This window comes from Ochotona princeps, chromosome 1 (assembly GCF_030435755.1).
Source record: "Ochotona princeps isolate mOchPri1 chromosome 1, mOchPri1.hap1, whole genome shotgun sequence".
Lineage (NCBI taxonomy): Eukaryota > Metazoa > Chordata > Mammalia > Lagomorpha > Ochotonidae > Ochotona > Ochotona princeps.
The window spans coordinates 99,989,974-100,062,062 of NC_080832.1; the positions used below are offsets into that span (position 1 = coordinate 99,989,974).

At 38.7% G+C, this 72,089-nt stretch overlaps 4 protein-coding genes, 1 long non-coding RNA gene and 1 pseudogene across 5 annotated transcripts in view; 5 read left to right on the plus strand and 1 right to left on the minus strand.

The window, feature by feature from the left end:
* Positions 1-1,593: 1,593 nt before the first annotated feature.
* PGK2 (phosphoglycerate kinase 2) lies at positions 1,594-3,244 on the plus strand. The gene has a single exon (XM_004590432.3). The coding sequence runs from the start codon at positions 1,740-1,742 to the stop codon at positions 2,991-2,993; it is 1,254 nt and encodes a 417-aa protein (XP_004590489.2). The 5' UTR covers positions 1,594-1,739; the 3' UTR covers positions 2,994-3,244.
* Positions 3,245-10,932: 7,688 nt separating this feature from the next.
* On the minus strand, positions 10,933-23,134 carry LOC101518002 (tudor and KH domain-containing protein-like; annotated as a pseudogene).
* A 245-nt stretch (positions 23,135-23,379) lies between these two features.
* On the plus strand, positions 23,380-28,608 carry LOC131481314 (uncharacterized). The gene is given in 1 exon segment (XM_058669723.1): positions 23,380-28,608. A coding segment is annotated over 1 exon segment (5,229 nt).
* A 16,243-nt stretch (positions 28,609-44,851) lies between these two features.
* On the plus strand, positions 44,852-55,111 carry LOC101517748 (cysteine-rich secretory protein 3). Its single transcript, XM_004590540.4, has 7 exons — positions 44,852-44,929; positions 47,694-47,807; positions 49,187-49,274; positions 49,971-50,116; positions 50,512-50,606; positions 52,926-53,014; positions 54,947-55,111. The coding sequence occupies exons 1-7, from the start codon at positions 44,858-44,860 to the stop codon at positions 55,087-55,089; spliced, it is 747 nt and encodes a 248-aa protein (XP_004590597.2). The 5' UTR covers positions 44,852-44,857; the 3' UTR covers positions 55,090-55,111.
* A 6,721-nt stretch (positions 55,112-61,832) lies between these two features.
* Positions 61,833-64,391, plus strand: LOC131481780 (uncharacterized). Its single transcript, XR_009246552.1, has 3 exons — positions 61,833-61,970; positions 62,778-62,887; positions 64,241-64,391. It is a non-coding gene; the product is annotated as an uncharacterized LOC131481780 (long non-coding RNA).
* Positions 64,392-66,672: 2,281 nt separating this feature from the next.
* LOC101530215 (cysteine-rich secretory protein 2) overlaps positions 66,673-72,089 on the plus strand; it is a 16,415-nt gene continuing 10,998 nt past the window's right edge. Inside the window, exons 1-3 of the mRNA XM_004590431.3 lie at positions 66,673-66,755; positions 70,330-70,446; positions 71,196-71,283. Of these exons, the coding sequence (XP_004590488.1) occupies positions 66,687-66,755; positions 70,330-70,446; positions 71,196-71,283 (274 nt within the window). The 5' untranslated portion in view covers positions 66,673-66,686. The remainder of the gene's footprint in view (positions 66,756-70,329; positions 70,447-71,195; positions 71,284-72,089) is intronic.

The window sequence follows — 72,089 nt, forward strand, 5'->3', positions numbered from 1 at the left end:
AGAGTGACACCGAAAGATCTTCCACCCACTGCTCTACTCTCCAAGTGGCCACAGGGCCCAGAGCTGACCTGATCCAAAGCCAGGAGCCAAGAGCTTCTTCCAGGTCTCCCATGTGGATACAGCATCCTAGGGACTTGGGTTATCTTCCACTGCTTTTCCAGGCATAAACAAAGAACTGGAATGGAAATGGAACAAGCCAGGACAAGAACCAGTGCCCATAGAGATGGGCCTCCACAGCATCAGGATGCTTCCTATAGGTAAGGACACAAGGGAAGGGCCCTGCCAGACCTTGGCTTAGGGTTAAGTCCCCAACAACATGGAGTCGAAAAAGCATGCCACTGAATAACCAATGCATGGTGACAAAAAAAGAAAACCTCTTAAGTAAAATCATTTTACCTCTTGGGTAAAATGATGTCACTGTGAGATGCATGAGCAAGCAATGGATTTGAAAAAAGAGTAGACACCATTTGGAAGAAATAAAAATGAAGTTAAAAAAACATCAAAACACACGGGATGCAGCAAAAATAATAATGGAAAGGGTTAGTGAGCTTAAAAAGTGCGTGATGGCTTCCTTATATTGGAGAGAATATATGCTCACTGAGAATTTCATTCTTAATATTTTTAGGAAATACAAATGTGTTCCCTGAAGTGACTTCACAATTTTACTTTACTACCAAAAATGTATGTTTTCAAATGTTTCTAAGTCCTTGTCAGATATTTTCCTGTCAAATCCGTATGCCAGATATACATCCTTCTTTCAGCCAATGTAATGAGTTGAATGGAAAAAGAAAGAATGGAAAACCAGTTTTCCTTACTAAGCCAATAGCCACATACACTTACTTTTTCAAAAATAAAATATTTCATTTTAAATTTCTGCAGATAAGTTAGTCTTCATGGAAACTATGCCCGTTTTCAATTCAATTTCTATGTTACACAGGGAGTAAAGAGATACAGAACACAAGGTGAGGGGCTTTTCATCACCCTAATTTTCCACCCATTTTACTGATAATTCATTGCTATGATCTCTATGGGATTCTCCTGCAGAAACCACAAACATTTCTTATGGTAGTCTGACAATTAAAGGAGCAGGGTAATGAAAATATGGCTCTCTTCATCAAAAATATATATTCTAAGGTAAAAAGCTAAAACTGGGATATGCTCCTTATCGGGGGAAAAAAAAAACCAGAACCAGACTGCACTGCCTTGAATATGCCACGATAGACCCATTATGATGGATTCCTTCTTTTACTGAGCACTGCAGAGCCTTTCATATATCAATATAATTACTAAAATATTATATGGATGGCAGTATACCAGTTGGTGTTTTGCTTGTAGGTTACTATTTGGGTTTGTTTGTCTTTCAGGAGTAATTACCAGAATTCTTAAAAGAATTAGCAGAGGACTCAAATTTCAAAATCTTTTCCTCATCAGTTTCTTTTTCTTTCTAACTCTTGCCCCAATGCCAGGACCTAACTCCACTACTTCCCATTCTTCACTCACAGTTTGAATCCACACCCAGCAACACGGTCCAAATCCAGATTGGCAGGACCGTTGACCAATCACAGAGCCAGATTTCATTCTGTTGTAACAATGGCTTTCACGTTAGAGACTTCCCGCCCAGAGGTGACAGGGCAAAGCAAATGGCATTAAGAATCACCGCCTACACAGCTTCCTGGCAGCAATATTGGGTCTTCACCATCGAGATCCGGGAGTCATCTTAACATCTCTGTGTTATCAAGATGAATCTTTCTAAGAAGCTGACTTTGGACAAAGTTGATGTTAAAGGGAAGCGGGTCATCATGAGAGTAGACTACAATGTGCCCATGAAGAACAAACAGATTACAAGCAACCAGAGAATCAAGGCTTCCATTCCCAGCATCAAATACTGCCTGGATAACGGAGCCAAGGCAGTAATCCTTATGAGTCACCTGGGCCGGCCTGATGGTATCCCAATGCCTGACAAATATTCTTTAGAACCGGTTGCTAATGAGCTCAAATCCTTGCTGGGCAAGGATGTTATGTTCCTGAAGGATTGTGTAGGTTCCGAAGTGGAGAAAGCCTGCGCCAACCCAGTTTCTGGGTCAGTTATCCTCCTGGAGAATCTGCGCTTTCACGTGGAGGAAGAAGGAAAGGGCCAAGATGCCTCTGGGAAGAAGCTGAAAGCTGAACCGCATGAAATAGAAGCCTTTCGAGCATCACTCTCCAAGCTGGGTGATGTTTATGTCAATGATGCTTTTGGCACTGCACATCGGGCTCACAGTTCCATGGTGGGAGTAAACCTACCCCAAAAGGCGTCTGGGTTTCTGATGAAGAAAGAGCTAGAGTATTTTGCTAAAGCCTTGGAAAATCCAGAGAGACCTTTTCTGGCTATACTTGGTGGAGCCAAAGTGGCAGATAAGATACAACTCATCAAAAATATGCTAGACAAAGTCAACGAAATGATTATTGGTGGAGGGATGGCTTTCACCTTCCTGAAGGTGCTCCACAACATGGAAATTGGCGCTTCTTTGTTTGATGAAGAGGGAGCCAAGATTGTCAACGATATCATGGCCAAAGCAGACAAAAATGGTGTAAAGATTACATTTCCCGTCGACTTTGTCACTGCTGACAAGTTTGATGAGAAAGCTAATGTGGGAAAAGCTACTGTGCAATCTGGTATACCTTTTGGTTGGATGGCTTTGGACTGTGGTCCAGAGAGCAATAAAAAATTTGCACAAATTGTAGCACAAGCAAAGCTAATTGTTTGGAATGGACCAGTAGGGGTATTTGAGTGGGACTCCTTTGCTAATGGAACCAAAGCTCTCATGGATGAAATTGTCAAAGCCACTTCCAAGGGCTGCATTACTGTTATAGGAGGTGGAGACACGGCTACTTGCTGTGCCAAATGGGACACTGAAGATAAAGTCAGCCATGTGAGTACTGGAGGCGGTGCCAGCCTGGAGCTTCTGGAAGGTAAAATCCTTCCTGGAGTGGAGGCCCTCACCAACTTATAGTTGACACAATATCCCTACCTCTTGTTTCCTGTCTTTAGCCTGGACATTAACTTACTGCCTTTACATCTCAACTTTTGTTAAGATCTATCCATGTGGTGGACCATCAGGAATTCTTAACATCACACAGCGGTGTGTTTTACTTCTGTAATACACTCCTCTACTCTCTTCAAAACCTCATTGAAATTCACCATTGTGCTCTGTAGGGAGGATGTATTCTTAAGTTGCCTATTAAAAAAAGTTAACTGAGCCAACAATGTCTCTTTCAGTTTATTCCAGCTTGTTGCTTATCTGTTTGAAACATGGAAATAAGACAAAAGCCAAGTTGTCAGGGAAGGTGAGACAGGTTACAAGCCGTTAAGAAATAACAGTAAATTCAGAAAAATAGCTACATATAGGAACACATGGGCAACAGTGAAGCCCTGCTAGGATGAAATCTATTACTAATGAAAAAACAGATATCAAAAGATATATAGTAAACCAAATAAATGTTATAAAGGAAAAATACTAAGCCCAAAAAAAGAAATTATGTCTGTACTGTAGATACACAAATGTGAGACCACAAATATCTCATGCTTCCTACTGTATACATGAACACCCAATGGTAAGAAACAAGCAAGATAACTGAAATAAAAATCCCACCATAAAATTTTAAGTCATGCTGGATCAGAATTTCAGGACCTGGGAGTGAAAATATATTTTTTGGTTAAGATTTTTTCTGTGGGAGCAATATGTTAATTCTTAGTCATTTTTTTTTTTTGGTCCCTCTTTTGCCAAATTTCTGTTACCATAACTTACATGGAATCTTTTGAAACAGATGGAAAGATGGGTCACAATGGGTCACTTGGCAGGCTTCCTAAGCTTCTATTTGTTAGTAAAGTTTTCAGAAACCTCAGATGCCTTCATGTATCATCCAACAAAAGACCTATGAAAGCTAACTTTCTCAAGAATCACATTTGCCATTCTATTGAGCTCCATATAAAAGAATCTTATCCAACAATCTCCTTGATTTGTACTTCATAACCTCCTGGCTCCTGCTTTTATTTAATTGGCTTCTTTCCCTGGCATTTTTTTTTTAACCTTTTCAGGACAAGCGACACAGTGTCATCCGTAAAAGGAAGTAGCATCTATTATCTAATCTTTGCTAAGATTTCTCATTCTTTTGAGTAAGTGGTCCACATGGGAGATCTTTAATAACTGCTAAGTTGTTTGTAGTACTGATTTTTTTCAATTCTGAAAGAAGTCACTTTCAAAGTTTGTTAGCCAATTGTGCAATGCCTCCCAGAAAAACAAAAAATATTATCATGTGCATGTTTGAGTTGAGTGCAACTGCTCAGCTTTCTGGCAATGCTCATTTTTGTTGTAGCATTTCATGAAAACAACATCACAGCCTAAATATGGTGCTGTCCTGTATCCTTCAAAGCACTTGCCTTGAAGCTTTAGTTTCTGTAGGAATATATCCTGTCAACAACACACAGGTTGGGCCCGGCAGCGTGCCCTAGCGGCTTAAGTGCTCGCCTTGAACGCACCTGGGATCCCATATGCGCACTGGTTCTAATCCCGGCAGCTCCACTTCCCATCCAGCTCCTTGCTTGTGGCCTGGGAAGGCAGTGGAGGACAGCCCAAAGCTTTGGGACCCTGCACCCGCGTGGGAGACCCGGAAGAGGTTCCAGGTTTCCTGCTTCGGATCGGCGCAGCACCGGCCATTGTGGCTCACTTGGGGAGTGAATCATCGGATGGAAGATCTTCCTCTCTGTGTCTCTCCTCCTCTCTGTAAATCTGACTTTGTAATAAAAATAAATAAATCTTTAAAAAAATGTCACAGGTGACTACTTTTCTAAATGCTTTACTAAATGTTTTTCTAACCTTCCAACCTTTCATATTTCTTCCATCAGAGCCTTAATCTTCTGGACTTTTTAAGGGAGCCCCCACTACAGGGAGCAGTTTCTAATAGTAATTAGTTTACAGACTTTACAGAGCTCCTTTTGCTGTTCTTCACCACAAGGAATTATCTTGCCCCAAATCTGAATCTTAAGGTTGGGAAACTTTGAGCTAAACTGAACCACGATAATAAAGACTTAAGTATTCATCTCCATCAACAGCAAAACTCCCTTCTCAGGTAACATTCCAAGTGGATACAGTTATGTAAGCATCTCTTAGGGTCATCTAAGGACACACTGTTGTAAAGTGGCTCTTTCAAGCTTTTGTACTTGGCATCTGCCTCTAGAGGCAGAAGACTGATTCACACTTGCTCAGTTTCCAGCTCAGTGTATAGGGAAAGAAGAATTCTGGTGGGCATTCTATCTGTAATAAGGATAGCCATGAGAGGTCACACCCTTTCAATTTTACTTGCATTCCCTGGGCCTGAATTTAGTAATACCATCACAATTCACTGTTAGGAAATCCTGAAAATGTATCACTGATTGAAAGATCACTGACTGGTATCAGTTAAAAGAATTAAAGGATAAATAATAAGGGCCCAGCGCAGTAACCTAGTGGCTAAAGACCTTGCTTTGAACACACCAGGATCTCATATGGGTGCCGGTTCTAATTCAAGCAGCCTTACTTCCCATCCAGCTCCCTGCTTGTGGGAAAGCAGTCGAGGACAGCCCAAAGCCTTGGGACCCTGCACCTATGTGGGAGACCCAGAAAAAGCTCCTGGCTCCTGTCTCTTGGTTCCTGGCTCCTGACTCCTGGCTCCTGGTTCCTGGCTTTGGATTGACTCAGCTCTGGCTCTTGCAGCAGCTTGGGGAGTGAATCAATGGATGGAAGATCTTCCTCTGCACCTCTCCTCCCCTCTACGCATCTGACTTCCCAATGAAAATAAATAATTCTTTAAAATAAAAAGGATAAATAATAAAAGGTAGACCTAAGACATCATAACAAAGACCCGATAAAAATTTCAAACATATTGGAAGAAGTATGCCATTGTAGATGATTTGCCCTGAAAGAAGCTTAGAAAAGGAAAAAAAAAAAAACTTGATGAAATAAAGTGTAGTAAGAAGCAAAGTGATAATATGAGCTGGGTCTTAGACTGGTCATAAAAAAATGACATTCTACTATTGCTGTTACGTACTATCAAATGGCATTATACAGAGGAAATAAAATAAAGATTCAGAGAAAGGATCTAGTGTCTCAGATTAGAATATAAGAGAGTGAGGAGACTGTAAAGCAGACCCAGAAAAGAAAAAGATGTCCAAAAGTATATATACATATGCGTACCTCAGCACAAGTCTATCACTAAAATGCATATATATGTATATTTACATGTGTTTACATATTTATATGTAATATTTAATGCAGTTTTAATGATTTAAAATTACATATTATAATTGCATGCATTTAAAATCATTAGCTTTTTATGTTAAACTTTCCTTTAAAAATTATAACTGAGGTCTCTCTTTTTGCCTTCCCTGTGGATCCTGCAGCAGCCTCGGCTGCAATTGCCCCTCCCCTGCCCAGCCCTGCTGGGCTGGGGGAGGTGGCTGGAAGACCTAGGCTAACCCGAATAAACCACCTTTATGCCTTAAAAAAAATTATAACTGAGACATCACAACAGTGTTATTATTTCGAGGTTTTGGATTGATCTAACAGTGTGGGATTATTTTGTCCATGGTTGCAATTTGAGTTACTTAATTCATGTCTTCAATGGTGAGCCTCATTAATTATCTATTTCAATAGCTATATCTGTAATGAAACATCTGATTTCAAGCAGCACTATCTAGTAAAGCTTTTATGAAGTGCACTTTAGAAAGACTTTTAAAGAGGCATAAATCCTCACCTTGCATGCATTGGGATCACATATGGGCATCCGCTTGTGTCCCAACTGTTTCACTTCCCATCCAGCTCCCCAGTTGTGGCCTGGGAAAGCAAGAGAGAATGGTCCAAAGCTTTGGGCTCCTGCACCCACATGGGAGACTTGGAAGTAGCTCCTGGCTTTGGATCAGGTCAGCTCTGGCTGTTGTGGCCACTTGGGGAATGAATCAGCAGATAAGAGATCATTCTGTCTCTTCTTTCTCTGTAAATCTGTCTTTCCAATGAAAATAAATACATATTTTTTTAAAAGAAAAAAAACAGATGCTATTATTCATGGCTTTATATTTGTCTTTACTTTTAGATATTTCAAATCTTAACTTTTGGAAATTTCATCAATAAGTAATGTAGTTTGCGTTCCCTAATATGCAAAAATGAAGGATACAGAAACATAAGGATACCTGATTAAAAATATAAGTTGAATATTTTTACAATCATGAAAAGAGAAATAACTTAGAAGATAGATTGATGTATGGATAGATAGATAGATAGATAGATAGATAGAATGCTTTAATTTGCAGCTTGTTACTTCAGAGCTCAGCAGATCCATTTAGGGTCCATTTTTTTTTCTATGACCTGGAAACTTTCCTCCAGGGGGTAAGTAGGCTTACTGCACATGGATTTTGTTTCATCTCTCAAGTACTTTTCTCTAGTTTTACCTAGCTGTTCAGTTTTTTCCTTTTTTCCCAAAAAAGACCTTTCCTGTTCCCCCTATTGTAATTTAATCAGAAGATTCAAAATATTTTCTTTCAATTAGTAAGCCAATATTCATGTTTAATGACAGCTGGGTGTTGTTATATTATTTTGGCTTTAATTTTATTGTATTTTTTTAAAATCATTTTGTAGATTATTCATTTTAATTGAATTGGAGAATGTTGCTTTTATGTGTCTCTCTGTGTGTGTCAATATTCTTTAGAGCAGTTTTAGGTATACAATAAATCAAGCAGAAAGTACAATTTCCATTTATTCCCACCACACGGCACCCCTACATAAATAAGCTCCCAACCTGTGTATTTAGATGCATGGTGCTTACAGAGGTTATTTACTCCTCACCATGGTGTTGAGGATTTTCCTGCACACCCCCCCCCCAAAAAAAAATGTTCTGCACCTAAAATGTTGACATATATCTTGTTAGAGTTACAAGCCAGTCTGGATTATCCTAAAATCTGCCAAGATCAGCAAAATTTTACTTCAACACAACAACTGGCTAAATACTAAGATGAAATGGACACGAAACAGCTGAATGGTGCCTTATGGCCATTTTAAGGTATAGAGCAGCCGGTCCTGTATATGAACTAAAATTGAAATGTCAATGAGCTAATCATAGGTGGTGGCTAGGACTTGTTTTCCTTTTTTTTTTTTTTTCTTTTTAATACACTGGTTACTCAAAACCATGTCAACTCCATAACATTGCAAATTGCTGTTGATGTTATATTGGGACTCTTAATTGACTGTGATGATATTCTGCCAGCTCAAACTTCAGACCAGAAAAGGTCTCCCCAAGAAACTGTTCAACCAATCTGGACAATAAGTAGCTGGACTCTATGCTTGGTATATGTTTGCAATGAAAGAATCTTGATTGAATTTGAACTGTAATACTGCATCAAGGTGGAGGAATCCACCGGGGGGAGGGGAGGGGCAGGGAGGGGGGGATTCCCAGAGCCTATGAAACTGTCACATAATGCAAAATAATTAACAATAAAAAAAAAACAAAAAACAAAAAACAAATACAAAACAAAATAAAAACAGGTGGGAAAAAAAAAGCTGAATTGGCATTTACCATATTTGTTATTGTTTTCTATTCATTATCTTGGTTATTCCATTTTTGAATTTTTCTTCTTTCTAATTTTGTGCTTTTTAAATGAGGATTTTCTATGATGCCACATCCTCCTTTATTGATATATCAATTATTTTCTTTTAATGTTTTTGTGGTTGCCATCAAGAATTTTGTGCATGCTTAAAGTTAGTCGGGACTATATTTTAAATAAAAGAACATCCCTAATCCCTTCCTTTATTCTTGATATCATTGGTTTCTTTTCTTTTATATGTAGGAACTTCAAAATGGTTGTGGAAAATAGAGTTACATATAAAATTATTTTTGGTGCATATTACCCTTGTGATGGAACCAGAAGCATTTGTCCAAAATTAAGGTGTAGGTACACCTTGGGTTAGATATCATCAATGTCACTGTCTCCCCTCTCTTTTCTCTCACTGGAGGTCCTTCAGAGGAAAATTCATCATAGAACTGTCATCTACTGTGATAACAATGCCTTCTGGACACCTTTCAAATAGCCTGCCTGATATTAGTTTACAGTTAACTTTTTAAAATATATGAAATATGTAGTAAATAGTGACAAAGTAATGTGCAATACACAGACCAGGTATGGTCTGACCTTCATTACTAAGTACCATGTAATAGACAGCGTTATATATGTATACTTGCATATGCTGTACTTTTTTAAGTTTCTTGAAACTTTATTCAGTAAATAATTCCCCAAATGGTTTAAACAGATATATATTATATATATATGTTATCTCTAGCTTTATGTGTATCCATGTAAAGATTACATACTAGCCATTTATATTTCCTGTTTCCTCTCTCTTGTTCAACTTTTAACAAAATTGAACAGCGAAACACCCTGAACACTATTTCAAAAATGTTTGTCTAATAATAGGCAGCATTCTCTTACTGTTGGAAACTATGTAACTATGCTGATTGCTGTTTTTCCTTATGACTCAACCGCAATGTTTGAGTCCCTGGTTTTAAATTCACTTAAAAACTTCTTTTATCCGGAGTAACCTGACGAGGTGAGTCAGAGCAGAATCATCATTTCCAATAGCCATACCTTAGCCATTTCCCAATTTCAAGAAGAACTCAGCTTAGCAGTAATACACTTTAAAACTGGCAGGGGGTGGAGCCTGACATTGAAGAGCCCGATAGCAGCACTCTGATATTCACTGAGGGGGTGGAGTAGGGAGAGGAAGTGTTTGTCTTCTATTCCTCATAGACTTTTTGGTGGTCCAATGGAAAGAGAAAATTAATTTGGTCCCCAGAAAGGTAGACTGTACTGTAGGAGGACAATTGATTTGATATCATTTGTATGAAAACAATTGAGTAGATATGTAAAACAAAGATATTTTTAGACGAGGGTGTAGAAACCATTGATGGGTTCCGTAGACATGCTTAATACCTCTTCCCTTATCCTCTGTGACCCTCAGTCTATAAAAGCCTGATGCCACTACTAAATTTTGGCTATTGATCATCAGTCAATAGTCCATGTGTGTTACTATTGGCTCCGTGCACTGAGTTCATTTCTACAGAACAGCGAATACCATGCAGCGACCGAAAGCTGCAAGGATCTTGTGTGTGGGTGGGGGAAGGGATGGACTCCCATCTTTTCTCCAGGAATCAAATCAAAGCTAAGCAGTTGTCTAAAGAAGTTGAAGCTTAGACTTCAGAGTAAGTAGTCATCTTCCAGGTTATCATCATCACAAGAAGAAGCAATTTCTAATAAACTGAGGCAAGAAAGAGTGTGTGCTATATCTTCAGATTTCTTCTTGGTCTCCATGAGCATGTACCTTTACAGGCATCTGATTCTGCTGGCCCTATCCTAACATACTTAGAGACCACTGTGTCTTCAGGAAGCTCTGTTGCAACTCTTTTGCCAACTAATTTTATCCCAATTGCAAGTTTTTCCCATTACTAGTATCATAAAGTTTTCCCCATTAGTAGTATCATAAAGGTGATCTTTGGTTAACTTAATATTTTTGTCTATGCATAGCTAGAGATCTTGGCCATCAGGAGCTTACACTCAGAGCAATGAATGAGTCTCTGAAAGTCACACCAATCTTCCTCTATCTGTTGTTCTCCAGAGATGGGGGCAGTCCATGCTAGAGTTCATGCTACTGGTTGGGATGGAAAATGTTAAAGTCACTACTGAGATCCCTGAGATGCTTCAATGGGCGTTCTCCATTGTCCCCAAAGCCAGCAACACTGAGGGCCAAGCTTCCATTCTACAAAGTGTCAAGATTCTGAATTATCAGGAACCATTTGTATTTAAAATTCCTGCCACAATGTCTCCGATTTGCATTGTCAAGTCTTTGGACAGACTGTTCTCACAGTGCTGGGTCATCTCATTGATAATTTGTAATAAATTAGAGATCGGATCCATCCTGGATGCTTGCATGGGACTCTGTCTTCTCTAAAATGGGCAATTCTCTTTTCGAGGTTGTTTGTCTTCTGAGATTTTATCTATTATCAAATTCCTGGCTGCTGCCACTTATTTCTCTGTTCCTGAGGTTTTTGTAAATCTTAATAGTAGTCAGTGTCTCCTCTGATCTTTTACAGTTATTTAGCACCAGAGTTATTACAAATAGAATGACTTGCCTTGCCACCTCTTATTATGAGTCTGTTCACAGATCACTGGAGAATTGAAAGCTGTTCATGCACTGGGGTGTTCAGTGCCAGGGTCTGGGGCATTGCTGCTATGGCCTTCACAGCTTAACAGTAAAACCACTGATAAGCATCAGTTGTTCATCACCTGCATCTTCTGTGTCCACATCAATCCAAGGGCCTATTTCTGCGGTTGTTTAATATTGGCACCATGCTGATCAATGATGAGCTTCACAGCCTCCTGGGGAATCTGCAACTTTAGCTCAGTGTAATTGCCTGCAGCCAATGTTAGTGATTCTCTGCTTTCTCGGTGGATGTGGTATAGGATATAGGATACAGGCAACTGTTGCACTGGCTGGGATGCCAAGGTCCAGGACTATTTTATGAATAGTCGTCAGGTCTGTGCAGGAAGTTTTCCCAATAGGCTTTTTTGTTGTACTCTGACTTACATCTTGACCTTACCACAGTTTCTGGTGTGGTCATTTCCTCTTCCTGGACGAAATCTTCTCTTTGTGTCCCTGGCATTGTGTTCTCCTGGGTTTCTTCCTTCTACTTGGGCTGCTCTATGAGTCTTGAATTAATACTTCCTGCTAATTTTTCTAAACTGAGAACCCTGGAGTATCCCAGGGATCAATCCTTTGTCTTCTGCTATGTATTTTATCACTGACAACACAACAGGCATTTTTACAGAAGCCCAATCACAAACACATGAGTAACACAATTATATTGCAACCTTATGAAGTCATTGGCCACAGGAATGATTTGGTTCCTGAATAATCTTATGTGACCACCACAAGCTTTGTTATCCTTCCTTGATAGACACATCATTATAGGATTTATAACTGTAGTCAATCTCTTCAAGAGTTCATAGGCTTATGTATATGAGAGAAATAAGCAAATATTGCTGTTTCATTATAAATATCGATCTCCCTCAATATTCATTGGGGATTAGTTCCAAGATTCCACAGTTATCCAACTGAGGTTTTTGAAGTCTCTAAAGTGGTATAGTGTTCGCATTTAACCTATAATCATTCTCTTACATATGTTTTTATGTTTTTAGTTGCTTTATATTTTATGATGTAGTTCCATAGGCTCTAGAATTCCCCCCCCAACTGATTTCCTTCATGTTATTACTCTATTAGGCAACTTAGATGACTAACAGTGTTAATATGAACAGTTAAATATCGTTACACTGGAGGTTAAGCTACCATGTGCAACATTGTCACATTTTTTCAGTGTTCTGGTTTGAGTCTCAGCTACCCCAGTTCTGATCAAATCTATTGAAAATGTGCCTGGGAAAGCAGCAGGCCCTTGTATATCCTTGTCGGAGACCCAAATGGGACATCTTGCTCCTTGCTTTGGCCAAACCTGGACTGGGCTTTTGTGGCCATTAGAAAGGTGAGCTAGCACATAGAAACTCACTGTGTCTCTCTCTGTTTTTTTTCTCCTTTCTTCCTCCCCTCCCCCATCACCCTGACTTTGAAATGCATATATATTTGTAAAATATTATATATATACATATATGTATGATATGCATATTTCAAGTTCTAAATGTTGTTATATATATACATTTAAAATTCTATACATTTTGTTATATTATTTAATAAATAATCATTTCAAGTTCTAAATGTTGTTATATATATACATTTCAAATTCTATACATTTTGTTATATTATTTAATAAATAATCATTTAATAAATAATCATCATTCAGGGTTCCCTTGTTCATATCATATTTAAGTTAACATGCTTGATTTATCAAAGATAAAAAAAATTATACTCCAAATAACTGCATAATTTTTACTGCTGGGGCTGGTGCAGTGGTTCAATAGCTAATCTCCCCACCCACAACACTGGGATCTCATATGGGCACAGATTTTAGGCCCAGTTTTTCCATTTCCCTTCCAGCTCCCAAACAGCAGGGGATGACCCAAAGCCTTAGAACCCAATATTGTGTGAGAGACCCAGAAGTTTCTGTTTCCTGACTTCAAACCAGCTCAACTCTGGCTGTTGTACCCATTTGGGGAGTGAACCAGTGGATGGAAGATCTTTATCTCTCCTTCTCTCTGCAAATCTGACTCTCAATAAACAAATATATAAATCTTGATTTAAAAAAAGAAAGAAAGAAAACAAACTTTAGTGTTTAGTTTTCTGATCTGAACCTTCTGCAGATTAGAGCTTTGCAGCCTAAAAGAAAAAGCAGAAGCCAGGGTCTTCTTAACACACTGTACCACAACAGAGGATGTCTCTCTTTAGCAAATACAAAAACCCTACAGTCTGTGAAGAATCCAGGTTTTCATAATGTTGAAAGGGGGAGGGGACAATCTCCTACCCTCCACCCAAAAGCTTCATTCAGAAACAAATATGTACCAAAATATGGCTTCTGAATATATAATTGCTTAAATTCTCAGGAATAAAAACCAATTTTTGCTCTCATTATGCTTCCATCGGTACTGTAAACAAGAGTGAACGTATGATCATTTGCTATCTTTCCCAAAAATGAAGGAAAGAAAGATTAAAGAAATTGTGATGACCTTCAGTATCTATACGGTAATTCACTCTAATATTTCAGGATGATATTTTCTACAAGATTTTCATATCTGTTCAGCGGTACAAAGAATGGGTTGTTGATGTAAAATAGTCTGTCAAAATTCAGGCAAAAAACTAAATCATAAGGTTTTTCTTCTAAAAGAAAATGGTAATAAAAAGTGAATGTATTGTTTGTGATTGATTAAAAGGTAGTATTTTAATTTTAAAAAAAGGAAGAGAGATGTTTAAACTTTTTAAAGATAAAGCAGCTATATTGGGTGAAAGAACTCATTGCTTGGTTCAGTCTTGTACTTATAAAATCTTGGAATTATTTCTGCAGTGTGATTCTTTAAAATGAGCAATTTTTTTTGAATCCATTAGTATCAGTGGAGCTCCAGGTTCCAGCTGCTGACTTCAGCCTGGTCCAGCCCCAGCCACCGCAGCCCAGGAGGAGTGAACTAGGAAAGGAAAGATTGGTCGCTCTCTCTCTCTCTCTCTCTCTCTCTCTCTCTCTCTCTCTCTGACTTCCTTCTCCTATTACTCTGCCACTCAATTCTTTTTGTAACCTCATTTGTGAGCGTAAATTGGTTTAAATCTCACCATTTCCATTACAATGAATCATTTATGATTAAGAAAATTGATATAGCCCAGAAAACTTAATATAGTCCAGAAAGTCTTAACTTTCCTCTGCCCCATATATACATTCAAGTGAATGAATCATGTTTGAGGCTATTTTGCTCCATATGTACCCTTGTTTTATCCTGTAATATTGTCAGAATTCTTTGTTTACATGTCTGTATTCCACAGCTCTTGCAGAACACAGTCTACACCTTACGCAACAGTCTAATCCTTCACTTAGAACAGTATCAGAGCAAGTAGCCAGCTACTGATTTATTGTTTTATGATGCTTCTGTATTTTAAACTGAAAGTATAACACACAAGCATTTGGAGATATGGGGTAAAATGTAAGCTGTAGAGTTAGCAATATAGGTTGCAATTCTACTCTAACAGGGACCTGCATTTCACAGCCAGGAAATTGCTTTGCAACTATCACACACACACACACACACACACACACACACACACACACACAAACACACACACATCCCGAATGCTATATTTAACATCTTATTTCATAGAATAAAAAGCTAGCAAGCCTGTATACAGTATAATCTATAAAAACAGAAGGTTGAAATCTCATAGAACCAGCTTGAAATCATTACTAGAATGTATAATAAGCTGGTACTAAGTATTCTGTATTCATTGTCACAGCATGGGTTGTTGACTGCAGGACTTTACAATCTACTTTCTGTTGTTCTACTGAAATGTCTGAGAGCAAGTGATTTATAAAGAAAGTGAAGTTACGTCTTACAGTTTTGGAGGCTGAGATGTCCAAGAACACAGAGAACATAGCGCCCATACCTGCTCAACCTCTGATGACCAACTTTCTACTAGATAATGGCATTGAAAAGGACAAAATGCAGTCTGCCAAAGAAAGCCCACTTTTAAAACAGTCACTGTTACTCTCTTGGTGATTAGTTGTTAATTTATTAATCCAATAACCCTGCCCTTTATCAATGATATGTCATTTACATTTTATAACTACATAAGCCATTGCTTAGGATACTTGCAACCAATTTTGAATGGGTCAAATCCTGGCAACTCCATTTCTTTTTATTATTATTATTTTTATTTTATGATACAGTTCCATAGGCTCAGGGATTTCTCTTCTCCCCTCCTTAATTTCCCTTCCTCAAATGATTTACTCTATAATATTATAATAGTACAGCCCTTCAAAAACAGTAATAAGTCCATCATTCTGCTATTTAAATCTATCCTGACATTGTAGGATTTTATACCACTGGCTACTGCATTTGTTTCTTCTTTAAAGATTTATTTATTTTTTATTACAAAGTCAGAAATAACAGAGAGGAGGAGAGATAGAGAGGAAGATCTTCCGTCTGATGATTCACTCCCCAAGAAACCGCAATAGCCGGTGTTGCGCCGATCCGAAGCCAGGAGCCAGGAACTTCCTCTAGGTCTCTCACACAAGTGCAGGATCAAAAAGCCTTGGGCCGTCCTGGACTGCTTTTCCAGGTCACAATCAGGGAGCTGAATGGAAAGTGGAGCTGCTGGGATTAGAACTGGCACCCATTTGGGATCCCGGTGTGTTCAAGGTGAGGACTTTAGCCACTAGGCCACGCCGCCGGGCCCTGTATTTCTAATACAGTTACTTGCTAGTGCACTTAGATGCAGAAGACTATGGATAAAGTATGATCTCTGGCCACCCATGTAGTAGGGCCAGCTACAGCTCTGGATTCCTGGCTTTGGTCCAACTCTGCCCCAGGTGCTAATGTTGCAGACAGCGAGAAAGACCACACTGAATACAAATGTAAGGTGCTAGGAGGAGTCTATTTTACAAGTTTGGCCACAGCAGTTCCTTCTACACTCCGAGAATCAACATAGCACATGGCTGAGCCAGGAATTTTTAAGCTCATTAACATGCAGTATCCAAGGGTTTCAAATCAACTCAGGTATAGTAAGTCAACCAACTTGCATCTTAAGCCAAACAGATACAGAATCAAATAACTGCTTAGCCAAACTCAAAACCCAGCACTGCCTTGGGGTGCTGTTGACAAACTGCACCCTACTACATACGACCATTTGGAGAGTGAACCAACTAATGGAAGATCTCCTCTGTCCATCCCTCTCTCTCTAACATTCTACGTTACAAATAAATAGATGTCATAGAAAAGCTTTTTTTGACATAACATTTTGATTTCTAATAACTTATTGTCAGTTTTGGTAATTTTTTATCAACTTGCTTGGATAGACCAATGAAAGAGTTAACTTACTGTGAGAAACACACACACACACAACTACTTAGTGACTGCTGACTATGAAATAAAATTTGAAGCATTTAACATCTAACATATGTTCCTTATTACAAAAGAAAATTAAATCACAGGCTAGGTCCTTTTTGGTGAACTTCATTTTAAGTGACTGCATAAATGTATGGGAGAAAGTGTGCCCAAGTTAAAAATAACTGAAGCATTTAGTAATGGAGTATAAATAATCAAGATAATGCACAACTCTACCTTCAAATAAATTTCTTTAATCAAGAATATAAAGGCAGAACTTTTCAGCTCTTCAACATTAAAATCATTTAAGATATGCAGTTGAGAGACCAATTATTGAGAAATACTCAAAATTTATTTCTATTGAAACTGACAATAATGGAGGACATATTCATAGCAATTAAAAATTTGTAGTGTGCTTCTACAATAAAACCTTTTCATATTTAATTCTAGCACCACTTCTATGGGTGATTTTGCATATTTTATCACCTAAACTTTAATATGTATTTTCCAAACATTCCTCTTTGTTTCTAGAGCGTCCTCCTTCTAGTGTCCTTCATTCTTTGAAAGAATTAAATAAAGTCTAAAAAAGCTTTTCTTTTTAATTTTTATCATTCTCTCTCCCTCCATTCCATCAAATGTCAAAATTCAGAACATCAAAACCCATTATAGTTACCCATTTTCAACATGGCTGTAAAATGCAGGAATTGATTATTTTTATGGCAAAATAATTTTCCATAGCTTATATAATTTATCTAGTTATTTGATGGACATTTGAAAGCCATTCATGAATCTTTGGTAATACTTTGGAAAACATCACTGTAAATGAACAAAAAAAAGAACAATCTGTTACTATTTCATATATGTGATTTTTTCCCTTGTAAATTTAGTGAAAATTAGAGAACAATTCATTTGACTTCAAGAATTTAGATATAGAGATACTGGGTTGGTACAGAAAAAAAATAGTACTTAGTAAACAGAAGTGAAGTGAAACTAAAAAGAAGATCATTTGCAGACTGGAGACTTTAGAATACTGGTAGCATGGCTTGATCCATGTCTGAAGGCCCTGCAACCATGTAAACAGATGGTCTAAGTCTCAGATGTAGGCTGAAATCCCAGTGTCTGGAGAGGTGGCCTCTGCCCAAAAGCTGGCTAGCCTGCAGTTAAGATGTCAAGAGCAAAATATAAGTGGGTCTCAGGTTCCAGGGGGCAGATCACAATTCATCTATATTTGTCCCATTCTGGCTACAAGTAGAATTGAATGATGTTTGCCCACATTGAGAGAACCCTCACTGATACACTTGAAATAATGCTTTTCCTGGTTCCTGGGTACCCCTTACTCCATTCAAGCTTACATCCAAATCCACTGTCTTATACCTTCATAACATTCTAAAAAAAAAGTTAAATAGTACGAGTTTGTGTTAATTTTCAAAGAATTACCCAAAATTCCCAGGAGAATAGCATCTTCTCTAAGAAGACTTCACATCTTTTCTTTTTCTTTATTTGATCACCAGTTTTAGGCCAACTCAACTAGACGAGGTTTTCCTCATCTGTTACTAGAAACAAAATCTGAGGTTGAAACACAAGCACCGTTGATGGTATTTGGCTGGTTATTAAAGTAACTAATAATAAACAATTTGTTTCTCAGTTGGTGTTCTTAAATCTTAAAGACCCCATGTACCTGCGCAGGTACATGGGGTGCGAGGCTCTCGGGCAGCTTTCCGATTTGCCGGGGTCCTGGTCTGATGGCCTCCTTCTGGGCGGGAAGGTTGTCCCAGGACCCTGAGAAGCGGGTTGGGAACGCCTCTGAGCCGCCATGCCAGGGGCTGGAGTGGGGGTGGAGCTAGCTAGCACGATCCAGGCGGGGGCCCAAGCAGCTTGGCCCCGGGCCGCCATGCGGCCCGGGTGCGAGGGTCCCTGCCACGATTCCAGCCTAACACAGCCAAGCTTTCCACCACCTGCGCAGGTACATGGGGTGCGAGGCTCTCGGGCGTCCAGTGCGCCATTTGGCGCCAGGCTTCGCCTGCTGGCCGCCCGGCCAGGAAGTTCTGGAATTTGGTTTCTCTGATATGCTGCATGAGACGCTCCGTGCTGAACCCACAGTACTCTGAGAATATGTATTAGTCCTTAAGCTTTTCAAAGGCATTTAATCTTCCTCTGAAGAACCTGTAGTCACTTTATAGTGCCGATCGCCAACATCAGCTCACTTAAAAGGCAAAATTCCGGGCTTTTCCAGCAGGATGCGCCATTACCTGATAGGATGAGGGATCAGCAGAGGGGTCACAGAAGGCATTACTATGACACTGACTGGCATTCAAGAACCATACTCGGGGCTAGAATGTGTAAGGCATACGTGGACCAATGCCCTGACACTCTGACCCCATTGGACGGTTTAGAAGGGCCGGTGGAGTCTATGCAGGAGGCATGACAGTCTATAGGACGCTCTGGGCTGACCAGAGCAACCTCTGGCATAGTTAACACTGGCTGGCAACAGGCCTGGTTGGAGAGCGTGGTGGAGGCCTTGGCTGCGTGGAGCCTACCACTAAGGGGCACAGGAACTGGAGGGAGGCTGAGTTCTGGTCGGGTCACAGTTGTAATCCCTTGGCACAAATATCAATTCGGCTTTGACGCACCATGCCGGATTAGACCACAGCACAGTTTGGTGCTCTGGAGGACCAGGATAGACGTTGGACGGGCTCGGCTAGGCCTCAACCCCATCTGAGCCATATATGAGATATGCGTGGGTATGGACGAGCCGTGGCTGGGCTGAAACTCTCAACAGCAGGAACCAGAATGGATTGAAGAGCGGTGCTGGCCGAAGGACCTGCTGGAATGCGTGAAGCCCGACACCATGAAGGAGTCGGAGGGAGGAACCTGAACAGATCCTCTGACAGGACACTGACTCTACAAATAAACGCAAGAAGCATGGAGGTAAATAACCCAGAAGAGGCTTTGGAATGTGACCCACTGGAATACACTTGGCTCGGGTTGGGGCGGACCAGGCTGAGTCGGTTCACGTCATCCACTGGCAAGCCCAAGTGCTGAAACTGTGTGGGGGCCTGGCCGTGTTTGGTTGCGATAAAAAAAAAAAAAAAAAAAAAAAAAAAAAAAGTACAAAACACAAAATGCCAAGGTGAAATGGCCTGTGCTAGCAGGGAATGCAACACCCGACCAGCACTCCTCCCACTGGTTTAGGTGAGGGACAAGAGTGTGATGGGCAGAGCCGGGGAGAGATGCGATACTCATTGGTTCCAATAGAGGTCGGGGCTCAGAAGAGAACCAACCCAGGGGTTAAAACCATCAGCTGATCGGAGTGATGGACGGTGGCGGGCACTGTGCTTACTAGTAGTACATGTAGGAGCCTGGACTGGGAATGCCTCAAAGTTTTTTTTAGGGGGATTCCCCTGAACAAAATGGAGGAATCAAAGCATTAATCAAAAAAAGATGGAAAATGGAGTAGATGAATCAACCACCTCAGCTTTATGCTTGCAGCGGAAAACTGGACAAGGGGAAACCCTAAGACGGACTATGTCAATCAGTGGACTCTGCACCAGCCTCATCATACCTGGACTGTTGCTGATGATATGTTGGTGCTTCTAATTGATCGAGGTGACGCTCTGCTGGCTCTGCCTACAAACCTGAGAGGGCCTCCCTAAGAGGCGGTTGAACTTGAACTGGACAAGTGGGATGCTGGACTCTGTATGGTGTAAACTTTTAATTAGGGAATCTCAACGGAACTTGAGCTGTGGTTATGCATCAAGGTGAAGGAATTCATGATGGGGGAAGGGTTTGGGGTGAAGGGGGGGGAATCCCAGTACCTATGAAATTGTGTCATGTAATGCAATGTAATTAATGAATAAATGAATATTTAAAAAAAAAATCTTAAAGACACACATATCCACTACAGTGCAATGACAACATCACATATGCATAAGTTTCTATTGCTGGTGTTATTTCATTCCATTCCTAGGTTTGGAAATAGAAAGGATTTCAGCAAAGGACAGAAAAAACACAGAGTTCGTTCCCGCATTAATCACACACTCTGTAAATACGTGTGAAACGGGTTTGCATGATCACAAATATTTTTCAAATATAAAATCTAAAAATATGATTATACTAAGAAAAAAACGTTTTCACCAGCATTCTTGCTTTTAGAAGGAATTTGTGTAACATATGCAGAACTTCAAAGGAATTAGGTGGCATACTAGAAGCCTCATAGTTGGAATCAGTTTTTGTATGCAGAAAATCCATTTGTGACATATGTATTTGCACCCCTCCTTTATTCTATCTAAAAATAAACAAAATCCTACTGTTACTTAGAGCAGACATATCAAACTCAGTCAGTCCAAATATGTATAAACTGCTCCAGCCACACTAACAAGTGGGGAGAAAAGAATATCAAAAATGCTATGCACAGTGAATAATTTGTGATCGAAGTCTCACAAAACATGAGATTTTCATGCAAAAGGACATCTTCATAAGAAAAAGGCTGAGACAAGAGCTGTGCTTAAAGAGAAAAACAAATCAAATAGGAGTCCAGAATGTAACAAGGACATGCTCAAATTAATCTTTTTCATGGATTTTCCCAGAGATTTTTCAATCACTATAAATTGTCACAAAACAAGCAGAACGTGGAATGAGGATGATATAATCACAGGTTGAACACCAGTGATCTTGATTGGCTTTTTTGACATCCCCCTGGGTCTTCAGACTTTTCTTGTTAGAAATGTGACATGTCTTTTTTTTTTTAAACATACAGTGGTTACCACATACTAGCAGCCTGATACCATTTAAGTAATTCCCATGTAAGCTCACCGTTTGAAAACAAAATAAGAAATTATTTAGCAAAAAATCTCTGATGTTGACATTTTTCTCCTGAATCTATGATTGTATTATCCACAGAACAAACTGAGCAAGAAAATTGGGAAATATGCTATAATTGCACCATCTTGCCTTCCCTTTGAGATCTCCAGGGTTGTTTAACTTCTTAATCACAAAATATAGGTAAGGGGTAAAGGAAAATTTTCATATTCACTTGAATCGTTTTCAACAGTATATTAAACAGTTCCTGTGCAGCCTCTCAAATTTCCACTTACTTTTCTTCATCTAATTTTTACCACTTCTGGGAAAAAAAAATATTGTCCAATGCTTTGTCTTCAAACTGGAGACTTAAAGTCCTCACATGCACTGATGTTTCAAGATGAAAGGTGTAGCTAATATGCTGTTTTACAAATTTCACCATGTATGTGGAAGTGGTTGAGGAGTAAGCAAAAATGGACACTGGGTCCCTTCCAGGTGCCTCCCTCAATGGCACTGTGGACTCCAGCTAATGCCAGTCACAAAAAGTGAACTTAGAAGTTTTCTATGAAATCATCACAAACCATAGTGACTTTCCAAACTTGTGTCGTAGCACAAGGGATACATTTACACAACACACTGTGATCATTTACAAGTTCTATTATCCTTGTTTTTTCAGTTTGTCAAAAGTTATTTCCTGCTTCCCACTTTTATGTGCACGTGTGTCTGGTCTAATTTCAACTGCACTAAACCAGTTTCTCTGGAGTCCATTTGTGCTTCTGTCCTTTTCTTACACTTCCTGTACAGAATACTTATGATGTTTTATGATATAACCGATTACTTTTAAAAAGCTGTAGTTCATCCCAACCATAAAAAATTAGCAAAATCCTGAATGTTTCAAGAAAATGGAAACAACTAGAGACTATTACCTTTAGGGAAATAAGCCAAGTTAAAGATAAGCTGAAATCTTATGATTTCTCTTGAAAGACCCTCACCAAAAAGCATGAGCTTTAGCAGCAGCAACGCCATTTTGCAAGGCTTAAAACTAAGAATGACAGGATCTCTGGAAAGGAAGCGGACAAGGACAGGGCAAGCTTGCCTCATATCCGTGGCCAAACATCTGGCCCCCAAATAAGGCAGAAATATTAGGAAAGAGAGCTAACTCAGCGCCAACTCAGCTGTTATCAGAGATAGGGAACCAACTCAAGGCTAAACTAGTCATTATTAAAAATCCCCGGTACTAAAATAAAATTGCCATCATCATGACCCTGGCCTTATAGGAGTCCACCAATCAGAGTCCTGTAACTATGCTTCTTGCTTCTGTAATTGCGCTTCTGCTCCTGAACCCCATAAAAACCCCCAGACCCCAACCTAGGGCGCGCAAGTCTTCCAAGAGACTTTGTTGCCCCAGGTACCTGTGTATCTGAATAAACCTCTTGCTGTTTGCATCCGCACAAGTGGTCTCGTTGTTCCTTGGGAGGGGCCTCTCCAAAGGAGGGACACCCATATCGGGGGTCTTTCATTTGGGGGCTCGTCCGGGATCAGAGACCCCTGCCCAAGGACCACCGACCCACCTCCGGGAGGTAAGCTGGCCAGCGCTTGAAATTTGTTCATGTCCTTGTCTTTGTGTTTGTGTTGAAATTTCGCGCTTGCGTTTGTACGACCCGGCCGTGTCGCTTTGTACTTGGCGGACCCGTGGAGGAGCCGACGGGCTCGGACTCCCGACCGCAACCCTGGAAGACGTTCCGGGGACATTTGGAGTCAGGTTTCTGGCTCATTTGAATTTTGTGAACCTGACCCGAATAGGACTCTTTGGGGCTCCCCCACTGTCTGAAGGGTACACGGTTCGTTTGGGAGACGAGAGATCCGGACTCTCATCACGATCTCCATTTGAGTTTTTGCTTTCGGTTTGGCACCGAAGCCGCGCTGCGAAGTTGTTTTGTTTCAGTGCCGGCCTATTGTTTGTGGTTTTTGTGTTCAGTGTTTCGTCTGTCGAGATAATGGGACAATCTATTACCACCCCACTTAGTCTTACTTTACAGCATTGGCGAGATATCCAGGACATGGCTAACAATCAGTCAGTAGATGTCCGCAAGAAAAAATGGATTACCCTTTGCTCCTCAGAGTGGCCAACCTTCAACGTTGGCTGGCCAAGAGATGGAACCTTTAATCCTAACATTATTTCACAGGTCAAACACAAAGTGATGAATCCTGGTCCCCATGGTCATCCAGACCAAGTGGCCTATATAATTACCTGGGAGGCCCTCATTCATGCTCCACCTCTGTGGGTCAGGCCTTTTATTACTCTTAAACCACCCTCTACCCCCATCCCCTCTGCTCCTCCTCCCCTTCCAACCCTTGGGCGCCCCTCTCAGTCTTCACTCTACCCAACCCTTGTCAAACCCACACAGATTCAAAATGCAAAGGAAAAATCACCCAAAGTTAAGGTCTTACCCCCAGGAGAAGATCTAGTAATGGACCTGCTGGCTGAGGAACCCCCACCATATCGAGATCAACAAGCGGCAGAAGCTGAACCGGAAGAGACCCCAGCCGCCGCTCCTGCACCTTCCCCGATGGCAGGGCGGCTACGAGGGCGTCGGGAACAACCTCCTGACTCCACTTCCCGTGCCCTCCCTCTGCGGGCCGGTCCCAATGATCGGCTCCAGTACTGGCCGTTTTCTGCCTCTGATTTATACAATTGGAAACATAACAATCCCCCCTTTAGCAAGGATCCCTCTATGCTAACCTCTTTGATTGAGTCTATTTTAGTGACACACCAACCCACTTGGGATGATTGTCAACAGTTACTACAGACATTATTGACGACCGAGGAAAAACAACGGGTTTTCCTGGAGGCCAGGAAAAATGTTCTAGGAGACAATGGCCGCCCCACCCAATTACCCAATGAGATTGATGCAGCCTTTCCTTTGGAGCGGCCCAATTGGGATTTTACTACGGATGAAGGTAGGAACCACCTGCGTCTCTATCGCCAGTTGCTCATAGCGGGTCTCCATGGGGCGGCACGGCGCCCCACCAATCTGGCTCAGATCAAGCAGGTAGTACAGGGGTCCGAGGAAACTCCCTCGGCATTTCTTGAGCGGCTAAAAGAGGCCTACCGTATATACACCCCATATAACCCAGAAGATCCAGGGCAAGCCACCAATGTGGCCATGTCCTTCATCTGGCAATCAGCTCCAGACATTAGAAAGAAACTTGAGAGACTTGATAATCTCAGAGAAAGCTCTATTCAGGATTTACTTAAAGAGGCAGAACGTATCTTTAATAAGCGTGAAACTCAGGAAGAAAGAGATGAGAGACTTAAAAAGGAAGCAGAAGAACGTGATGAAAGGTTGAGACGTGAAGCTGAAGAGAGAGAGAATGTCAGAGATCGCAAAAGAAACAAGGAAATAAGTAGGCTATTAGCCACCATAGTGACAGGACAAACTCAGGAGAGACGAGGAGGGGATCGGAGGAGCCCCCAAGTAGATAAAGATCAATGTGCCTATTGCAAGGAGAGAGGACATTGGGCCAGAGATTGCCCTAAGAACCTAAAGAGATTTAAAAGACCAGGGCACCCGGCTTCCATACTGACTCTAGAAGATTAGAGAGGTCAGGGCCAGGAGCCCCCCCCTGAGCCCAGGATAACTCTTAACGTTGGGGGGCAACCTGTCACCTTCCTGGTGGATACCGGGGCACAGCACTCGGTGTTGACCCATGCGCCGGGACCTTTGAGCGACAGATCGGCTTGGGTCCAAGGAGCGACCGGAGGAAAAAGATACCATTGGACGACTGACCGAAGAGTGCAGCTGGCGACTGGTAAAGTGACTCATTCTTTTCTACATGTTCCTGATTGCCCCTATCCATTATTGGGACGGGATTTGCTTACCAAATTAAGGGCGCATATACATTTTGAGAGTAATAGGATTCGAATAACTGATCCAAAGGGAGCGCCTCTCCAGGTCCTCACCCTCCAATTAGAAGACGAATACAGGTTATATGAGATTTTGGGGCCAAATAATACAGAGATAAAAAATTTAAACTTAGATTCTTGGATAAAGAGATTTCCTATGGTTTGGGCGGAAACCGGAGGGATAGGCCTTGCACTCCGGCAGCCGCCTCTGATCATTGAACTGAAAGCCACTGCGACTCCGGTCTCTATAAAGCAGTACCCAATGTCCCAAGAGGCTTATCAGGGTATCAGACCACATATCAAGAGACTTCTGGATCAAGGCATTTTAGTTCCTTGCCGATCACCTTGGAATACCCCGCTTCTTCCAGTAAAGAAGCCGGGAACAGAGGACTATAGACCTGTGCAAGATTTAAGGGAAGTTAATAAGAGAGTGGAAGATATTCATCCCACTGTGCCTAATCCCTATAACTTACTCAGCACACTTCCGCCTACACATATTTGGTATACAGTTTTAGATTTGAAGGATGCCTTCTTTTGTCTCAGACTTAGTCCCCAAAGCCAATCTTTGTTTGCTTTTGAATGGAAGGACCCGGACTTGGGACTCTCAGGTCAACTGACCTGGACTAGGTTACCTCAAGGCTTCAAAAATAGTCCCACATTGTTTGATGAGGCTCTCCATCGGGACCTCGCAGATTTCAGAGTCCAGAATCCGACTCTAATACTTTTACAGTATGTGGATGACCTCCTATTGGCAGCAACCACCGAAACAGATTGTCGACAGGGCACTGAGTCCCTGTTACAAACTTTGGGACAATTAGGCTACAGAGCCTCTGCAAAGAAAGCACAGCTCTGCCAAACCCAGGTCACATATCTAGGATATCAGTTAAAAGATGGACAGAGGTGGCTGACTGCCGCCCGCAAGCAGGCGGTGACCAACATTCCCGCCCCAAGGAATTCTCGTCAACTACGAGAATTCCTGGGGACCGCGGGTTTCTGCCGCCTATGGATTCCTGGGTTTGCTGAAATGGCAGCCCCTCTTTACCCCCTTACAAAGCAGGGAGCAACGTTTAACTGGGGGTCTGAGCAGCAACAGGCCTTTGATGATATCAAGCAGGCTCTTCTGACTTCTCCCGCTTTGGGCCTTCCCGATGTCACGAAGCCCTTTGAATTGTTTGTGGATGAAAAGCAGGGCTACGCAAAGGGAGTCCTGACCCAAAGATTGGGGCCCTGGAGGCGACCTGTAGCCTACCTCTCTAAGAAACTGGATACTGTTGCCTCTGGCTGGCCACCTTGTTTGCGGATGGTGGCAGCTATAGCCGTTTTAACTAAGGATGCTGGCAAATTAACTTTGGGACAATCATTGACTATCTTGGCGCCTCATGCAGTTGAGGCCCTAATCAAACAACCACCAGACCGCTGGCTCTCCAATGCCCGTATGACCCATTATCAAGCTATGCTCCTAGACACGGACCGGATACACTTTGGACCGGTTGTTGCCTTAAACCCAGCAACTCTGCTTCCCCAACCGGAGGATATAGAACAGCATGACTGCCTACAGATCCTTGCAGAAGTACACGGAACACGACCAGACCTAACGGATCAGCCCCTCCAGGACGCGGACTTCACCTGGTATACGGACGGGAGCAGCTTCATAGATAATGGAGAACGAAAAGCCGGAGCAGCAGTAACCACAGAGACCGAGGTAGTCTGGGCTAAGGCCCTTCCATCCGGGACTTCAGCCCAGAAGGCTGAACTCATCGCCTTGACCCAGGCGCTCCAAATGGCAAAAGGTAAGAGGCTTAACGTTTATACTGATAGCCGTTATGCTTTCGCCACGGCACATATTCATGGAGAAATATACCGAAGGCGAGGGTTACTGACTTCAGAGGGCAAAGACATTAAAAATAAGTCTGAGATCTTGGCTTTACTTAAGGCCCTGTTTTTGCCTCGAAAATTGAGTATCATCCATTGCTTAGGACACCAAAAAGGACAGAGCCCAGAAGCTCGGGGCAATCGACTGGCAGACACTGCTGCCCGGGAAGTGGCTCTAGAGAACAAAGCTCCGCCTCGAGCTCTTTCTCTAACTACCCAGGAAGTGCGGTCCACCCTGGATACCTCTTTTGAATATGGCTTTGGAGATATAAGAATCTTACAAGAATTAGGGGCACAACATGATGCTGAAAAAGGACATTGGGTATTTCATGGTAAACCTGTAATGCCCCAAAAGCAAACTCGTGAATTAATTACCTGCTTACATAAATTAACCCATCTCAGCAGTAGAAAAATGAAAATCCTTCTGGATAGAGAAGAGAGTCCTTATTTCCTACTAGGGAAAAATAAAATCTTACAAACTGTAGTGGATGAATGTACGGCGTGTGCACAAGTTAATGCGGGAAAAACCAAAGTAGGACAAGGAACTCGAGTGCGAGGACACCGCCCTGGGACTCACTGGGAAATTGATTTCACCGAGGTAAAGCCTGGACAATATGGTTATAAATATCTTCTAGTATTTGTAGATAATTTTTCAGGATGGGTAGAGGCTTTCCCCACTAAACACGAGACTGCAAACGTTGTGACCAAGAAACTGTTAGAAGAAATCTTCCCAAGGTATGGTATGCCTCAGGTATTAGGAACAGATAATGGGCCTGCTTTTGTTTCTCAGATAAGTCAATCAGTGTCCAAGTTACTGGGGATTGATTGGAAATTACATTGTGCTTACCGACCCCAGAGTTCAGGACAGGTAGAACGAATGAATAGAACCATCAAGGAGACTTTGACCAAATTCACGCTTGCAACTGGCTCTAGAGACTGGGTGCTCCTCCTTCCGGTAGCCCTTTACCGAATTAGAAATACTCCAGGACTACATGGTCTCACTCCTTTTGAAATCTTGTACGGCGCACCTCCGTCCCCCGTTAGTCTTTCTAGTTCAAATTTAATCCCTTATTTTGCCAATAATCCTTCTTTAAAAGCTCATTTACAGGCCTTACAACTTGTACAGCGGGAAATCTGGAAACCACTTGCAGCTGCCTACAAGGACCAGACGGATCAACCAGTGGTACCCCACCCTTTCCAGATAGGAGACTCTGTGTGGGTCCGCAGACACCAGACTAAGAACCTGGAACCTCGGTGGAAGGGTCCTTACACCGTCCTTTTGACCACACCAACAGCACTCAAAGTAGACGGCATCTCATCTTGGATCCACGCCTCCCACGTCAAGGCTGCCCACTCTTCAGAAGAAGAAAGCAACGCCACGACAACATGGAAAGTCCAACGCACTCAAAATCCTCTAAAGATAAGATTAACCCGTGGGGCTCCCTGATTATTATAGGAGTGATGTTAAATTCTAGCTTAGTTCACAGCAGTCCCCATATCTCCCGATCAATGGCTTGGGAAGTTCTCTCTCAAACTGGAGATGTTGTGTGGTCAACCTCCCAAATAGCCCCCCCTGGGACCTGGTGGCCTGATTTAACCCCTGATGTGTGTGATTTAGTTGCCGGTCTTAATAATTGGGACATCCCCTCAATAGATCCTGCAAAAGAAAGACCTAAATGTGTCCCTAAGACCAAGTATGGCTTATGTCCATGCCATCGGGCACCTTATAAGATACCAGGATGCTCCCATCCCCGCTTTCGAGTAGAGCTGCAAAAACTTCCATTTTATGTATGTCCAGGAACTGGAAGAGATAAAACGCAGATACACACTTGTGGGGGGCTAGATGCCTATTTTTGTGCTGCATGGGGTTGTGAGACATCTGGGACAGTCTATTGGAAACCCAACAAAAAGGATTGGATACAAGTCAGCCGGAGTAAGCATACTCCGACCAGCTCAGGACCCGGTACTTGTTTCTTTAACCCTGGGAAAAAATGGTGGAAAGGTGGAGATTGTGAAGATTTCTCTTGTAATCCACTTAACATTTCCTTTACCCCTGAAGGAAGAAAAATAAGTGATCTGCCAGAATGGATTAAGGGAAGGACATGGGGTCTGAGATTTTATATGTCAGGAACAGATCAAGGATTCATTTTCACTCTCAGATTACGTCTGGACCAGGGCCCCTCAAAACCTATTGGTCCCAACCCTGTCCTTCCTAGACAGAGAAAACCCTCTTTATTGGCACCCCAAGTCCCACAAGTTCGTAATATGTTCCAAAATGTTACCACATTATCTCCGCAGATCAGTAACCGCGTTGTGACAACCACAACAGGGGACAGATTATTCGATTTATTGCAAGGAGCCTATTCAACCCTTAATCTCACAGACCCAGATCGGACTCAAGACTGTTGGCTATGTTTGATCTCTAGACCTCCCTATTATGAAGGAACCGCCATTATAGGAAATTATACTAATCACACCTCTACACCCATCAATTGTACTACTGTTCCCCAACATAAATTAACTCTGTCTGAAGTATCCGGACAAGGTCTTTGTATAGGAACTATTCCCACGACACATCAGGCATTATGCAGTCAAATTAAAACATTAACTAAAGGAAATTATAATTTAATGGCTCCCAATGGAACCTATTGGGCATGCAATACTGGATTGACTCCATGCATCTCTTCTGTGATACTTAATTTGACTTCTGATTATTGTGTTTTAATAGAATTATGGCCTAAGATTATTTATCATGGTTCCGAATATATTTTTGACCATTTTGAGAATAGATTTCGAACCAAGAGAGAACCAGTGTCCCTCACTCTGGCTTTGTTACTCGGAGGCATAACTGTAGGAGGGATTGCGACAGGAATAGGGACAGGAACCACCGCTCTCATACAAACTGGTCAATTTAAACAGCTCCAAAATGCTATGCACAATGATATAAAAACATTAGAAGAATCAGTTAGTGCCCTTGAAAAGTCTTTAACCTCTCTCTCAGAAGTAGTACTGCAAAATAGAAGAGGATTAGATATTCTATTCTTACAACAGGGAGGACTATGTGTGGCACTCCAAGAAGAATGCTGCTTTTATGCAGATCATACGGGATTAGTGCGAGATAACATGGCTAAACTCAGAGAAAGGCTCAAACAAAGGCAACACCTACTAGAGTCAGAACGGGGTTGGTTCGAGAATTGGTTCAACCGGTCACCTTGGTTCACTACCCTAGTAACCTCAATAATGGGACCCCTAATTATTTTTCTCCTAATTTTGTTTTTTGGACCCTGTATTTACAAGAAATTAGTTGCATTTGTTAATAACAGATTCGCACTTATTCAGACTTTAGTAGTAACCTTACATTCTGCACCATACCAGATCGCTCGATCCCGGTACCGTACAATCCAACAAGATGATCCAGATATCCTAGAAATAGAAACCACTACCATCTAGCCGAATGAAAGATTTCATTCGGAGTTAGAAGAAAAAGGGGGGAATGAAAGACCCTCACCAAAAAGCATGAGCTTTAGCAGCAGCAACGCCATTTTGCAAGGCTTAAAACTAAGAATGACAGGATCTCTGGAAAGGAAGCGGACAAGGACAGGGCAAGCTTGCCTCATATCCGTGGCCAAACATCTGGCCCCCAAATAAGGCAGAAATATTAGGAAAGAGAGCTAACTCAGCGCCAACTCAGCTGTTATCAGAGATAGGGAACCAACTCAAGGCTAAACTAGTCATTATTAAAAATCCCCGGTACTAAAATAAAATTGCCATCATCATGACCCTGGCCTTATAGGAGTCCACCAATCAGAGTCCTGTAACTATGCTTCTTGCTTCTGTAATTGCGCTTCTGCTCCTGAACCCCATAAAAACCCCCAGACCCCAACCTAGGGCGCGCAAGTCTTCCAAGAGACTTTGTTGCCCCAGGTACCTGTGTATCTGAATAAACCTCTTGCTGTTTGCATCCGCACAAGTGGTCTCGTTGTTCCTTGGGAGGGGCCTCTCCAAAGGAGGGACACCCATATCGGGGGTCTTTCACTCTGATGTGTGGTAGTTAATACAGAGTACAAAACACTGTTGTGTGTATGAATGAAATTAACCTCTTGAAATTTAATTATTGTTATGGTTCTTTTCTCTACTTATGCAGGGGGCAAAAAGAGACTACTTATTAGAATATTTCATCAGAAGGAAAATAATAACGGGAGAACAGGACACGGGTTAGAAACGGGAGTGAAAAGAAAAAGAAGGAAAGAAGTAAAAAGAGGAGAGAGAAAGGAAGGATTAAAACAAGAGAAAGAGAGGAAGCAAGGAAGGAAGGGAGGGAGGAAAGCAAAGTGTCCAATCTGTCACCTGCTGCCGTCTGGGGTACACAGACGCAGAAAGCTGGCATGGAGAGAACTAGCAATCCACCCCAGGCACTGTCATACTGGAAGAGGACACCCAAGCAAAGGTCAGCCACTGCAGCCAATGTCCACCTGTTAGGACTGATGTTTCTAAAGCATACAGGGAGAACGTCCAGTTTTCTCTAAAGAAAATAAAATATTCGAATGATACATAAAATATGTGACTTTTTGGGTAAAATGTACAGTTCTAAGAAAGTGGGTTACTAAATATCTTTTTCTTGCCCTCTCATCTAAGCCATACATACATTTCCAGGATTTAAACTTCTTTACATTCCTTCAAATATAATATATTTTATACCATATTCACTCAGTTATTTACTCAACAATTTACATTAATAAATTATATGTGAAAACATCGAGGGGGTTCAAGAATGGCCTGTAAAAAAAAGGCCACATTCAAGTTAAAGTATGAAAATATTTAGAAAAATCTAAACTGATATTGGAAAACTAACCATGAAACCAGGAAGTTGGCAGTTTAGGGAGAATAGAACAATCGAAGCTTAGTCAAGAGCAGCTTAAGCTCCTAAATTGAGTGCAACATTTTGCTCGGTAATTTGAGGTGAGCCTATGTAGTTGGAGTATCTTCACCAGCGAAGGATAAGTAGGATTTGATTGAACAATACAAGGTATCACTGGTAGGAAAAAAATAAATACTTCTGGAGAGTGGAGCTAGAGGAGGAAATGTCTGAAAAATAGAACAAGCACTAAACTGAAGGGGATCAGTAGGTGAGACGAAAAGACAGCTCAGACCTAATGTTAACAGACCTCACAAACATGTACAAATCTGTGTTGATGAAATACTTTTAGAAATATAATTTTGTTTTCTGATGAAGATTTTGTTTTTATTTGATTTGATAGGCTGAGCTGCAAAGAAAAGGTGAGACACAGAGAGGTTTTCCATTCACTCCTTCTCTCCCCCAGACGACCACAGTGGTGGGAGCTGGGCCAATCTAAAAGCCAGGTCTCCCACATGAGTGCAGGAACCCAAGGACATGAGGCACTTCTGTTGTGTTGCTAGGCCATAAGCCAGGGGTTACATGAAAAGTGGAGCAACTGGAACACAAATCAGTACCGATATGATATGTCAGTGCAACAGGCAGAAACTGAGCCTGCCACACCACAGTACGAGCCCAGATGAGTTAGTTCAAACCACAAATATGTTAAGGACAAAATCACATGAATGCAGAAATAACATGATTCAACACTATGCAAACAGTTTCGTTCTTGTTAATCACATGTACTAATTTGTAATTTGCTTAGTAAACTCAGATTTTTTTCATATGCTTTTGTTTGAGATTACAATGAAATTAATATGGTTACTATATATCCCAAAATATATGTTAATAACCCAATGAAGGCTGTATTATTCTCATCCTAGAAGACTATGAGTGTTTTAAATATAACACATATCGGGCCTTGTGGTGTGGCCTAGAAGCTAAAGTCCTAGCCTTGAACGCCCAGGGATCCCATATGGTCGCCAATTCTAATCCCGGCAGCTCCAGCTCCCTGCTGTGGCCTGGGAAAGCAGTCAAGGATGGCCCAAGGACTTGGGATCCTGCACCCGCGTGGGAGACCTGCAAGAAGTTCCTGGTTCCCGGCTTCGGATCGGCACAGCACTGGCCATTGCGGTCACTTGGGGAGTGAACCATCGGACGGAAGATCTTCCTCTCTGTCTCTCCTCCTCTCTGTATATCTGACTTTGTAATAAAAATAAATAAATCTTAAAAAAAGATAATACATTTCTTTAAAAAGAAATAGTCTCGGCCTGGCATGATAGCCAAGTGCCTAAATCCTCACCTTGCATGCCCCAGGTCCCATATGGGCACCACTTTGTGTCCCAGGTGCTACATATCCCATCCAGCTCCATGGGAGACTGGGAGGAAGTTCCTGGCTCTTGATTTTGGAACGGCTCACCTGGAACTGTTGCTGCCACTTGCGAGGTGAACCAGAAGATGGAAGATCTCTCTCTCTGTGTCTTTCCTACTCTCTGTGAATCTGCCTTTCCAATAAAAATAAATAGATCTTTTAAAAAAGAGTGACATCTACAGTTAGTCTACAGGCTTCATATTAAAGGAAAATTAGATAATAACTTCAAAGGTGGGCTAAATATGGATTTAACAAAACAAAAATTGGCTAATATGGATTCATACACTGTATTTGGACCCCAATGAGTGATTAAACAAGACATAAAAGGTCATATGTCAAACCACATAGAATCAGAGCAAGTCTAACAGCATCAGAAAAATCACTAAATCATTTCTTTTTTCCTTAAGTCTTACTTTGAAGAGATTTATGCATTTGTCCAAGATCTACATATGTTAAGGGATATGAGAAAAGTAGGCAAAGAAGCCATCCACCTGCTGACCTTTGGGAGAAGGAAGATGCATGTACTAGAGGATTAATGAGTATTTAGCATGTATTTACATTGTTCTGAGACACAGATGGTGATATTGTTTGGAGTTGGAACCAAGTCCAGAGAATAACAAAGTATCAATTGTTAGGAACTCAAGGTTATTGTGAGGAAATAACACTTCAGATTTATTCATTTTAGTAGTGGAGTTCTAAACTCCTCACACTGAGAATAAAAGCCTTAAAATAAGTTTCTTCCTTCTATCCTATTCACTTGATAACACAATATTGCTATTTTCCAAGAACTGATGTATCCATTTCACTTCCTGTGTTTTTGTTATTGTCTCATTGGGAATATGAATCAACCTCATATTCACTGTACTCTGTCAATGTTGTACATTTTGCTCACATTGTATCACATTCTTTAACCCTATCTGACAAAATATCATCACTTTTTTGTTAGTTATGTGTTTGTTCAGATAGATATTCAGTTTTCATGGAATCAGTATATGTGCAGGAAAAGAGCTGAGGACGAGTAATAAACATACAGGAAAACAACGGGGCCCAGCAATTAAGAATGTTACTGCTGGGGTGAGGTGGACATATAAAATAATGCCAGAATCCAGAAAATACTGTACAAGAGAACTGTAGTAAATAAAATTTGAGAAAAAAGAAGACATTCAAGTCTGCTTACATAACCTAGGGAAGATCATCGTGGAAAAAGTAATTAGACTGATTGCAAACATCAAACAAAAGTTCTGAAAGAATGAAGTAGAGACCAGAGAGCCAGAGAGTAGTTGTGAATGGAGGGAGGTATGATCACACAAGAAGAAAGTGATGAAAAAGCCAAATTAGGAAGTAATTTGTAGATTTTAGATTCTTCGTTTTCAAGGAAGATGTTAAAATATTTTATAACCGACGCAACATAGACACTTGCTGTCAGAAATGTTTAAATCATAGCACTGAGGTAGACCCAAGACGGCATTGAAATATCACATTTAAATGGCTTTATTGGTTGCCAAATTCCAGGAAAGACCACTTGAGTGCAGAAGACGGGGGCCAAAGCAATTCTGGAGTAAGAGAAGAACAGATATGGATGAGAGTTATAACACTTGCTCGAGTAAAATTTTTAAGATTAAAAGCATAATACTGATATTAACAGGAAGATGAACAGAAATGTTATTTAACAAGTACACAACAGTAGTTTAAAGGAAAATAACAGACACAGAGCCCAAACAGGAGAAAAGAGGACCTTGGAGTGTGCTTGACATGAAAAGTATAAGAAACTCTTGTTCTCAAGGTTGTCTCAGAGCTTCCAATTACATCAGGAAAACATAAATATGGAATATAGATCTACGATCCTGCTATTCGTATCAGAATAATTAGGAGGTAGTAGGATCTAGGAATGACAAAGTGGAGAAAAAAAGGGTGACATAAGCAGAAATAAAAATAGTGATCTTTCTAAAATTCTACAAATAGGATGAGTGTTACTGCTCTATGAAATATGAGTATTAATGTTTGCTTTTGATGCCTCACTTTCCCTTCAAGGAAAAAAAAATCAATATCTTCAAGTTTTACTCTGGTTGGAGTAGTTTCTTACCAGCTAGCTTATTCCAGAAGCATCTACATTATCTAATTTGAAACTATATTTTATAAAATATCTGCTTCCCATATGTTTTCCTAGTTTGACAACATGCTCAACTAGTTATGCTATTCATATGAGTGATTCAGCTAGTCAGAATCAAAGGACAAGAATGTATGCAAATTCAGTATTTTGACCCACCTACTACCCAGCACATCTTTGTCATCCATTTTACACTAATCCACTGTAGTAGGATGATGCAAGTATTGCTGACATGGACAATATTTTAACCATGAGGAATGTCCAGTGTCAGCAAGTTAATGGATGAGATACTTAGAGGCTTACTGGCCTGTCAGAGTTCTCCTGAAATCACATCATAGAAGAAATATTCTAATATAGCAGCAGATCTTTTTATGTGGGCAAGTATTATGGTCTATGAATTTTTGTAAGGTCTACACTCAGCAATAGTGAACCAGTAAATACTAACAAAGAGAACAGAGGGAGCACAAATTATTTTCTTTTCCTCACTCTCCTCCTTTTCCTGTATGCAAATAAGTCTTCCCTTGATAATAAATTGACTATCTTCCTCAAAGTCTTCTTAGATAAAGGAAAGAATAGCTTGTAAGAAATAAGTGTTTTTCTAAAATAAAAAAAATAAAGCAGTGTTTTTCTTAGCTTCTAGTTCTCATTTGTAAGATATTAAAAGATCTGCTATTTACAACTAGATAAAACCTGTAACTTGAAGCCAAGACAGTAAGAACTACATCACATTTTTCTACTCAGTTGTACCTTGAAACCAGTTATGATCATAATTGGTTTTTTATTATACACATTTTCTCTTTTTCTCTGTTTTATTTTTAATTTTATGATACAATTCCATAGACTCTTGGATTTGCTTCACTCCCTCCCCAAACTCCCTCCCCGCAAGTGATTTCCTCTATATTTTTACAGTAGTGTAGCCCTCCATAAGCAGTTATAAGCCCAACATTCAGCTATTTAAGTGTAACCTGACATACTATATATGGACAATGGCAGACAGTCCAGCATACTATTGTCAAGACATATTTAACAGTTTCTTCGGGAGTCCATCTTTGATTTGGAAGTAGAGATGAACACTGCATTGTATCTACACATCTTGATATGATAGTCTCTATTACACAAGTTATTATACATATCCATAACTGAAAACCCATAAAACAAAGTCAACAACAGGAATAAAGTTTAAAAAATTTACAACACCATGGAGTTAAATAACATGCTAATGAATAACCAGTGTGTCAATGAATGAATTATGAAAAAAAAACTTCTTGGAGAAAAGGACACTACTGTGTGATCTATGAGTCAGTGAAGAATTTAATAAGAGAAGTTAAGTTATTTTGAAGAAATAAAATAAAAACAAAAATATCAAAATCATAAGTTGCAGCAAAAACAGTTTTGAAAGGGCTATTGATCTTATAATATGCATGAAGGCTATCTTATACAAGAGAGAACATGTGGTATTTGTCCTTTTGGGATTGACCTATTTCACTGAGCATAATGGTCTCTAGATGGGACCACCTAGTTTAAAATGCTATAATTTCATTCTTTTTAATGGCTGAGTGATAGTCCATGGAGTAGATGTACCACAGTTTGTTTAACCACTCCTCTTTGGACAGACCTCTGGGTTGTTTCCACATCTTTGCTATTGTAGATTGCTTTTCATTCAGTGGAATGTATAGTGACCGCGTAATAGAGACTATCATATCTAGTAGCATGTTATTTAACTCCATGGCATTGTAAATTTCTATTTTTCTCCCTGTTATTGACTTTGTATTGTGGTTTTTCATTTAATGGGATGTATAGTAACTGTGTAATAGAGACTATCATATCCAGATGTGAGGCTACAATGCAGTATGCATTTCTACTTCCAAACTAAAGATGGACTCACAATTAAACTGTTTACTCTATCTTGACCATAGGATGCTGGACTCTCTGCCATTGTCCATGTTCTCAATGATGGACATATGACTGTTTATGAAGAACTATATTATAGTAATAATACAGGGGAACCCAGCGATGGGGGAGAGAATTGGGAAAGGGATAAGGGAAATCCCAGAGCCTATGGAACTGTATCATAAAATGATAACAATAAAAAGAAGAAGTAAAAATCTAAAAATAGGATTACAGATCCTTTTCTTGTATGCCCAATGTGACAGCCTAGTAGCTAAATCCTTGCCTTGCATACACCTTCGATAGGCTGGGATCCTATATGGGTGCCAGTTCTTGTCCTGGCTGCTCCATTTCCCATTTAGCTCCCTGCTTGTGGCCTGGGAAAGCAGGAGAGGTTGATCTAAAACCATGGGACTCTGCACTCTGCCATTGTGTCCACTGGGGTACATACCAGCAGATGTAAGATCTTTCTCTGTGTCTTTTCTTCTCTAGGTAAATCTGACTTTCCAACACAAAAATTTTTAAAGATAAATCTTGATGGTAGAATTACTAAGCACTCATTTTTGTGCATCATTTGATTTTATGCTTGGCATGATGCAGGATTGCATTAATACAAACATGTGTACACATTGGTGTCCATTCACCATCAACTTCATTTGAAAATATTGTTAGGATTCATAGGAAAACACAGCCAGAAAGATTATTTGCAAGTGATTTACCCTTTATTTTTTTGCATGTCATAAGTTCTTTGCAGGTAACTACTGCTCTGTTTATTCTCTGTTTATTTGGAAAGATAACCGCATCATTGCTGATTATGTCATTCATCCTTTATTGCTCACAGAATTCTCAAATTACAATTTTTCCTCCAGTAACAGAAGATGCATCCTCCTTTCTCATAGTTTATTCAACCACAATTAAAGATCTTGGAGGTGTGCATATACATATGTGTATATAAATAAATACATAAATATATATCTCTTAGATATTCGAAGATAATGCGGTAAATAATATGAATTTGTACATCTAACCATTTGTTTCCCAACTAATTCCAGTGATACTTGTATATCCATTTTGAGAAATGGATTCCTAACACAAATGCCATTGTTTACAAAAGAATGATCAAATTAATCATCCTTTGTTAGACATCAGAACTTCGGATTTCATTGACTTTCAGATGATGCAATTCCTAAGATTTCATTATTTCCAACAGTGGTTAAGAGCTAATATTTTTAAAGTTTTATGTAGAGTATTGGGTTTAAATGCAATTCTAGCTTTGAAAATCTATGAACTGTTGATGTTAAGGTTAATAACAAATTAAGTTTCATCAGAGCAGTTTTTGCCAATACAAATATTTTATTGAAGAAGGTCATTCACAGGTTGATGGGTTACATTGGTTATGTCAATCAACAGTTATTTGTTGGTGAAAATAGACAAAAGAAAGAATACTTCTATTAGGTTCAGACATATTATTTCAATGACTTGCGTATCAAATCTGACTCTTTTTCTCACTTCAATGGGTCTATTATGTGGCAAATATCTAACAGAAGGCTCTATTCAACAGACTATTTCTCTTCCAAGTATACTTGAAAAGAATCTTGAAACAGATTAACTTTCATTGTTAGTAATAAGACTCTCTCCAGGGAAAATTAAGATATACAGTTTATCATTTTGAAATTAATCAAATTTCAAAATTTATCCATGTGTGAAATCAATTTTGTTTATTTTAGATGTGCTTACCCATCAAACTCTTATAACCACTGCAATGGATCTTAATCTGTTATTACCAATCATGTGGATTCACAGACTGCTGTTTTTTTTCATATGTTGATACTTTCAGCAATTCAGCAGCAGTGTTTTACACTTAATAGGACTTGGTTGATGCTGGGTATGTTGTAGGCCCTCAACAAATACTTGCTGAATACCTGATTTAATTTTCTGTTGGTCTTATAAAGGCAGTGATTCTCAACCTTGGCTTTATCATGATCTGGGAGCATTTGGAAATAACTCTACCGAACACATACCCCTAAGTCAACTAAATAGCAATCTCTCTGAGTGGAATTCAGTTCTATTATTTCAACCTAGAATGTGGAGGTTAACTGTTTCAAAAAGTTGTACAAATACATTCAGAATTTCAAGATTAAAAAAAATAGCTGCTCCTAATATTTCATTTCAAGCTGTAGTATGTTTGTTGTTATGAAACCAAAAAAGGTAGCCTCAGGTATGTGAGGACTCATTGGCCAGTCATCATCATTCTGGAACAACCTCTTCAGTGCTGTACTCAAGGGACCACATGAAAAATGCCATCAGAAATCATGATGCATTCTCACTTGTGATATTCTTTTCCTCATTAAGAAAAGATGATGACAAGATCAGATGGCTGATTCAGCTGATTCAGAGCTCCCCTGTCACAGGTATATGAAATAATCACATTGTAGTAGCTGACTTCAGACCTGGCACTAAAACAGCCAGTTCTAAATAATAGTATTTAACTTGCATTCTGAGTTGCTATATAGAGAACATTTTAGTTATTTTGATATGGTTTCTAGGTGTGTAACATAATTAATTATAATTAAATAAAATATCTGTTGAACAGATATTCATCCGCTATTGTGTATTATCGTCATGTCAATCAAGAAAGCCAAATACAATGTTTAATTGAGAAATTTCCAAATTGAGTGCCATGGGATACTAAATGTATAACATGTCAGTCAGAACTACCTGTTAGTGCTACCAATGTGCTACCTGTCATTTATTAACTAATTTCCCCATATTTACAAAAAAAATCTGAATTTAAGAATATTGTATTTTAGAGAGAGTAAATATGAAATCATTAGTTATCTCAGTTCTTTTTCTAAAGAAACCTGGAGTGATCAAAGTTCTTCCCAGATGGTCAGAAGCCAGTCGTGATAATTTAGTATGTAGATCAATGTTATGTTGAATTGTTACAATTAGAAAATAAAATATAATACCAATATAAACTTGAAACAAAGCACCGACACATTACAGCTTGTTTGCCATTACATTCTGAAAGTCAATATGTCCTTGTACTTAAAAAGATAAAAGAACAAATTGCTCTATAAAACAAAGTCCATTAAATTGTTAATGAATATTTTAGAGTTCAGTAAGAAAACATGGTGTTCTCTAGAATTCAGGAGAATTATAAACTTAGGCTAACTCTTACTGAAATCATTCTGAAAACAAATATTGTGATGAGAATAATTTGGCTAATAATTTTAAGAGTATTAATTCCATAAAGGAAATAGTAAGACTTTATGAGCTCTAAAGAACAAACATAAAATGGTAACAGGTGTTTGCTTAGTTTTAATGCCCAAGTGGGAAATCAATAAATAATGTCAAAATTGCAGTTGTTCAACCAGCAAGGAAATGTGAGATTATTAGCATGACAAATGCTGTTTCAGACCTTGTTGACCAAGATTTACTTGCACAACGAGAATTTGCCATAACAGGAAATAGGCGTAATATATATACTGCTCTAACCTCTCTCTTTATCATTCCTTCTTCCAACTGATAAAACCAACACATCACTCAGCTCTAAGAGTCAACGGTAAGTGATAATTCTCTCATTTTAAGATAAGCAATTAAATGATATACTTAGTAAATTTAACTAGGCTTTTCAAAAATGCTGGCAACTTTTATTGGGAGCAACTTTTATTGAGAGCAATTGTCTTTAATATACTCCTTCTAATCTAAAAAGGTAACAAATAAACTGCTACATTATTTTAAACAGTAATTTTATCCAACCTAACACTTAAGTTATTTTTCCTTTTATTCCAAAATAAGCAAATTATGATTTCCTTTATGAATTTTGCAAACAATTAAAATAGAACTATCTTTAACAACAAGGGAAAAAACTGTAGTTACATTTGCATCCTTTGCATCAGTAACTTTTAGGATGGTTAGCACATATGGCTATGATCTAATACAGATTATTATTTTAAAACAAGTATGACGAGCCAATAACAGTTTTAAATTAGACAAAGTAGAATTCTAGCACTGATTTTGAGATGAAACATTATTTATTAAGATCACCAACATAAAATACAATTTAACTTACGAAATGCACTCAGATGAGAGCATAAAACTTTTAGATATACTCAGGCAGTTGCATTTCCATACGCAATTTAAATTTATGTAAGGAATTAAGTTTCACACAGAACTGTATATTTGTTGCAAAATCAGATATTAGGAGACCAGAGGACACCTAATGACAACATGAAAGCAGTTAACTTTCACTAGACAGAAGACTTTATTTACAAAGAGTAGTTTCTGAATGCATTTCTACTCTGTGGCTAACTGCCATCCAGGATGCTCAGAGACTATCCAGTGTTGCCTCTTACGGTAGTTAAAACCAAAGCCTAGCGTGCCTGCTAGGATGATGACTAACCCTCTGAAGGTGGATCAAAAGAAATTAAGTTGATAACAAGTTTTAAGCCTGGAAGCTGCTCTTTAATGATGTGTTGTAATAAGAAACACAGTCCCAGGAATACAATCAGGTTTGTAACAGACAGGGGGTGAATTGAGAAGAGTAACAAAATTCTCAAACAATATAAACTAGGTACAGCTAAGAAGTCTAGCAAGATTGTTTAGTACATTCAAATAAAGAGATAGGATCTCATTCTAAGGGAAAAAAAGTGCTTTTCAGGAATCGGCAGACAGCTAGTCCTCTTCAAATACACACACTGAGTTCCAGTGAGATTATGTCTGGCAGCTTGCAAGCTTGTGTGCCAGAATAGGCTTCTTTCTGTCTCACAGGCAGACAGTGAGTTGGAAGAAAATTACTGAAATAAAAATTCAATGTTACATTTTAAGTGAGAGAAGTTGAACAAGCATTTTCCATCTTAAGACTAGTAAGTACATGTGTTTACACCTGTAGTGTATACATCACACACATGTTAATACTTTTAATTACATCTTTCCAGGTCTGCTTTAAAGAATTTTTATTCCTTCCTATGGTCAAAAACTTCTTCACTTTCCTCTGTTTTACTTCTTGTAAGGCTGTATTATTTTATTATTTAATATGATTTAGTATTACACGTCTGTAATGAATATATTAATCACACCATCTAATATTTAAGTTTTTATGAGCTTGAAATGAAGCCCATAAAACATGGGACTGCTTCTGGTACAAAACACATGGTCAAGTCATCTACAGTATTGCAATGTGTAGCTAGCTCATCTAGTGCAAAAGCAGCACAGCCCTGGAGGGTTGTTTGAGTTCTCCATTTACTTACAAATTTAATTCATGTGCATTCAACTCTGTAGACAATGTTTAAAAAGGATAAGCTTGCCTTTTCTCCATTCAGATTGTTTGTTTCCCAACTTCATATATTAGGTCATCCTTGTCTCTCACACTTTTAATTGAATACTGGTTGGTCTGTCACTTAAACCTGTACACCTCAATCATTCCATTTGCTTATTTCTATAATATTATCAAGTTTTTGTCAAGAAAAGCTTTGAGGTCCATTATAATAACTAAAATGGAAAGCTATTCATGTTAATTCTTTCCATAAAATTTTGTTTAAGCTATTAATGAACCAATAAGAATATTTCTTGAAATAATACATGATAATCAAATTAATTTAATCAGCATTGATTATTTTGTCAACAAACACCACTTAAGCGTACAGTAAAAAAAACTCACTTTAATTCACATAAGTTGTTTGTTCATTACTAGAATTCCAAAGTTTGTTCATTTCTATTCATGACTGTTTCTGGGATAATTTATGGTTTTTTAACTATTATGAATATTTTCTTTTTTTAATTATTTATTATTTTTAATTCATTAATTACATTGTATTATGTGACACAGTTTCATAGGTACTTGGGTTCTTATGAATATTTTCTTAAATTTACTTTCTAGTTAAATGTTTCTTAATGATAAGTTGATATTATATTTCACACCTTGATTATTATAGATATTTTCCTCATTTGTACAATATTAGAAACATATTTTACACATACACATACTTCCTTTTTTCCCATAAACTTTGGTTATGGCTTCTCATGTTAAACAACATTAACTACTCTTTATTTGCCCAATATTAAGAAGAATACACTGAGGATTTCTTCAATAATTGCTACAGTTGTTACAGACTTCTAGCATTTTATTTCTGTAAAATTAATGATCTCCTCACCCTGTGTTCACTTTTGAAGTTATATGTAGAGACTTAATTCTTGTATTTTTCTTTTTTTATTGATACAATGATGTACCTCATACAGCTGACCTTTTAAAGAGAAAGATTATTTGGCTCACAATGTAGGGGTTCAAATACAAAGGAAAGAGTGGGGTGCAGCCTTTCCTAGACTGAGGAACTCATGACAGCATGGAGTGTCTACAGAGCAGAGCCTGTCAGGCAGTATTGACAGTGGACGGTTGCAATCTCAAGCTGTTACAACTCTGACACACGAGCTGGAGAGATCACACAAGCAGTAACTTCCTAGCACATTCACTCTGACCTCTCGGCTGCATCCTACAGATCCCACCATGCCCTAAGAGCACCACCTGGGAGCCAAACTTTTTTTTTAAGATTTACTTATATTTGAAAGGCAGATTTTACAGAGAGGACACTTTTCCAATCTGCTGGGTCACTCTCCAAATGGCCCTAATGAACAAAGCTGAGCTGATCCAAAGCTAGGACCTTGGAGCTTCCTTTAGAGCCTAAGCAATTTAATTAGTGAAACAAACATTGTGAACACGATCAGTTTTCACAGAGTTGGATTAATAATTCCCTAAAAGTAGGCATCAAACTGTCGCCATCTGTTTTAAACCCCAGAAGAAAAACATTGCCTTTTTGGAGCATGAGGTAGGATACTAAAGATAATGATGTGAAAGGCAATGACTGAGACAGGCTACACAGCAAAGTCAAGGAGAGTGATGTGGAAGATAGAAAAAAAAATAATATCCATCTTAAAAAAATTACCTTGGCTTCAAAGAACAGCTGTGGTTAAGCCTGAGTCCTGACAAGAAAGAAATAGACGTATTAATTTCTCGGTTGAAAAAATGGCAGTAACTTCATATTTGTATAGGTATAGGCAGTGTTTAAGTTAATCAACCAGGACTTACACATTAGTGTCCTGGTAATAATAACAGTTGGAAGCTATTACTGCTTTTGTGTAGGTACAGGTAGAAGCCACATCCAAGAACTAAAGAGGCAGCAATATATATAAGACTGTGGGACCGGGTTGAAGAAGAGCAGTAGGTCTTTAGCATTTAAGATGTGTGTCAGGACTCCACTTCATTTTTCGTTGTTGTCCCATTGGAAGCGTACTCCCACAGCTGAGTCTACTATCACTCTTCTGCAGTCATGTGACATTTCTTCTTTTGTTGCATTCAGTACAATCATTGGCATCCCTCCCCATGTCACTTGGAAGTTCATGCACTAACTCAGGTCATCATTGCCTGTGTTTTCCCAGCAATGGCATTGCTCCCAGTATTGCTGTTCTTGGCTGCTGCTCTGAATTCATCCTTCTCTGCAAATAGGAATTCGGTATGTATGAGGCCAAAAATAATTTCAGAATAATTCACGCAACCGTAACCAACAGAATTCATTGGATCTGTCATTAACAAATAGGTGGAATGACAGGTCCATCACAAAATAGTCATTGTTAGCTCAGGGAAATTAGCAATAGTTTAAAATAATGCTGGTCAATACTGCAATCTCTGAGTATAGAAAGATACTAAACTCCAAAACTGTGGTTTATCTAAATCAGGCTGAGCATACATTTAAAATACACAGCAGTTTTCAAAGAAGATACAAAAAAGTAAAGATAAAGTATCTTTAAAAAGTATGAGCAGATGAAATTACAGCATTGTTTCATCTTTGCTAAATAAATACATTCTTAATTTTAACTTAGGTGTTTTGTAAAGTGTACACAAAGAGACAAAATTATGTGTGCTGTTTTAATTATATTTTTACTGGACATCATACATCTACAGATTTAAAAATTACTGAAACTTTTCCTATTTAAAGGAATTTATTGAATTTAATCCCATGAAAACTATAGCATATTTATATAATCTTACATTCATACAATTTCTTCATGTGCAGTTACTTGTAAAAATAATTATACCTGCCTTTTTAAATAAAAAATTCTTGAGGGTATTGGGTGTTTCATATTTTTATAGTAAATTCATTCATAGGTCAAAATATCTTATTTTTAATATGCCTCCTTGCTTTAATAATTTGAGAACCAGAATCCAAAGTGCTCTTAAATGTTGGATGTGTAGCACCTAGATACAGCATTTTATCTCCTAACCAAGAAGTCTCTGAATTTGAAAAGCTTCAGGTTTTGATGTCTATTTACATACCTTGCTTGTCTATAGGCCTAGAAGGCTAGCAGAAACTAGACAATACTGACTCCTTGGTTCAGACCTCATTTGCTATTCATAAATAGTCTTTGTGTTGCAACTATCGAAACAACAACTAAGATAGTCTATACATCACCTAGGGCTTTCGTCAAGCCATTTGATATTTTATAATTTATTTCTTGCAAAGATTATATGTTATGATCTTTTGCAATATTTAACTATCTGTCTGATCCATCTCCTATTGTTCATTTATAAAATTACTGGACCTGAAATGTCTGAGCTCCAAAAATCCATTTTGTGTAAAACCTTGCCTGACTACAAGGAAGAACTGATAATTCATTTCTCTGTATCACACAGATCCCTCTGATTATTTTTGTTATGTGGTATACCAATATGTTAAATTCCCTATCTATAAGGCTATGTAGATGCCATATTTTGTATACTTTATTATCATTCACCTTTAGTGCTTATAGTCATGCAACAAAGACTATATTGATACTTAGTTTAAAACGCAAATACAGGGCCATGTTTTTGATGTAGCAGATTAAATTTGTGATGCCAGCATCCCATGTTAGAGCAACAGTTCAAGTAGTGGTGACTGTGCCTCTGACCTAACTTTCTGCTAACAGGCTTGGGAAAGCAGCTGGTAATGGCCCCTTTGCTCAGGCCCTTGTCACCCCCCCGGGAGTGCAGATGGTGTTCCTGACTGCTGGTTTCAGCTTGGCCCACATCTGTTGTGACCATCTGGGGTTGAACCAAAAAATGGAAGATATCTCTCTGTCCTCTCTCTCTCTTGCTCGCTTGCTCTCTGTTCTTTTTTAAATAAATAAATCTATTTTAAAATATGCTATTACTAAACACACACATAGAGCTTCTTCATTAGAATTTTTACATAAAAGGTGAACAGCATAAGAACAGGAAATGATTACTTATCCTTTATGAAAGACAGAGCTTCCTGTGTAACTAATAATTTAAAACAGATTTACTCTAAGCATGGCATTCAGTGTCCACACAATATACTGAGGCATGCAATTTTAGACTTTGATAAAATACGGATTGATCGCTACTAATATTGTACATATTCTTCCTGTTTAGCATACAATTAACTGCACCATGTATATGTTACACTGGCATTAATATTGGTGCCTATCCTTAGGAACATAAAACCAGGAGGAAGAAACAGACCTTAAGCAAAAAATCAGTATATGGTCAGACCTATGAGTACAATATTGCATAGTCTTGAAGAAACTCAGTTTAAGTAGAATTATGAACTATTTATCCAGTATATAAGATAAAACTCTATAAAAGGTCCTATTGATTTACGTATGCTTTAAAATGTTTGATAAGCAAAATGTTTTTGTCATTCATGGCGACAACTTACATAACCCCAACCCATGCTCAAAATCTCCTCAACACACACACCAAGTATCAAAATCTGGTTAAATATCTTATGTTACACTTCTATTAATAAAAAGACACAGTTACCCATAAATCATATTGACTTGCACTGAGCATTTTAAAATTATTTTTATTATTTGTTTTCCATGATTCAGTTCTGTAGGTATAGGGATTTCCCCCCTTTCTTTCCCTTTTCTTCCTTCTCATTTTCCCCTCCCATGATTTTCCCTCATATTTTTAGTAGTATAGTCCTTTAGTAACACTGCTATTTAAGCGTATCATGGCATTGAGGGTACAGGCAATGGTAGAAAATGTGTTATTAAAATTTCAAAGTACATTTAACAGTTTTATTGGGAGTCCCTGCATTCAGGAATAGAGATGCATACTGCAAGCAAAAAACAAGACCCCCACCTTTCAGCTTTTACAAAAATAAGCGCTGGACATATTTTTAAAATATCCTTTGTTCTCTTGAGTGAACTGATTCACTATTATATGCATGTTTTATAAATATAATCAAAAAAGAAATCTCTCCTATTTCTCTTTAGAATTCAGCTGCTACTTTGTCAACCAACCAGATCGAAGTCCAAGGGGAAATTGTAAATAAACACAATGAACTTAGGAGGTCAGTCGATCCAACAGCCAGCAACATGCTAAAGATGGTAAGAGACAATAATAAAGGGGAAGATAAGAACAGGCAGCTGGCAAGTGTTTGTTATTTTATATAACTATTATGGTATCGTAAACCCCCTTTATAATGATTAAGTAACTTGTAATGTTTTTAGGGTTATTTAAACTATAGGGGAATAATCAAAACTGTATCTTTGAACATTCAGTGAGAATGATATAGAATGACACATTCTGGTTTTGTGTTCATTATTCTAATCTAGGCTTAAGAGACACTTTCGTTCTTTTTTTAAAATTATTTGATACAGAAAATAATTGATGCAGAAAAATTATCAGCTGAAGAAAAATTTTGGTTGAAATGCACTTCAACCAAATTAAACTGTTGTATCCAAATAAAACTTGTTGGATGAAACACCAAGCATCGGATCTTACAACCAATGTGTGGAGATGAAGAGATTAAACATAGGTCATAGAGGTAGCAACATTGAGTATCTAAAAAAACTCAACAGCCAAGAAATAACTCAAGCTGAAATTCTCAATACCTAAACACTGGATGGAAATTACAGTAATGAGAAAAGAATATAATTTTAACACCATCTTTAATAATATTTAAAAGGACATGTAACTTTTAAAACTTTTGAGATCCTTTCTCTTTAGAATCTATGCCATTTAGTGTATATTGCAGCCCACAGTTTTCCCAAATGTGTTTAGTGGGACAGCGTGGAGTTTGGGAAGAGAAGAATAAGATAAAACCATCTATTACTTTCAAATGATAAACTCAATACTTCTACAAGTTTATCTATATGTAGAGAAAGATTATTGCTATAAAAAAAAACCTTTATACCTGTTGTGCTGCCAAAAATAAGCAGATGGTCTTAGATTTTTTAATCATTTAAGATAGACATACTATCTTTGTGAAGCAGAAAAAGGCACACTGGGCAACCCCTGTCACACCGCCAGGCAAAACCACAGCCTACTGCTCTGGTATCCCATATGGGTGACAGTATGTGCCCCAGTTGTTTAACTTCTGATCCAGCTCCCTGCTAATGTCCCGAAAGGGCAACAGATAATGACAGGCTCTTGGGCCCCTGCTACCCAACAAGGATGTGATAAACATCCTGGCTCTTGACTTCAGCCTGGCAATTGTGGCCGTTTGGGAAGTGAATTTTCAGATGGAAGATCTTTCTTTCTGTCTTATATCGCTGCCTTCTCTGTAACTTTTTCAAATGGACAAATTTCTAGCCTTTTTTAAAAAGAAAATGGTACACAGAGATGCATTTCTTTGATTATGATGCAAATCACAACATGCCTGCTCATAATTTTATAATGATGTGAATCAACCTGAATATGAAGCCTACACTCTTTAGAGGTTGGAGTCATTAACTGAATGCCTTTTTTCCTCTCCTTATTTTAGAACTGGAACAATCAAACAGCTGTTAATGCCCAAAAGTGGGCAAACCAGTGCAAGCTTCAACACAGCAACTCAGAGGATCGTAAAACCAGTACGTGTAGTAGTAAATATTCTCCAAAGAAATAAATGAGTAAAATTACAACAGATACCATTACAATGCTTTATTAAGAATATTATATAAATAAAAGTAAAAATGTTAGATCCTTTCTCCTTAGAATCTATACCAATTAGTGTAAATGGTAGCCCGCTATTCTCCCAAATGTGTTTAGTGGGACAGAGTAGAGTTTGTAGGGGGCTACATAGCTCACAAATTTTAAAAATACTGTCCTGTCTAATGCCATTTGATTCATGCTAGGAATCCTGGAAGACTGTATTTTTTAAAAGTTCATACGAAATGATAATTATAAGCAATTATTCAAGTTTTATGTATGAAAGTGTCTACTGAGTAAGGTAAAAGCTGAAAACATTGAGCAGAGTGCACGTGAGGCATGCAAAGATGAATTGTATGTATAAATGAATGATTCCAGGGAGAGCAGAAACTAATTAAAAATGATTGTTGCATGTGCTCAAAGGCTGCATGCTGAGACAAGTCTCACGGTATCAGGTCCCTCTGGCTTCTGTTCAATGTATATGAATCAGTCAAAAGGTACCAACAATAAGCACTCTGAAGACCAGGAAATCGTGTGTGTGTGTGTGTGTGTGCGTGTGCGCGTGCAGGCACATACGCAAGTGCATGCACATGCTTGACGTTGTTATTATTTAATGCATTGGATCTGTTCATTCTTAGATTTAAGCTGTGGAGAGAACCTCTTTATGTCAACTGCCCCCTCATCTTGGTCAGACGCAATCCAAGCCTGGTATGATGAGCAAAGTGATTTTGTCTATGGCAAAGGACCAACATCAAGAAATGCAGTAACTGGACATTACACTCAGGTAAGAGGAAAAAGCTAAATACTCAAAAAAAGTTTCTCCAAATTTTGACTGATTCTGTTGTTAGATAAGGGGAGACTATTTCAAGTGGATATAGGAGTCTTGGCATATTGAAAGTATTTCAGTTGTGAATTATTACTTTATAATAACTTGCTGTAGTAGCATCTTGTTAGAAAAACACTCTGAATTTTTCTAGCAATTCAAATAGATGAAATATTTAGTATATGTGGAGATTTAAAACTTAAATTTCAAAATCTGATTCAGTAATTTCACAAGATAAGCATGTAAGGCATAAGGCAACAAAGTACATCAGTAACATAGTCTTAATTTTTTTGCCACTATTTGATTTTGATACCTCTTTTTCTAATGCACTCTCATATCTTCAATATGGCTATTAGGTTGCTTGGTATGCATCTCACAGTATTGGATGTGGATATGCCTACTGTCCTAATGAAAATTTCAAGCATTACTATGTCTGCCAATATTGCCCTGCGTAAGTATATACTTTGGAATTCACTTCCAATAATTTAAAATACAGTTTAATATTCTTAAATTATAACATAATTTAAAAAGGAAAATAAAATATTAGGAAGAAAAAAGTATATAGCTCTTTAGGAAAGTATTCAAAAATTGAGATACATTAGCCTTGGTTCCACATAAAATATTCTGAGGATCTCTTTCTGGTTACCTAAAATGCATTATCTTCCTTCTCAATTACTACTCCCTATACTTACGCTTTCGAATTACCAATAATAGTTACCTGAAAATTTCAAATAACTGGTAATGGTTATTTGAATAACAGATAATGGTTTTAAGGCTTTGCTTCCCAGAATTTATGCTTCACATGTACTATTTGTTTGTACAAAATGCAGAGCGAGAAGGAGAGGCTTTTGGTTTTTATTGTTGTTGTTGTTGTTGTTGTTGTTGTTGTTGTTGTTTCTAACTGCTAATCCACTCTCGCTTACTTCCACAGCAACCAGGTGTAGGCCAGGTTGAAGCCAGGAGCCAAAAATTGCATCTTGGTACCCAAGAGGTACAAGCACTTGGGCCATATTCTGTTGCCTTCCCAGGTGCATTAGCAGGATACTGGATTGGAAGCAGTGTAGTTAGTAATTAACTGATACACTAATATGTGTAGTCAGCATCGCAAGGTGACAACTTAACCCACTCTGCCATACTTAGACAAAAAATCTTCAAAGGAATCATCCTTTGAGATTTTGATTTATAGTCAGAAACTTGTTTCTTCTTTTTCTTTTTTAAAAAAGATTTATTTTTATTGAAAAGATACATTTACAGAGAGACAGAAAGTTTCACCAGCTGGTTCTTTCCTCAATGGCCACCGTAGCCAGAGCTGAGCCGATTGGAAGCCAAGAATCAGGAGCTTTTCCTTGGTCACCCACATGGTTGTAGGATCATAGGTTTTAGGCCATTCTCCACTGTTTTTCCAGGCCACAAGCAGGCAGTGTGATGGAGAATGAAGCAACAGAGACACATACCAGAGTCCATATGAGATGCCAGTGCTTATGGGTAGAGGATCAGCCACTTGAGTCATCAGCACGGTCCCATCCTTTTCTTCTGAAAGTAATATATTTGAGCTTTCCATACACACACTCACACACATATACACACAAAAGAAACCCTCTAATCATATGAAAGATGCATTTATGATTCATTTGTCAGCTTTATTTTCTTTTTAATAACTGAAAATTTTCCTAAACAGAATCAGAAATCTCCAAGAACAAAGGTTGAAGCTGTTGATAACTAAATGGGTTCCAACTTGAGAAGTATAATCTTTAACGTCACTTTTGAGTAAAGAAATTTTGGTATTTATGAGAAGCAATTCAAAGGCCTTGGGAGAATGCTCCCAGCTGCCAAGTCAAGAGAGGGGAACGTAGCAAGGCAAGCATCTACAGTGAAAAAATGAACAGTAATGGAAGGAAGGAAAAAGTAACCCAGAGCACATTCATTTTTGTGACACAACTTTCCCACGTTCGGAAGCAGACACCTGTATTTTATGTGGACAGACTGAGCTTCCAGTGCATAACTTTGGTACCTTGCCTTTTTAGTGCCATCAAGACCGGCTTTCCTGTATTTTCAGGTGATAGGGACCTCTAGGGATAATCAGCATCCATGACGTGTTAACTAGCCATTACAGGGGAAATACACTCCGGAATGGGGTGTTCATGAAGTCCTTTTGTCTTTTTCTAACATTATTATTTTTATATACATACACACACACTATTTCTTGACATTTTCAAACCTTTCAAGCACATTCCTGTTTCACAAATATCCTTACACTCCCAAAAATACCTACTAGAAATTCTTCATCCAATCCAAACAATTACACTAGAGCTTTACATGCATTCATGGCACTATGGAAATGATTATACCTTTTCATTTCTAACTATAAGATCACAAGAAATGTGATTCCTTTATGGTATTCCTTGGCCTGCCCCCTGGCCTGTTCTTTCTCTCACCAAAACCTTTGGATACACGGCTTACCAATCTGATCAAGTCCATAGCGATATGAAAAGTTTGTTATTATGTGGGAAGTAGACTCCAAATGTTTTTGACACTTGCTATATTATTTCCATTGCTCAAGTTGTGAGATTTTGGCCAAAGAAACAAATGAATGTGTAGATTATTGTCAGACTTTGTGTTGTGCTTTGAACATGCTTTGGAATGTTAGTTTTTCAGTTATTGATATAATTTTAAAACTTGCTCAATATTCATATGTATTGATGATTTATGCTAACTTTTGGAGCAAGCAGAACAAATTTTAAAATTTAACATTTTGTGTTTCAAATTTCAGTGGTAATTTTCAGAATAGACAATATTTCCCTTATAACAAAGGAAAACCTTGTGACGATTGCCCTACTCACTGTGACAATGGACTATGCAGTAAGTCTGATGTGATTAATTTTCCATTTTAATAAAATAACATTTTTAAAGTATCTTCTGAATATAACCATCCTAAGCTTTCTTACCATGCAAAAAAAGGGTATTCTTTTTTAAAGATATAATTTTTGTTTATTTCAAAGATGGGATGGGGAGTGGAAAGGGGGGAGGAGAAGAGAGGAGAAGAAAAAGAAAGAGGGAGAAGCCGATTCTGAGAAAAGATCTTCCACCTACTGTTTCACATCTCAGATGGCCACAAGTGTGGCCAGGAAGCTAGACCAAACAGGCCAAAGTCAGGAGCCTGGAACTCTGTCCAGGACTCTGACATGTCCACAGGGGCTCAGGCATTTGATGATTTGGGTCATAATCTGCTTTCTCAGGTACATTTACAGGTAGCTGGATCAGAAGTGGAGTAGCTAGAACATGAACCGGCACATGTGTAGCATGTCAGTGTTGCAGACAATAGCTTAACACTCTATGCCACAACACCAGCACCCACATAGCTTGTTTTTTGTTTTCATTTTTAAGATTTACTTATTTTTATTGCAAAGACAGATTTACAGAGAGAAGGGGAGACAGAGAAAGATCCTCCATTTGCTGGTTTACTCTCCAAGTGGCCGTAATGGCCAGAGATGAACAAATCTCCAAAGCCAGGAGCCAGGAGCATCTTCTGAGTCTCCCACGCAGGTGCAGGTCCGAAGGCTTCAACCATCCTCCACTGTCCTCCCAAGCCACAGAGAGGAAGCTGGATGACAAATGGAACAGCTGGGGCATGAATTAGTGCCCATCTAGAAATCTGGCTCATGCAAGAAACGATTTAGCCATTGTGCTATCATGCTGGGTCCCCACATAGTGTTTTTAACAAAACGTTGGGAGATCTATTTTATCAGTGAACTGAGTGAAGAGTTTTGGGGAAATATTAACAAAATGTGAAGTTTGTAAATGACAGGATTTTGAATTAAATTTGAGATTTATTGTGTCTTTTGGCATTAGGGATCTCTAAGAATGTTTCAATTATCACAGAGATAGTCTCCCCACTTTTAATATTTTAATATCTGTAATGATTAGTTATAGTGAAAGACTTGTGGCATTAGAATCTAGTGCAACAGTATCTAGCATAATTCTGCAATAATAGAAATACTAATCTTTTCTTAGTTAAATGAAGATCTATTTCTTTTTATTTGAAAGACAGATTTTACAGAGAGAGAAAGAGAGACAGGGAGAAGCTCTTTCATGTGCTGGTTCAACTCCTCAAATAGCCACAACAGTCAGAGCTAAGCTGAACTGAAGCTAGGAGCTAGAAGCTTCCTATGGATCTGTCATGTGGGTCCAGGGTCCCAAGGATTTAAGCTATTCTTTTCTGCCTTCTCTGGCCATAAGCAGAGCGCTGGATGGGAAGTGGAGCAACTGGGACACGAACCGCAGCCCATATGGGTTGCAGGTGGAAATCAGCCAATTGAGCAATTGCACCAGCCCCAGTCAATGTATCTGAAAAACAAAACTCAAATTTCAAAGAATCAATTGGTGCAAGAATTATGATGCTGGGGATTAAACTTCTGATTACAACATCAGCATTTTACATACAGTTCAATTACCTGTGGACTGCTTCTCCACCATTCCAGCTCACTTCTAACGAATCTGGGAAAGCAGCCGAGGATGACACAAATGCTTGAGCCCCTGCCACTGACATCAAAAACCAGGCTTCTGCTTTTACACTGGCTCGTTCCTGGCTGTTGTAACCATTTGCACTGTGAGCCAGTGGGAAGGAAGCGCTCTCTCTCTCTCTCTTCCCACCCCACAAAATTTGTAGCTCTTTTAAATAAATAAATCAATTTTCAAAGGCATTGAGTTAATAAAAGTTAATTAAGATATTAAATTATTGTTTGTGTTACTATTGTGCAGAAATTATGATCAAATATTAATTTCTTTTTTTAGCCAATCCTTGTGAATACCAAAACAACTATTCTAACTGTGATCAACTGAAAGAACAAGTGTCATGTACACATCCATTGGTCAAGGACAACTGCAAGGCCAGCTGCCTTTGTACAGACAAAATTTATGAACAGCCCTACCAATAACGAGTAGAGATTTGTAGACAAGCTAAATCACCAGCTTGTATTTGATATATACTAGCTTGGAAATTGTCGATGTATTAGCTACAAATTTGACTCCAAAATCTAATAAATACTTCTAAATATACTTATTATTTTGTAGATGTTTCTTTCGTAGAAAGGATTCAAAATAATAAAATATGTGATAACAACTTTGGACTTTGATGTATAAATTATGTGATTTAACTTAAAGATGTTGATAGTTGTATTCCTTTATAATTACTGCTACTAAACCCCTTAGTTGAAATTAAAAACCATGTTCTCCGAATAAAATGTGCAATAGGAACAGACTATACTAGCATTGTTGCATAAATGGTGGGCAATATCATTTATCCATACTAGTAGTGTAGTACAGATAAATATCTTTAAATAAGTATTCACATGTCATCCTTTAAAATATTTATTTATATATTTGAAAGGCAGAGTTGTTCAGGGAGAGGAACAGAGATCCTCCACCCACTGACTCAGTTCCCAACTGTCAGCAGCTCAGGCAAGCAAAGCCAAAGACAGGAGCCCGATTTTTCTGGGTCTCCCACACACAAACAGGGGCTAAACACTTGAGATGTTTTCTGCTGCTTTCCCTGGCTCATTAACAAGGAATTGGATCAGAAGTGGAGCAGCAGGAACTTGAACTATTGATCATATGGGATGCAAGCATTGCAGAAGATGGTTTTACCCACTACACTACAGCCCCGCTCTACTTTCCCAGTGCGTATCATTAATTGTTTCATTCTTGCACTTTTCTTCCCACTCATCTAGCTTATATATTGATACTTGAGCCTGTTCCTCCTAAAAGGAGCCAGAGTTTGATTTTGAGAAGATTATTGAAGACATGATTCTTTCAACAGAGTTTAGGGTTTTTTTTAAAAGAATTCTTTCTTCATTTGATAGAGTTACAGAGAGAAGGGGAGAGAAACAGATAGATCATCCATCCCTGGATTCACTACCCAAGTGGTCATAAAAGCCAGGGCTTGGCCAGCCAAAGGCAAGAGCCTGAAATTCCATCAAGGTTTTCCAAATGTGTGGTGGGGCTCAAGCATTAGGGCATCTTTGAGGTGCACCAGGAGGGAACTGGGTCAGAAGTGGAACAGTCAGAATTCAAACTGGTGTTCATATGAAACTCAACTCTCACAGGTAGATACTAAACCCACTGTACCAGAATGCAGTACTCCATCTTCATAAATTTTGCAGTAGAATATTTTTACACTTCCAATCTCTTACACAAAAATTTCCCTTAAGAAGAATTTAAAATACTCAAATTATTGCTCAGTTCTCTTCTTTATGAGACTATACTGTTGCTATCAAATTTATTGACTGACTTCCAAGAAGTGGGGAAAAGGCAAAACAGTAGCCTTTTTCTAAGTTTTATAGATTTGGTTTGAAAGTCAAGGTTACAGAGAAAGAGACGGAGAGACAGAAAAAGATTTTGCATCCACTGGTTCAGTCCTCAAATGGCCACAACAGTCAGACCTGAGCTGATTTGAAGCTGGGAGCTGGGAAGCTGGGAGGTCTACACACAAGTGCAGGAATCCAAGGATTTTGACCATCCTCTGTTGCTTTCCCAGGCAGAGCTGTATCAGATATCAAGCCGCCAGAATACAAACCAGGACCTGTATGAGATGCCAGCACCATAGGTGGAAGATCAGCCAGCAACTACACTGTGCTAGCCCCAAAATAGTAACCTCAAAGCAGAGAGATCTGATAAACTCCGTCTCTCTTTTTTAAAGATGTATTTATTTTTATTGGCAAGGCAGATATACAGAGAAGAGGAGAGATAGAGAGGAAGAGCTTCCATCCACTGATTGACTCTGCAAGTGGATGCAATGGCCAGAGCAGAGCTGAGCCAAAGCCAGGAGCCAGGAGCCAGGAACTTTTTCCAGGTCTCTCACAAGGGTGCAGGGTCCCAAGGCTTTGGGCCATCCTGTACTGCTTTCCCAGGCCACAAGCAGATAACTGGATGGGATGTGGGACAGCTGGGACATGAACTGGTGCCCACATGGGAACCTGGCACTTGCAAGATGAAGATTTTGCTACTAATCTATTGTGCCGGGCTTTGTAGGTTTTTGCTTTTGCTTTGGTTTGTTTGTATTGTAAAGACCAAAAAAATGAATTAAAAATTTAATTTTCTGGTCTCCCAAAACTTCACATATTTTCTCTGGATTATGTATCTAATTATTGATTATCCAGATTTGTTCCTACTAACCCTCACATTCTGTTTCTGTTGCCAAGCAAATGATTTTTATCATTTTCACAGTCTTTCAAGTAATATCAATAATTGCATCATCAAATATGGATTGTTTTTGCTTATCCAGTGTCAAACTCTATTGAGGAGCCCAAGGATACGTATAGATTTGTGGCAAGGAAAGCAGGGAACTTCAAGACCACTAATGGAGCTCACAGATGCTATCTTTGTATCAATTTTTTTGTCCTTTTGTCATAAATTTCAATGACATTCTCAAGTACTGAGGAGAATCCGCATATTCATAATCAAGCAATCTGACCGAGATGTGCAAAAACATTATAGTAGGCATCTCTACTTCGTCATAAAAGGACTTTCAATAAAACTGTTAAGTATATTTTGAAAATGATACTAGATTTTCTACATTTGTCTATACTATAAATCCACAATGCACTTAAATAGCAGAATATTAAATTTGTGACTATTACTAAAGAGTTATACCAATGTAATAATATGGGGGGAGGAATGGTGGGAAGAGAAAATGGCTAGGTAGAAAGGGGAAGGAAAGGGAAAATTCCCGTAATTACAAAATTATACAATGGAAAACAATAAAAATAACTTTTTTAAGTGAGTGAATTGTTTTATACTTTTCCTCCAGCTTCAATTGCTTTCTCTCTCCCTGTGATCCAGCACAGCGATCCCATTCCATTTGTTGAAGCTCTTCAAGGTCTCGCTATGGCAATTGGTGTTTGCTTATACGTCTATTTGGACAAGTCCTCATTACTTACTAGAATTGCTACTACATAATAAAAATTTCTTCCAACAGATTTCTCTGAGTAGATAACTAAAGAAAATGTCCTTATTTTCTTTTGCAATGATACGTAATTCTTTTCACTTTAATGTCACAATAATGCATCATTGTTTCTTGAATGCAAGAAATATTTGTTAAGGATAACTGGAGTCAATGCTCTAATTAAGAAAAGAGGGTAATTACTTCATCAATAAATTATCTTGCAGCAGAAAATCATACATTCCATGAATTAAAATGAGCAATAGAAAAAATGCAATAAAAATAGGCTTAGAGGGAGAAAAAATGATGCTGAACCATTAGCACAACAAAATGAGAGAATGATCAATTAGCTTATTTGATGGAGAAGACAGATTATTGAGTACATGCTTATTGAGAAAGATAAAATATTTAAGAAAAGAAAGAATTGCTGAATAGCTGAGGTAGTTTGAGGAAAGCAAAGAAAATGCTAAAAAAGAGTAACAGAGTTAGACATAAGGACCTGGTTACATAGTGGCCTCTAGGACAGGTTCATGAGTGGGACACATGAAATACACTTTATATGTATAACTTTCTATATGTAAACCTTTAGTTATATGCAATTTCTATAAGTATTAAAAAAGCACTTTTAAATAAGTTGGTGCATTATTATATGTAAGGTGGCAAGTCATCAAAGTGTGTTAAAAGGGAGTGTGAGATGGTTGATTTCCCAAACGACTTCAATGGCAGGGGCAGGACCAATCCAAAGCTAGCAACTTAGGACACTCTCCAACTTTCCAATGTGATGGCAAGTGCCCAAGTATTCAGAGCATCTTTGGTTGATTCCCCAGGCACAGCAGCTGCGAACTGGATAGGAAACAGAGTGGCCAAAATTCAAACCAGAGCCTACGTGGTATGCCAGCGTCACAGGCTGGGACTTAAGCTGCTGCACCACAATGCAGGTCCTCCAAATATGTTGAATTTCAAGTGGTTTATTCCCCATGTAACTTTTATTAACATTCAACATTTCTTTAACTTGCTTACATAAATTTCACACATTTTGATTCGCCTTGTTATTTACGATAATTCAGTCATTATTCTCTCGTAATATGTTTTATTGAAAATGTCATGTATTATTTTTCACCTGGGAGGTCTTTTTCGCCTTTTGTTCCTGCTGTTTCAATTAAAATATTGTATGTCTTCTACAATTAAGAATAAATTGCATTAAATCTTCATATTAAATCTGGATACTAGATTTAGAGATTCCTGTGATTGTTTGGGATTGCTGCATCTATTATAGGAATAAGATATAATATAACATTCTCCTATGAAGAAAAACACACACATACAATTTTGAGACTGAAACTTTTGTTGAAATAGATACAGCTGTCCCAAATTTTGCTTTTTAGTGCAGCCAATGCGTAAACAAACTGCTTTTTTTGTGAAGAAACAATGAACATCAGTGATAATTCAACACAGATCTTTTATTCCAGACTTAAGACAGTAACCTCTGTAGATGTTGCTAGTTTACTGCACAGCAGTTACGGTGTCACCTAGGAAACCTCCATCACTTCTCAGTGTGTATGAGTTTGGGTCCCTGCTCCATTCTCACTACCAGCCTGATCATGTGACGCCCTAACTGATTCAGTTCCTTGCCACCTGTGTAAGAAACCCGAATCTCTTCAGGTTTCTTCATTGTCCTGCTTTTGTAGGCAGCTGGTGAGTGAAAAAGCAAATGGCAGATTTCTCTTCTTTTTCCCTCTTCACCCTGCCTCTCAGATAAAAATGGAGGAAGCAACTACATAAATATTTGAAAATAAAAATCTACTTCTCTTCAGTCTCCTGATTCATTAGTGAAAGCAGATTTGAACTGGGTCTTCATACTGCAGTGTTTGCACTTCTCCTTTAACATCATGGTGTTGCTGACTTCTGAACTGATTAGTGCTCCTAATTATCTGTACTGTTTTCCTCTGACATCAAGATGAATTTTCCCTGTATTCTCCAGGACATGTGAAGCCAAAACCTACAAGACTTACTACATTCTGGATTTGTTTGTCATATGAAACCCATTGCATCCTCAACTTTTTTTTAAATATTTATTTGTTTTTATTGCAAAGTTAGATATACAGAAAGGAAGAGAGACAGAAAATAAGATCTTCTGTCTTTTTCATCTGGGAGGTCTTTTAGGCTTTTGCTCTTGCCTTTTCAATGCAAATATTACATGTCTTCTAAAATTGACCACAACTGACCGCAACGGCTGGTGCTGCGCCAGTCAGAAACCAGGAGCCAGGAACTTCCTCTAGCTCTTCCACATGGTTGCAGGAACCCAAGGCTTTGGGCTGACTTCGACTGCTTTCCCAGGCCGCAAGCATGGAGCTGGATGGGAAGTGGAGCTGCTGGGATTAGAACAGGTGCCCATATGGGTTCCCAGCACGTTCAAGGCGAGGACTTTAGCTGCTAGGCCACCACGATGGACCCACATCCTCAACAATTAAAACTCTCTATTCATATGTCATCCTTTCACTGTTTCTCTCCTCTTTTGAAGATTTTGAAAACTGTCAGAAGTTACTAGTTTTTCCTAAAGCAAATTTATCAGGACTGCAAATCACTTTGTACAGTACTCTCAGGTGACTTTCAGGAAAAAATATTTGGGGGCTGGCAGGTGAGAGTGTCAGGCTAATCCTCCACCTGCTGGCACCATGTGCATTGGTTTGTGTTCCAGATGCTGCACTGCCCTTTGTAGCTCCTTGCTTGTGGCTTGGAAAGGCAGCAGAAGATGGCGCCCATCCTTGGGCTCCTGTACCCTCGTGGGAAACCTGGAAGAAGCTCCTGACTCCCAGCTTCCCACTGGCTCAGCTCTGGCCTTTGCTGGCATTTGGAGAGTGAATGAACAGATGATCTCATTCTCTCTCTCCCTCTCTCTGTGTAACTCTTTCCATGTAAAATAAAACCGAAAAAAGGAAAAAAAACTTGAGCATGTATTTTCCAAACTCTGCAAAGCATGAATGAAATTTCTGTTACATGAAAACCGGGTTTCCTTAGAGATTCTCCATTTTTATCCGTTTATAATCCTAACTTAAATATTCTTTATGAACTGGATTTATCTGCTCCACCTCTTCCAATCAAATATATCTCTTTGTTGTTCTCAAAAGACATTTCAAATGTCAATTTATCATTTAGTTTTTAACTGAGATCATATGAATTCACAGAACTCTTCATTCTTGTAGTGAATTCAGTTCCATCTATATGGCATTAAATGACACTCTGGTGATATTGTTTACTTTTTTTTTTTTATCACATTGCTGTAAGTCCTACAAGAAAGACCTGTGGTGTTCTTCTATCTGCATTTCCTAAGATTCTAGGCTAGGTCAGTGTTTATTCACTAATAAATACTTACTTAAAATCTTCCACCTGTATTCAGAAAATTCAAGAAAAGTGTCACAAAAGTATTGCCAAGGGAGAAACTATGGCAAGAACGTGAACTGTTTGTGAATGAACTCTCAAGATGTCAGCGTCATCTGTGCAACAGTGCCCTGCTGTACATGCTGTCATTGTACCAAAGCTGAAGCATGTATGTGCTTTCCCAAACAGCTTTTGAAATACTGTGGAGCAGCCAGGACACAAACCGGCACCTATATGGGATCCCGGCACTTGCAAGGCAAGGACTTTAACCACCGGGGTCCACGAACTCTGCTTTTTATACAGGATTTTTTTTTTTCCACGCCACCCTGGAGGTGAATAACAAAGCAGTGAAGGAAACGGCCTAATGGGAAGACGCTTAAGACATAAAGCCTTATGACGTCACTATGACGTGGCACAATGAGAAAGCTTAGGTTGCCACAGGGGTAGAGAAGCAGTGTGTCCAAGGCCCGAAGCCAAGAAGATCTGTGCTCAGGAGCCGGGGTAAACAGAGCAGCCTGGGAAGTCGGAAACCAGCAGGGCAGGGCAGGTGGAGGGTGACAGGGGAGAGGACTATGCCTGAAGGGAGGGCATTGCTCATCCTCACCCAGGCCTGTGCGCAGTCTCCAGAGGCAAGCGAACAGTTGTGACTTGTTGCCTGGTACTGAACAGCCAAGGGGCGTTTCAACGTGCTTTGTTTAACCTATGGAAACTGCTCGCCTGTTTTAACCCTTAAACATTTTAGGTGCTGGAGACCTACTGATTCCTAGCAGAAAGCTGAAGTTTCTCTAAATCTGTTCTTGCACTGATATCAGAATAAGAGCTTAAACTTCTTATTTTTAAATTACTCTTATTAAAACTTGTACCTGCGTCTTGGAATTGAAGCCATTGACCCTTCTGCCTTTTATGTTATTCCTGGTGTTCTATTTAAAAGCAAAACATTAAGTTAAAAATGCAGGTACTAAATCCATGACATTAATGTTTATAACGTGGAAGATTTTTACAGAATTGACCCTTTATGATTAAATTCTACATAAACGGTTAGGAATATTGAAAGTGTGCTGTGATCTTTAAAGCGAAGTTAGTCAATAAACGATTAATTAAAACATTTTAGCAATCTACTTTCGGGTTAGTGTTTAAAGGGAAAAATTGAAACACAATCTGCTGAAGAGAAAATTATGGTGTTAGTGGCGACTTGACTTTTACTAACAGATTGGAAGGGCATAGTGAGCACTAGAGTCAAGTTTTTAAGTTTCTGACAGAGAATACAGACACTAGAAAGATAATCTTTTATCGACTTTCCATTTTTAGCACTATGAAACTGTACGCCATGCTGCACCTACAAACGTCCTAAGAGAACTATGCATGCTGGCTGTAGAACATCTGCCATAAAAGGTACAGTACTTTCCTGTTGCTAAGTGGTAAGGGAAAAATAGTAATTAATTTTTCAATATCTGCGAATGTAGATTTAAAGGAATAAAATGCAGTCATAGAAAGTAATGGTTTAACATAGTCTCACCGATTGTATCATTGTTTCATGAGCGCAACAAGGATGACTGTATGTTGGATGAGTATGCGAAAGGGTAGCAGAATGTGCGGCATCATGGCTTATTGAGTTGTGGAGTTATAGGCCAACTAATGCAAACCTATGGAGTGACTGAGATGCAAGAAATTTCAGGGTCATGTCTATATAAACATTTCAGGAAACTAATGAGGATACAGGCACCCTAGATGTTGAATAATTTTCCTGAATTAAGCCAGAACCATTCTTTGGACATTAAAATTTCTGTTTAAATTTCAGTGATCTAAGGCATCAAGAAGGAAAAACAGGACTTATAAACAGTTATGAAATTAGTTGTTCAATCAAGTATCATTCATGGAAAGAGCTTAAGAACCCTGCACACTGGCAGATATTCTATATTATGTATCAGTATTGATTTACTAAGTGTATCACGTTACAATTTTTAGTTTTCAAAATTGATAATACTTGATAGCTCACATTTTCCAACGGAGAAAATAGAAGCTCAGAGATCACTTCTTAGACCTAATGGTTTCAAGAACGTTGGACTTTTCAGTTACAGTAAGCTGTAAGTAATTGGTAACTAGGAATTAAGTCAGAGAAAGCAATGCCAAAAGGGTTCCTCTAGGAGGCAGGACTCCTGTTCCTAAGAATACACCTATCTGGAGTGGTAAGTTTAGAAGTGTTAGGCTAAAAAACAGCATCCGCATTCACTGCCCCTAAAAAGAGGAGAGCTTAGTTAGAAAAACAAGTGAGGCCATGGTTTATTTAGTCATGTTGAAGCTCTGTGGAAACCAAATGATGTCATAATCAACCAAAAGGCAATACAAGTTGAGGCCATTGATTTGAAAAAATACCATTTCAGAATAAATTCCTATTTCATGATTTATATTGCACATACCTGTGATGCACGCTATGAAAACTCAATATATATATTCAATGTGTGATGATCACATCATGTCAATAAACATTTTTATCTCTACAAACTTTTCTAAGATCTTTAATAATTGTACATATTTGTGTGGTTCACGGTGATAGTTCAGTGAATGTATGCTGAATGTATTTAAACAATCGTAAAAATTAACATTTCTGTCTCCTTGACATTGCTTCATGTTTGAAGGCATCTAGTTGTTCATAAAATCTGTAATAGGTTATTGTAAGCCACAGTCACCCCACTGTACGATGAGACACAAGAACACACTCCTATCAGTGTTTTGATGCACATTGTCCAACTTCTCTCTCTGTTCCCTCCCAGGTCTTCATCCAGCCCAAGATCTTTTTGAATCAGGTTTACTTGCACAATTAGAACTTACTGGAACAAAAATGGATGCAATACAAGTTCTCTTATAAACTCTTTCCACTAGCCTTTCAACAGTTAAAGCAGATATTTCATTGTGCTCTCAGAACCAACAGTGAGTAGTAACTCATTTGCTTTAAGAATATTTCATTATGCCATTTATGTTTATTAGTAAGTAAAATAATGTATTTAATAAATATACCTATGGTTTATGAAACTTTGATACATTTTTATTGAGTTTGATCTCAATAAAATTTTTAAAAAGAAAATTATAGCACTGTTAGACAAAGATATATTATCAGTTGAATTTTTATATTCATTCTAAAAATAGGTGTTATCCTTAATTTCTAAGTTTGTGACTTTGAAACAATTATACTAAAATTCGCTTAGAAAATTAAAATATTTTATATTTTAATATACTTTTCATATTATTTTACATATATATGATTATATAATACTGCATGAATTTGGAGAGGGGGTGATACTGAAGTAGTTCTTGTAAATGTAGTGGCAAATACACTGAGAGCAGTTGACATTAAAAAAGGAACTAGAAAATTACTTGTTTAAAGTATGTGCTTTATTAAAGTAGGGATAGAAAAAGTCCACAGTGCTGTGACAATGATTCAGTAATTGCCTTTTCTTCATTGAAACTATGTCCGTCGAGTTTTGGAATCATAATTGGGTCAAGGCTGATTTGGGAAGTTGCCTAGCAAGTTACCATTGGAAAAGAGTTAACTGATCTAAGTCTTAATTTCCTCATCTGCAAAATATTAAGATCGTTAACCAATAAGACAGGAAAATGCAGTGACACTTGAAATTTTACCATAAACCATTAACAAGTGTTTTTTTTATTCTTCGTTTGACTGTGATAACATTGAGATCAATTGTCCACTATTTATAAGTTACTAAAGCCTGATATGTGCCACAAATGATTGCTTAAAGATTTTCTGTAACTGCAAGAATTTGAGAGTGCAGTTTCACACCCAGAAAACAAACAAAGACTGACTTTCATTTACAAACTAAGCACTGTATATGATGAATGGCAGGAAGCTGAGTGCCTCCTAAATGAAGTGATGGTGCTGCTGCACTGGAAGGACCTACGGCTTTCCAGCACATGGAGAAAGGACAGGATGGACAATGCTGTGCCTTTTCCAAAAGGAGTGAGAATATTACTGAAAAACCTTGATCAAACTAGACTTTTAGTATAGTAATTGTATATGCATCCTGTAGCCCATAGGAAATTTGAGAATACACACAATTACAAGCAGTAAAATAAGCAATCTCTAATCTCCCTAAAGGATAAATAATAAAATGATTGTACATAAATGTTTGTGTGATCAAAACCTTGAAATATTTGATAGATTCTGAAACACACAAAAGGGACAAATAGTAATACTGTATATATATATATATATATATATATATATATATATATATATATATATATACATATATATATATTTTTTTTCCTTTTTTAAGATAAGGGTAACATAACTACAGAAAGAAAGTGTGTGTGGTGGGTGCCACAGTGTAATAGCCTAAGTCTCCCTCTGCAGTGCCAGGATACCATATTGGCACCTGTTCGGATCCTGAGTCGGCTTCCAATCCTGCTTCCTCTTTAAGTCCTAGGAGGATACCAGAAAATTGCTCAAGTCCTTGGGTCCTTGCACCCAAGTGAAAGACACAGGGAAAGCTCCTGGCTTGCTCTGGCTGTTGTGGCTATTTAGGGAGGGAAGCTATTTAGGGAGTGGAATATTTCTCCCATTTTATCTCTTCTGCTTTCTCTGTAATTTTACATTTAAAATAAAAATAAGGGCCTGGCGCAGTAGCCTAGTGGCTAAAGTCCTCACCTTACAACCGGGATCACAGATGGGCACCAGTTCATGCCCTGGCAGCTTCACTTCCCATTTCAGCTCCCTGATTGTGGCCTGGGAAAGCAGTAGAGGATTGCCCAAAGCCTTGGGACCCTGCACCTGCGTGGGAGACCTAGAAGAAGCTCCTGGCTCCTGGCTTTGCATCGGCTTAGCTCCAACCATTGTGATCACTTGGGGAGTGAATGAATGGATGGAAGATCTTCCTTTCTATCTCTCCTCCTCTAAATCTTTTAAAAAATAAAAGTATTTTTTTAAAGGCAGCAAGACTTTATCCTTTACAATTAATACCTCAAAGGCATTAGTCAGGTTATTCAGTTGGCTTACTGCTGCCTTTAGTAAAGATAGGATTGGCTCCACTATTATTGTATTGGCACTTAGTCAGTTATTATCTTGGTATGTTTCCAGCAAATTTCGGTATCCCAATTCCTTTGGATAACCAAGATAAAATCATTAATTTTCCTCCCTCTTAGAAATACATGCACTTTCTTATCTAATGCAAGACTTTGTCTGCTTTTGCTTGCTTTCCAGCAATGGCTTTATTCCCAGTGCTATTACTCCTGGTTACTCTGCTGCTTCCATCTTTACCCACTGAAGGCAAGGTAAGGTTGGAATGGGAAATCTTCTCAGAGCTGAGCTCTCTGAAACCGTGTGGAGAACAAGCTCCTCCAAAAGTGGCAAAGTGGCACAAGTTTGTGGTGTGGTCCACATTTCCGTTGTTGGCTCAGTGGCGACTGAACACCTAAAACGAGGCTTAAATAAGAAGAAATGAAGCACAGGCGTTAGTAACCGCATTTCAAAGTTTTAGAGAAATAACAGCAGCCATTTTCAATAATGATGAACTCACAGCACTTTGAAAATTTAGTTTAGAAACATACTTGATTGTTAGTGCTATTGTGACACTACATTATAAACCTAGAGCTTAAAACAACAAAAATGTACTCTTTCACAGTTATGGAGGCCAGAAATCTGAAATGCAGGTGTATTTAAGCTATAATGCCCCATCCAGGATCCTGGAGCAATTTGTTTCCTTGCCTTCTCCCAGCACCTGGTGGCTTCTGCCGGTGCCTGACATTGATACACTTGTGCTGTGTCGCTCTGATCTCTGCCCCCATCATCACATTGCCTCCGCTCTGTGTATCCCTTACACAGATATGCCTCTCCGGTGTTAGGTCCCACTGAATAATGCAGAATAATTTCATTCTAAGATCTTTAGTTGCATTTTTAAAGAATTTTTTTTCAATATCTCATGCACATTTTCTGGGGATAAATACATGAATTTGTCTTTTTAGAAATTTCCACTCAACTAATCACAAATAATAGATATTATTAAATCAATGGTGCCAATTTCTTTTTACTTTCTAATGTGCTGCCTTGAAGCTTGAATCATACTAGTCCTTGAAAGCTAATGATCATCTTCCTTCTCTAAGATCTTTTCTGATTCCTTTGAGTTTAATCAATTTTCAATGTGATATCAAAGAAAAGTTGCAACATATTTACGTAATAGTAAGTTATCATAACTTCTTCACATATATTATCATGCTTAATGTTCATAGCTATTGTGTCAGAATAATTAGATCTGTTTTTACTTGAACAAAGAAACCCATCAAGATGTTGCTGTTTGGGTTGTTGTTCTCACACCTCTCTTAACTCTGGACGTACAGGACCAGTGAGGCCTCTGCACAGTGAGGAGCCCTGGCGTTTCGCTCCAGCCTCATCAAGTTCCAACTGGGTGACAGTTTATTCATGAGCTAAGGAGTCATTCAAACTGTTTATTGTCTTTTCAATTTCCTTTCCTAAAAGACATTCTTTCACAACCCATTCCAACTCCCTTAGCTACTCTGTTCCATCTCCTGATCTTTCACTGTATTAATTAACTACATTGCTTAAAATGAGATTTCAGGGCTGGCATTGTGGTAAAGCAGGTAAAGCAGATTCCTGAAGTGTTGGCATCCCATAATGGGTGCTATTCCAGCCAGGGCTGCTCTACTCCTAATCCAGTTCTTTGCTAACGTACCTGGGAAAGCAATGGAGCATGGCCCAAGTGCTTAGGCCTGTACTTAGGACAAGCTCTGACCGAGCCCTAGTTGTTACTGCCTTTTGGGAAGTGAACCTGCAGGTGAAAGATGGACTCTCACTCTCTCTCAACTCTTTCAAGTAAAATAACATTAAAAGTAAAATGTCATTTGCTCTTTGGAGCCACTTTAGTTACTAGTCAAGTAAGTTGCCTGTGTCTGTTTGCTCCTGTACTTAGAAAACATTCTTTGAAAACCACACTCCAGGGAGGGCTGTGCGTGGGAAAGCATGTGTGTGGCGGCATACGGGTGAGTCTGTCAGTTCGTGTCCTGACTGCTCTACTTCCCGTTCAGCTGCTTATCTATAACCTGGGAAAGAAACATATGGACCCCTACCCCATCATGGGAGACCTGAAAGAAGCTACTGTCTCCTAGCTTTGTATTGGCTCAGCTCAAGCCATTGCAACCATGTGGGGAGTGAATCAGTGAATGGAAGATCTCCCTATAAAACCTGCCTTCCAAATAAAGTAAAAGAAAATAAAATCTTGGTACAAAATTATCATTTGTGAAATTTTCCCAGACTTTGAGTAACAACTGTATCTTCATCTGTATCTTGCAGAACTTTCTTAATAATAATTTCATTTCTCGTAGTTATTTAAATCATATTACTTGATATGAACTCTTATGACAGCTATATTCAGAAATTTGTCCATTTTTTTCTTATTGCATCTTATAATCCCTATTTTGTAATTATGTCCTGCTGATATTCAGTTTAAAAGAGAAAACGGAATCATCTTATTTTATCTATATAGCAAGAGGAGGTAAGAAGGAAATCAGTATTTACTGATTTTCTAGAATGAATATCTATGTTTTTGAAGTAAAACTGCTTTAAGCAAGGTTTTTATGGGTCACAACACACTTTGCAGTATAATTCAAGGATTAGGTCTACTAACACAACAAATATAACATGCTATTCTTTTGTAACTCAGGAGACCATAACAGTTGCAAATATATTAGTATTTTAGCTTTTGTTATTGGTTCCTATCTTTAGAAATATAAAATTTGACAATAATAATGAATAAGTAGTAAATAATGGGAACAAAATATGGCCAGATCTATAGGCACAACATTTAGAGATGCTTGAGAGAACTCGGTAGGGGTGGAGAAATGAATAACTTCCTGCAGTGTATCAAATGATATGTGTAAGGACCCTGATCCGTTTAGACATATGCTTCACAATTTTGTACAGATCTGGAAAACCTCACAGTTGAGTGCAACTCTAGATGAGAAAATTGTTCTTTTCTCTTGTATCAACAACACACCACCCCCTTCAATCTTCAGGCACCCAAAGACACAAAAAATAGATATTAAAATACTACAGCATTTTTAAAAAGTTGTAAAAATAGAATTAAAAGATACATTTGTTTTGGCACAAAAAATTAGAAGCATATGCATTTTGTAATATTCATTTCCAGGAAATTTTTGGCAATTCTTCATATCAGAACTTAATTTAACACCATGTAACACTGGTATTTTTGTTATTAAAGAGAATGAAATCATGAGGTAGCTTTTCTCTCTCCAAATTGCCTCTCAGATTTTTTTTTCTAGTATTGCAAAGCTTTGCCGGAGACAGTGAAATCTGCCAAACTATAAAAAGAGTGATTTCACTTAAATATTGAATGTGAGGTAAGCACTTCAACTGGTTGTCAATATTCTTTTGCAGGGCAAAGTTCCTCTTAAAGTCTAAAATGAATCACAGGTACCACCCTTATGCTAACTAGGCACAGATAGAATGAGCAGGAAGGAATTTGTCTCTCCTAAGGTCCCTATTATATATCTTTTTTGATTGTAAAACAACAGCACTCTTGCATTTACAAAAAGCGTATGAACTAGTTTAACACCAGAAATTAACATTTGTGTCTCCAACACCCGTGGTTTGTTCTGCCATGAATTATTCCCCGTTGTCTATTTCCCTGAGCACAACTCATAGCTTTTGCTCAGCCTCACTAGCAATGTTCAAAAGCTATTCGCTTTTTATAATTACACCATATCAAATATTTGTTAAATAGTGTACACTTTTAAGTGGTTTGTTTCCTGTAGTTATTCATTGTTACAGTTTTCGGAAGTGTTCAAAATAACTGTTATCTCATTTCCTCTCTAGGATCCAGCTTTTACTGCTTTGTTAACCACCCAAACACAAGTGCAAAAGGAAATTGTAAACAAACACAATCAGCTAAGGAAGGCAGTCTCTCCCTCTGCCAGCAACATGCTGAAGATGGTAAGAGGCAGAAACTGAGGGATAATGCTGGAAAGGAGTTGTGCAAGGAGTAGGCAGGTGGCAATCATACCTCTTCATGACTTGTGTTATCCAAAATGCTATCTCTGCTTTACTATTTAATCAGAATTTTTGTATGGCAAGCCCTGTATTTTTTTAAACAAATAATTTGTTAAGGTTACAAAATTCTTAATTTGGAAAGGCAGAAGTAGATATCAGAGCTGTAGGCATCCAATGCAAAGCCATCCAAGTTTCTGTTCACTTGTGCCTTGCTCTGGAATCAAGAAATTCCCCTTTCCGTTTTGTTTCCACCTTTAGGATCAGTATCATTTAGAAAAATAAAATGTAACTTTCCAGATCACATACCCCAAAAGCCGAGTATCTCCCACACAAAAGAAATTGTTTACAGATTGAATTGGAAACAACATATAATTAGAAATGTTCACAGGTATACTGGTTTAGTCTAGTGTTCAACTTGGAATTCTAGGAGCGGTAGCTGAGCTTGCATAGTTTTGTCTTAGGTCTCTCACTCCTTAGACTCATATGTGGGGGGGTCTTTATTACTGTGGATACACACTGGGACAATGACATACTGACACTAAAAACAAAACAAACAAAAAATGTTTAATAGCAGCGACAATTAGATAATGCATCTACAACAGTCTAAGATACAGTCTATCAATCAGATTATTAAATATGTGTCTCAGTGGGTGGAATTAAATGTTGTGCATTTTTTCCCATGTGATGTTTAGGAATGGAACAGAGAGGCAATGGTAAATGCTCAAAAATGGGCAAATAAGTGCACCTTAGAACACAGTGACCCAGAAGACCGAAAAACAAGTATGTAAATTAGATATATTTACTGAATAAATGAACAAATTAGACAATGGTAGACCTTTGTGGAATATGGTATTAAGAAGAATTTGTGAGTAGATATCGCATATATGGTTATTTTTTCCTTTTTTCCCCCACTGCTTATAATTTTATTTTTTAATAATGATTACATGGTTGATCAGGGTGGGAAGGATCAAAGTTTAGGGAAAATTGGGTGAACTCATTGCTTCCAAATTTTCTATTTCTTCTTCTTGTGCCTGAGGGAAGGGGGACAAAGGGGAAACCACTCATGACTTTCAACACATCCCAGTACCCAGGGATGAGGAACCGCCACCTCATACCAACCCAGAGCCTCAACGTGTACATATTCCGAGGACTCTGTCTAAGTGGCTTGGATAGTTCTGAAATGCTGCTGATTTCACCAATCTGAGGATGATGTCACCCTCCCAATCCCTGCTCCATTCACCAAGATTTTTTGCTACTGCTGTTTGTTAGGGGTAGTTCTCCAGTTTGTTCTGCTCTTCTTCTGCTACAACAGCAAATGAGCAGCCATATTCTCCTTTTACAACAGGGCCTGTGTCCACTGCTCCGCCTTTTTCATTAAGCAGGACATGTTCTTACAAGTGAGTCCAAGGACCTGGGCCAGGCAACTAAAGCCCCACCTGATGCCCCACTCTTTGGGCTCATGAACCTGATACCCACCTAGGTGGGGCCCAGGACCTGGGCTAGGAGACCCAAGCCCCACTGGATCCCCCATACATGGGGCTCATGAACCCGACATCCACCTAGAAGGCTAGCCCAGGGCCCGGGCC

Excerpts from the sequence above, each read along its gene's own strand:
- PGK2 (XM_004590432.3), top strand. The coding sequence starts at position 1,740 with ATGAATCTTTCTAAGAAGCTGACTTTGGACAAAGTTGATGTTAAAGGG.
- LOC101517748 (XM_004590540.4), top strand. The coding sequence starts at position 44,858 with ATGGCATTGCTCCCAGTATTGCTGTTCTTGGCTGCTGCTCTGAATTCA. Across the intron at positions 50,117-50,511 it reads TAACTGGACATTACACTCAG|GTTGCTTGGTATGCATCTCA; the intron begins GTAAGAGGAAAA and ends TATGGCTATTAG. Across the intron at positions 53,015-54,946 it reads CTGTGACAATGGACTATGCA|CCAATCCTTGTGAATACCAA; the intron begins GTAAGTCTGATG and ends TTCTTTTTTTAG.